At 36.0% G+C, this 59,450-nt stretch overlaps 2 protein-coding genes across 2 annotated transcripts; one reads left to right on the forward strand and one right to left on the reverse strand.

Annotated features, from left to right (window-relative positions):
- Positions 1–10,785: 10,785 nt before the first annotated feature.
- Positions 10,786–13,832, reverse strand: LOC123546172 (uncharacterized). The gene is made up of 3 exons (XM_045332367.2): positions 13,246–13,832; positions 11,717–11,805; positions 10,786–11,474 (listed from the first exon to the last, which is right to left on the reverse strand). The coding sequence occupies exons 1-3, from the start codon at positions 13,571–13,573 to the stop codon at positions 11,148–11,150; spliced, it is 744 nt and encodes a 247-aa protein (XP_045188302.2). The 5' UTR covers positions 13,574–13,832; the 3' UTR covers positions 10,786–11,147.
- Positions 13,833–25,487: 11,655 nt separating this feature from the next.
- Positions 25,488–59,162, forward strand: LOC123547079 (hexokinase-2-like). The gene is given in 10 exon segments (XM_045333857.2): positions 25,488–25,657; positions 43,069–43,231; positions 43,576–43,715; positions 44,113–44,328; positions 45,727–45,832; positions 53,122–53,201; positions 53,739–53,851; positions 54,275–54,433; positions 54,730–55,006; positions 55,340–59,162. Coding segments are annotated over 10 exon segments (1,398 nt in total). The 5' UTR covers positions 25,488–25,618; the 3' UTR covers positions 55,445–59,162.
- Positions 59,163–59,450: the final 288 nt, after the last annotated feature.

Here is a 59,450-nt window from a genome sequence, read left to right on the forward strand (position 1 = left end):
ATTTCGGCCGTTTTGATTTTAATGATAGATTTTATTTTCCGAAATCTTGATGTCAAATGTGTTCATGAAAGTTATTAAAAATGATACAGGTTGATACTTTACTTGTTTTTCTTTTTATTTAGCTCACATGAGCCTATCACAGGATCGCCTTTCATCCGTTCATTGTCCGTCCGTTGTCGAGATTTTCATTCAAAGATCATCTTCCAAACCACTGGGCTTACTGTAACATTGCTGTAACAGTTTCAGCCCGATTCCTCGGAAAGCACTGGCTTGATTTAAAAGAAACTTTCATACCAAGAGATGTGCATATTGTCTGGACCCTTTGGTCGGATCAAGGTCAAGGTCACAGCTTGTTAGTGCTTAAGATTTAAGGCTTTTTGCAGTACTGGGAGACGTACTTTTCAAAAGCAGTTTCTTACTACATGTAGGGGAGCGGTGGTTTAGTGGATATGGAGTCGGCCGCTCAATCCAGGGGTCGTGGTAATTACAGAAATTGAGTTACTTCCCCTTGCTGCAGTTTCGCTTTTTATACCGCAGACAGCTCGATCTGTTTAAATTATTTGCAGAATGTTAATAATCTTAAAAGATTGATAAGAATACTAGTCTAAATCCAAATGACAGAACAAATTGTAAAAAAAGATATTATTCGAACATTTTCTGACGCATACTGTAGAGAATACAACTTAATATTCGGACTAAAGTAATTTATGTGTGTTGAACCAACTTTTAGGTCCGTGTATGTAGTTTGTACTGTACTATTTCGCTGCTAGCGAAATGGGTCTCCTTCAATAGAAGGATAATCTGACTATGATAGGATGTCCTAGTTATAGTGCGACTTTGGAACATGGTGGGGATAAGAATGACTGTTCCAAGGCGGTGCCCCACTGTGTTCCTTTTTTTGTTCGTTTTGTCCTCGCGTGTTTGCTTTGTATGTGAGTGTGTGTTTGGCAGCGTGCTGTGAGTTTCTTTTTTGGGGAGGCTACGTTTTTGGAACGTGGCATTCCCTGTTTGATATTTATCATTTTTTGCTGTGTTCTGTACATGTTGTTGTTTGTGCAAAACGGTTCTATGAATACCATGAAACAATGCACTGCAATAGTCTAATGCGAGGTAGGAAGGCAATTCATAAAGGTGTTGATTGCATCACAGGTTAGGTACCGTCTTAGCTGATATTTGATGTGCAATTATGGATATACAGCCCTGCATACAAAGTTGAAGTGTTGTTACATGTCCATGTAGAAGCCTGAGATTCCTCGATTCCTCACATACGTACATCCCTCGACATGTTAACACAGTACCTGGAATTATGCTTTGATATTAACATTATTATTTCTGTTTTATCAGCATTGAGTTTGAGCATGTTACAATACCTAACTTAAAGAAAAGTACAACTGAGAGGCGTTGGTGAAGTAGCAACAAATCATTCCATAGCATCTCCTTCTTGCCCCGTAGATACAAAGTATTTCGTCAACATAGGTGTCGACAAATCCCCATCAATGCACGCCATTTGACAGTGATTGCTTAGATAGATGACATCCGACCTTTGAAATGGTGTTCAAGTTAGTGTAACACAGTCTGATTGGCAATGGTGATGGTTCTAGTAACTTGTAACATACATGTAGTTTGGTCAAGAGGCCGTGTCATTCTGGAACATAGCATATTCAGTCAAATGAATTTTTCTGTATGCAGACTGCAGTCCCTCAGGCAGTTTGTTCTTTTCTAGATGGTGCTCTAAATGGATATAAACTACCGTCTCCAAACTCTATCAATTGACTGGAGTACAAGCATGTTGTTTATACACTGGCTGTTGGTTCTAGCCTAGGTTTCTTTAACATAGATCGCACACTCTTAAATATCTTTGGTATACCTAATACCTGATATCACCTATATCCATGGAATATATTTAAATATTTTGCTATTAATGGTTAGAGTTCATCCAGGAATTTCTTAAAAAGTCATGTCTGCATCTTCTGTTGCATGATTCAAATCACCAAACAGTTTGTTTTAACATGTGTTCTATAACATTTTGTGTCTAACTGATCTGATCTTAGTGATATGTCTGGTGTAAGTGTATAACATTCCGTATGTTTTCAGATTTATTGGTAACTCAAAGATAATAGCAAGATCACTACCTTTTTGTTTGTTTTGGGTTTAACGCTGTTTTTCAACAGTATTTCAGTTATGTAACGGTGGACAGTTAATCTAACCAGTGTTCCAGGATTCTGTACCAGTGCGAACCTGTTCTCTGCGAGTAATGGACAACTTCCCCACATGAATCAGAGATGGAGGACGAATGATTTCAGACACAATGTGTTTTTATTTTATCAAGTAGTAACGGGGATTGAAGTCACAACCCCGCGATCTGTAGATCTGCTCTCTCCCTAATGAGCTAAGCGGGCAGGCTAGATGACTACTGTCTCTCTACAGATTTTTGACGTCTTGGAAAAGCCCTATTCAGAGTAATAATCAATTCGAGCCTGATATGACCTATCTCTTTATATTTGATTATTCATTGTGACTTTGGATTTACGCCGCTTACGTTCGAGCTTGCTTTTAAGAAGTTTGGCTTCGTAAAAGTCGTCTGTAATTAGGTGCAACTTGATCGAAATACAACTATTTTAAGTGGCCAAATGAATGTTATCTATCAGAGAACACTAACTGTTTAAATATACACTCACTAGCTTATCCACATGAGGCTTTGCATGGCACATGCATATAATTAGAGGGTAGTTTTCAAAACAGTCATATGACATGCTATGTATAGCTATTTGCCAATGTGGTGATAATTATGGCAACGGCTGATAAACTTATAAACTATTTGCATTAAATTTTGCAGTTTATATGGATAAACATTATTTGGTAGGAATCAAATATGTATATACAAATGTATCTCGTTAAATAAAGTGTTCAACTTTCTTTACAAATTACATAAAATAATATGTTGTGCCTGTTGCTGAAATAGGCTGTGTAAAATGGTTTTATGTCTTTATGATCTTTCCCATATAGGTATAACAAGATTTGTTTTTAATTATAACTATTTAAAAGTCATATTCATGATCAATAAGTTCTTAATTTACAGTATTATGATTGTTAAATAATTATGTTTATGTTGTGAAATAAATCACTACTTTATAGTCATATTTTTGGCGGCCATTTTACTTTTCACGGCCATTTTGATAACACAGTAACATCCAATATATGTCAACAAATAAGGTATGCAGCCCTCAATATCATACTGTGTAAATATGGAGCATTCTTTTCAGTTTTTGTAGAAATATTTGGCGTGATAACAGATTATGGGAAGATATATTGGATTTTGGCGGCCATTTTTAAAATGGCCGACTAGTCGGCCATCTTGGATATTACACCAATTTCCTTTCGTTTTCTTATATAGATAATACCCAGTAACATTTGTACCAAGTTTGATGCTTTTCCCACAAATGGCACGATTTTATGAAATTAAGTCACCATAGTTATGGCTGCACTATATTATGTTGACAGTAAAAAGCACACATAACTAGAGTATAGAAAGACTTTGGCGTGACGTTTTTGATGGTGTCTTTAGTTGTTTTATGACCTGTTCTATTTTCTTGAAGACGAGGACATGCTGGACGTACTGAATGAGAAGCACTTGTATGCTCTGCATCACGTGTATCTCAAAACTATTAATGAGCGATTAAATATACGGATAAACGCTTGGAATAACCACAGAATTCGCTAGGTACAATCAACACCCTTAAGACTCTTCGGTGCAGGAATGTTAAATAATTCGCACACAGAGCCAGACCATGCTACTTACCTTATACTTATTTATTGGTGGGCCGGTGGTCTAGTGGTAACACGCTTGACTGTCAATCCAGAGGTCCGGGGTTCGAATCCCGGTCCAGGCAATGGAAATTTCTGAGATGCTCTTAAGTGTTTCCAACTTAACCAAGAGACCTGTACTGGTTCTTCCCAGGAAAGACGGCTTTGCGTGTATCGGTGCTATACACCGGGCACGTTAATGAACCAGACTGTCTATTCGCAAAGAGCTAGGCTAAGTTAGCCGGACAGGCCTGTATCTGAAAGGATTCCTCTCTATCTGTTCTGGGGGCTTTATCTCACTCTGTCCCTCTGGTCAGATCACTCTGTGTCTGTACTAGTAGAGGATGAATTTCGCGCTGTGTGGCTGCGTTTGCTATATGTAAAGCGCCTTTGAACGTGTTTATCATGAAAAGGGCGCTATATAAATCTTGTATAATAATAATAATACCTCGGTTTGTCTAGTATTGATAATGATGTCGAAGATGTTTCTGGGTATAGACAATCTGTGTTGTTACCAGGCTTACATTTAAGTGCACAGTGTCTGTCTCAACTTTAGAATGAGCTGACTGGATCTCTGACAATCATGATATTGAGATATACTCCAAAGCAAAGGGGATTATAGACAGGTTCTTCGATGAAGTTTCAAAGTACATGCACCAAATGCCCAAACCATTTACGGAACTTGTGATTTGATTGCATAAAATATTTGTTTTGTTTTTAGCTCACCTGAGCAATGCTCAGGTGAGTTATTGTGATCGCTCGATGTCCGGCGTCCGTCGTCTGTCTATCTGTCTGTCGTCTGTATGTCGTCTGTCAACATTTAGCTTGTGGATGCGATAGAGGCTGTATATTTCAACTGATCTTCATGAAATTTGGTCAGAATAATTATCTTGATGAAAAAATGGGTTATCTGGGGTCAAAAACTAGGTCAGTAGGTCAAATCAAAGAAAACATTGTGTATGCGATAGAGGCTGTATTTTTCAATTGATCTTCATGACATTTTGTCAAAATGATTGCCTTGATGAAATCTAGGTCGAGTTTAAATATGGGTTATCTGGGGTCAAAAAGTAGGTCACTAGTTAAAATCAAAGGAAAACATCGTGTATGCTATAGAGGCTGTAGTTTTCAATTGATCTTCATGAAATTTAGTCTGAATAATTGCCTTGGTGAAATCTAGATCGAGTTTTGATATGGGTCATCTGGGGTCAAAAAGTAGGTCACTAGGTCAAATCAAAGAAAAAACTGTGTATGCAATAGAGGCTGTAGTTTTCGATTGATCTTCATGAAGTTTAGTCAGAATGATTGCCTTTATAAAATTTAGGTCGAATTTGAATATGGATTATCTGGGATTAAAAAGTAGGTCACTAGGTCAAATCAAAGAAAAACATTGTGTATGCGATAGAGGCTGAATTTTTCAATTGATCTTCTTGACATTTTGTCAAAATGATTGCCTTGATGAAATCTAGGTCGAGTTTGAATATGGGTTATCTGGGGTCAAAAAGTAGGTCACTAGGTCAAATCAAAGGAAAACCTTGTGTATGCTATAGAGGCTGTAGTTTTCAATTGATCTTCATGAAATTTGGGCTGAATAATTGCCTTGGTGAAATCTAGGCCGAGTTTTAATATGGGTCATCTGGGGTCAAAAAGTAGGTCACTAGGTCAAATCAAAGAAAAACCTTGTGTATGCAATAGAGGCTGTATTTTTCAATTGATCTTCATGAAATTTAGTCAGAATGATTGCCTTTATACAATTAAGGTCGAGTTCGAATATGGGTTATCTGGAATCAAAAGATAGGTCACTAGGTCAAATCAAAGAAACACATTGTGTATGCGATAGAAGCTGTATTTTTCAACTGATCTTCATGAAATTTGGTCAAAATGATTGTCTTGAGAAAGTCCATGTCATGTTTGAATATGGGACGTCTGAGATCATAAAGTAGGTCACTAGGTCAAATCAAGGAAAAACATTGTGGATGCGATAGAGACTGTACTTTTTAATTGATCTTCATGAAATTTAGTCAGAATAATTGCCTTGAAGAAGTCTAGGTCGAGTTCGAATATGGGTCATCTGGTTTCAAAAAGTAGGTCACTAGGTCAAATCAAGAAAAAAATCTTGTGGATACGATAGAGGCTGTATTTTTCAACTGATCGTTATGAAATTAGGTCTGAATGATTGCCTTGATAAAGTCTAGGTCGAGTTTGAAAATGGGTCAACTGGGATCTAAAAGTAGGTCACTAGGTCAAATCAAAGAAAAGCCTTGTGTATGCGATAGAAGCTGTATTTTTCAATTGATCTTCATGAAATTTAGTCAGAATGATTGCCTTTATAAAATTTAGGTTGAATTTGAATATGGATTATCTGTGATTAAAAGGTAGGTCACTAGGTCAAATCAAAGAAAAACACTATGTATGCGATAGAGGCTGAATTTTTCATTTGATCTTCTTGCAATTTGTCAAAATGATTGCCTTGATGAAATCTAGGTCGAGTTTGAATATGGGTTATCTGGGGTCAAAAAGTAGGTCACTAGGTCAAATCAAAGGAAAACCTTGTGTATGCTATAGAGGCTGTAGTTTTCAATTGATCTTCATGAAATTTGGGCTGAATAATTGCCTTGGTGAAATCTAGGCCGAGTTTTAATATGGGTCATCTGGTTTTAAAAAGTAGGTCACTAGGTCAAATCAAAGAAAAACCTTGTGTATGCAATAGAGGCTGTATTTTTCAATTGATCTTCATGAAATTTGGGCTGAATAATTGCCTTGGTGAAATCTAGGCCGAATTTTAATATGTGTCATCTGGTTTTAAAAAGTAGGTCACTAGGTCAAATCAAAGAAAAACCTTGTGTATGCAATAGAGGCTGTATTTTTCAATTGATCTTCATGAAATTTAGTCAGAATGATTGCCTTTATACAATTTAGGTCGAGTTCGAATATGGGTTATCTGGAATCAAGAGATAGGTCACTAGGTCAAATCAAAGAAACACATTGTATATGCGATAGAGGCTGTATTTTTCAATTGATCTTCATGAAATTTGGTCAAAATGATTGTCTTGAGAAAGTCCATGTCATGTTTGAATATGGGACGTCTGAGATCATAAAGTAGGTCACTAGGTCAAATCAAGGAAAAACATTGTGGATGCGATAGAGACTGTACTTTTCAATTGATCTTCATGAAATTTAGTCAGAATAATTGCCTTGAAGAAGTCTAGGTCGAGTTCGAATATGGGTCATCTGGTTTCAAGAAGTAGGTCACTAGGTCAAATCAAGAAAAAAATCTTGTGGATACGATAGAGGCTGTATTTTTCAACTGATCTTTATGAAATTAAGTCTGAATGATTGCCTTGATAAAGTCTAGGTCGAGTTTGAATATGGGTCATCTGGGGTCTAAAAGTAGGTCACTAGGTCAAATCAAAGAAAAGCCTTGTGTATGCGATAGAAGCTGTATTTTTCAATTGATCTTCATGAAATTTGGTCAGAATGATTGCCTTGATAAAATCCAGGTCGAGTTCGAATATGGGTCATCTGGGATTAAAAAGTAGGTCATTAGATCAAATCGAAGAAAAACCTTGCGTATGCGATAGAGGCTGTATTTTTCAATTGATCTTTATGAAATTTGGTCAGAATGATTGCCTTGATGAAATCTAAGTCAAGTTTGAATATGGGTCATCTGGGGGTCAAAAAGTAGGTCACTAGGTCATATCAAAGAAAATACTTGTTTAAACTCAAGAGACCACATTTTTGGTCCAATCCTAATGAAAATTGGCCAGAATATTTGTCTCCATTAAATCACTAGGTCAAATATGTTTACACTGTTATGGTGTGTTTCACAGGTGAGCGACCTAGGGCCATCTTGGCCCTCTTGTTTTAAAAAAGCTGTAATCAACCAATTCTGAATCGACTGTATTTGAAGTTTATTTGAACATTAACATAAAGATACGGCCGGTTTAACATTTCAGCAAACGTAGAGAAAAATGACTTGCGACAGTTCTGGCCACAATCAGGGCAACTTTTTTTGTTACATAGAAAATTTTGAAGACGTTAAATACAGAACAAGATAATTTTCACAGCAAACGATTCACACTTATGGACCATTAATGTGTAGGTTATGGCTGAAAGCCTCATTACTCTGCATTGCCTTTGAACAATACAGGTTATTTTCGTGGTTTGTGTAAGACGTATGTCATGAAACATCTTGCTATATGAAGAATATAAAATCAGGTGGAATTACAATATCTTCCAAATAAAACTATTTTGTCCTTGTGTAAAAATGTAATGTCATATTACAGTCTAGCAACCAGAGTTCTGCATGGATTGGAGTTTTTTTAACAACTTTGTTCGAGAACAAGGATAACTACAGGGAAACCGGTCTTCATTGTAGAAAGACGATGGCCATTTCGGAACAAGCTGAGTTCTTCCCACACAAGCAGACTCGCTACAAGTCCCTATGTATTTTTAAAACAAGAGATCGCAAAGGGATCTTGGTGCCTACCATCGAATGATCTTTCTGATGGAAAATTTTCTGCGTAATGTATCTGAATACAGATATAAGTAGGGCACTTCATTATGAGTTTTGTTCTGGTCCCTATGATCTTGACCAAATCTACCCAGAATCAATAGGGGTCATCTACATCATCTACACATCAAGACCAGTAAACTAGTGTATGTAGTTTCAAGGTCCCCAGTGGAATGGATCTCCAATTATTGAGCAGAAAACATTTTCAATGTTCAGGTCCATGTGACCTTGACCTTCGACCCAGTGACCCAAAAATCAGAAGGGGTCATCTACACATCAAGACAAATAAAGCTATGAAGTTTCAAGGTCCTAGGTGAAACGGATCTACAGTTATTGAGTGGAAACCGTTTTCGATGTTTTCAATGTTTAGGCTCTTATGACTTTGACCTTTGGCGCAGTGACCCCAAAAATTAATGGAGATCATTTATACATCAAGATTAATAAACTTATGAAGTTTCAAGGTCTTAGGTGGAATGGATTTCCAGCTATTGAGCAGAAACCGTTCTCAATATTAAGGTCGCTATGACCTTGAAGCCAAAATCAATAGGGGTCATCAAGACCAATGAACCTATGAAGTTTCAATGTCCTAGGTGAAATAGTTCTCTAATTAATGAGTGGAAACCGTTTTAAGTGTTTAGGCCCTTGTGACTTTGACCCAGTGATCCAGAAATCAATGTAGGTCATCTACACGTCAAGACCAATAAATCTATGAAGTTTCAAGGTGCTATGTAAAATGATTCTCCAGTTATTGAGCGGAAACCATTTCCAGTGAACTTGACCTTTGATAAAAAAAAAACAATAGGGTTCATCTACACATCATGATAAAAAAAACCTATGAAGTTTAAAAGTGAAATGGATTTCCAGTTATTGAAAAGAAATCGTTTTCGATCTTCAGGTCCCTGTGACTTTGAACTTTGACCTAGTGACCCCATCTACGCATCAAGACCAATAAACCTATGAAGTGTCAAGATCCGCGGTAAAATGGTTCTTTAGTTATTCAGCGGAAACATTTTTATGTTCATTGTGACCTTGACCTTTTACCCAGTGACCCCATTCTCACTTAAAATCAACTATTGTACTAGGGGATCATTCTGGCCAAGTTTCAGTGAAATCTCCCAGTAGTTTCTGACAAGTAGCGATAACAAAAAATTTTTTAATTTCATATCAAAGACAGTAACTCTTGATGTAATTATCATAATTGAACCATTCACACTTAGGACCAACTAGGGTACTAGGGGATCTGCCGGGTAGTTTCTGACTAGTAGTGATAACAAGAATTGCTAACGGACGGACGGACCATGGACGAAAAGCGATTTGACTTGCCCACTGTTGTTCAGATGGTGGGCTAAAAAACGACAATATGCACACACCCCGTAGCTAAAATCACATAATCGATCAATACAATTGATATATTGATCTCATCAATTCAGTTTGCATGCAGAACAATTTCCCCCAGGGCAATGAGCAAGAATCCAAAATTTAAACTCAATATCATTTCTGGTTCTAATGTTATTTTTAAAAAAAAAAAGATTTCAAGAAGAATCATATTCAGATTCAGAAGATACTATTTTTACCATGCCTAAAACATAAAACATCTACTACCCAAAATGGCTAATTCCTGTGAAATTTTGAACAATTTGGTTCAGCGGTTTCTGAGGAGATGCCATTTAAAGCAATTGTTGACAGCGACAGCCGGCGGACAAAAGAACATACTAAAACTGCACCTGACCGAAACCTGACCTTTAGTCAGGTGAGCTAAAACCAAGAGGGCCAATATAAGAAATCGCTCAACTGAGAAAAAATGGAAAGGTGATTTGGTGCAATTACAGTTTGGGAACAATCAATTTAATTAAGCAAGAAAATTTACAAGTCTGTCCTTATGTAAGTCTATCTTAGAGCTGCTTCCTGGGTGGGGTAAATTTTGACCCTAAAGGAATAATTTGAAGCAATCTTGTAGAGGACCACCAGATGATATTACATACTACATGTAGTAAGAAACTGCTTTTAAAAGTACGTCTGCCAGTACTGCTCAGTCATTTGAACATTGCCTCTTTGCGTAGAAGGTACTCTGCAAAAAGCCTTAAATCTTAAGCACTTACAAGCTGTGACCTTAACCTTGATCCGACCAAAGGGCCCAGACAATATGCACATCGCTTGGTATGAAAGTTTCATTTAAATCAAGCCAGTGCTTTCCGAGGAATTGGGCTGAAACTAATACAGAAATGTTACAGTAAGCCCAGTGGTTTAGGAGATGTTCTTTGAATGAAAATGTCGACAAGGGACGGACAATGAACGGACGAAAGCTAGGCGATCCTATGATAGGCTCATGTGAGCTTAAAAAACAAAAACAAAACCATATAAAGACAAAACGGTTCCATATTTGAAGGGAGATCGAATCTTTAAAATAATGTTGCTATCATATAATGAAATGTTGGTTCCATATAAAAACGAAACGGATCCATATATTGCATTTTCCAATTTATAGAATGAGTCTATACATACGCAAATAAGGCAGCCCTGGCGTTCCATAGATATGTCAGCCACCATATTTTTCGTTATGTTTTAATCAATGCGTCAGATAGAAAACTAGATCAGTGAGGTGGTATCTATCAGTGTCTTTATCATTTGCAATTTGTACATTTGTGATTATTCATACCAATGGATCGTCAGTAACAGTCGCACGATGTTAAACATGATTTTCATTGTATAAAACCAATGTCAGACGTGAGGAATCAGTTAGTCAAAAACCAGTCAACCAGTCTGTCACTGCAAACAGGGAGATGGAAGTCGTTATAGATCAAGAAATATTAACAAACGCATTTTATGAAATATCCTAAAAAAGAAGCCATCCAGAAAATGACGTTCGGATATGGTAAACTTCGCTGTTGACATCACAGTTGTTAGAAGAATGTTCTGTTCTAACAAACACGTGATCCCCGGCGTTTGCGTTGACAACAATCGTTGTACTGGCGGAATGGATATCGGTTATGTCTTGAGAGTCGGCATACGCTTGTCCCTTAATTTGTCCATTGATCATTATCTGTGCTTGTAAGAAACGTCGAACATTTGAACCAACAGTGACTGTAAAAACATATGTGCCGGTTATTGGTACATCAAAAATGCCGTCACCCACGTTATAGCTGTTCACTGTGTCTATTTCCTGTAACAGCGAAAACATAATTGTGTAAAGATTTGAGTTTCCAAATTTTACACATCATTATTACTATTTGATCATCATCTGAGATTTTATATTTGATCATAAAGATATATAATTTTTAATTTCATAAAAATGTATTGTATTTCGAAGTCAATAGTAGAAGTAAAAATAAAGACTGGGCTTTATTTACAAGACACGTTACAGGAGAAATTCTTTCTGAACTTGAAAATTATCAAATATGTCACCTCAACATCAAAAATGTATATTTCATGGTTACTGTAGCAACGGTTTCCGCTCAAGTATACATGAAAGGCAACATTTGTAGATTCTTGACCTAAAATATATACACATAATATGTTTTTATAGTAGTTCCATTTAAAATATCTGAGATCAACGTAAAAATGAGGCATGTGGAAGATGTTACATATTGCGTGCCTCAACATAAGTCATAAAATGAGACATGACAAAATAAAATCACTCCGAAGTTACAAATTGCATACTAAACATACTAAAATTGATGGATTAAAGTTTGAAAACTTTCTTGGTGAATGTATGACAGATAACAAAGAGCCTAGAAATTATGCACATGAAAGAAAATATATAATATTGCTGAAAAGGTATCATGTATTTGGCGTTTGGATAAAAGTCTGGACATATTTTCTAAAGCGTCTTGCATGTGACTTTGATCTTGGGGGCACGGACTTGATTCGCACGCGCGGCATACTTCATCGTGCTCAACATTTGCGAATCCATTGAATCGTGTTTACGTAACATCTGACTCATACCAGAACATACTATTATGTTCTTCTTATTTGTCATTAAAATAGGCCGCAGCTTGAAATATTTTGGTAAGCACCACAAGCAAAATTAATGCTAAAATAAATTGTGTCTGAGCCTAGTACGAGAAGAAGACTTTGTTTAGGAAATAATGTACACTAGGAAAACCGTTTTTTAACGTTATTAATGCACGAAAATTGGTTATATGTCCGCGGAATAATTTCACGAGGACATTGCCCGAGTGAATCATTCTGGGGACGTATAACCGATTTGAGTGTATTAATTTAAGTAAAACACGATTTTGTTATACATCATTTCGATTCTAATATGCTTTTATTATAAAACAGTAGATAAAATATAGTAGCGCTCTTTCTTGGTCGCAACAAAAATATTGACGTCATCGCACGTTAACGTGACGTCATTTTAACGTAAGCGTGTTTTAACAGAAACAAGCATATTGGAATATATTTTAAGCCCTATGTTAAACCCTGACCACTGCTGAGGCATCAAAGTTTGGTCCAGAGAACCTGGCTGGAACAAACTCACTATTGCTTGGTGTAAAAGAATAAACCTGAGATTTCTGGAAAAGATGCTATTTAGCTTGATAGGCCGAAAGATTATAGCCTACTTGGAGAGCTTCAGCGGTTCCGTAGACTGGCGATATGAAGAAGATAAATTACGAAAAAAGATTTCGATGTAACGGGAAAGATTTGATATAGCGAAATAGGACTTGGTTTCAGTGAATAAGATTTCATTTTAACGAAAGAAGATTTCGATTAAAGGTATCAATAGTTTGTTATAACGAAAAAAAAGTTATTTGTTTTACATGTAAGATGAAAATATCTTTCAATCATGAACACCATATCTTACATTTTCACTCGTAGTTGTGCCACTCCTGAAAATATTGCATCTGGTGTTCACTCGTGAAACATATTTCAATCGACCCACTGAAACAAACAAATATCCTCTTTCTAATTTTGCAAATGGTATATCTTACGTTTAATTCTCCTTGTATCGGTCGAAGTTATTTCGCTTTCCGTTGACTCTGGAACATTTTCGTCACTTGTATCTATCGTTTCGTCGTAACTAGAACATTTCTTCTCAAGATCACCCATTCTTTCTTTCAAACGTGTGACTTCGGAATCTTTTTCAGCTACTTGCACATTGAGATCAGCTACCTGAACAAGAAGATTATCAAGCTGACTTTGCTGCAGTTTGATAATCCTCTCTAATTCCAAAAATCTGTCATCAGTCTCGGAACTCCTCAGTGCAACCGACGCATTTGACAGAAACAATACAAGAACTGAAACAGCTAAAGCAGCCATTATGGCATAAACTTAAGAAGTATGAAATAAGCTCCAAAATTTAATGAATGTGAAATACAGCAGGTGTAACATTTGACAAAGATAGGGCATGTTGGACAGTGAGAAAGTTACAGTTGCACCTAAATAGAACCTTTCTTTTTTTCATTTAATAGTTCCAAATCAAGCAAAAAATGTTCAATTTTAATGTTAATCTCCTAGGTATTTGCAGCGAATGCGCATGGACAGAATCCATTTCTGTGGTCCGCTGGTATGTTTGCCCCATGGCACTTGGCCTATACAGAAATACCGTAAACGATTTATTGGCACAGCAGCCCTCACTTACTGCCCTAAAGCTCCGTAGAGCTTGGGATGGCCAAATCAACGTTTATTATTACATAAATCAGTGTATAAATCAATGGTTTAAAGTACGTGCTATTGACAGGTCTATAGTTCAAAACATACTTGCTAGGCTAAAGTTAAAAACTGAGAGCAGTAACGTTGAAATTAATTTCTGATATCATGTAATAAGCACTTTGAAAGGCTTTGCCGGTCAATAATATACAGCTACATACATGTATCTACTGGTCAATGATCCAAGAAAATGGCTTTTGACGGTCAAAAGGAAACTATTTGCCGAGCCGAAACTGGTGAAATTATAAATAGAATTGTTATAAAAAACGTGTTTGGTGGTATTACTTTGAATTTAAACATTTATCAAACATTTTAACTAAGCATTTATTTAATTACTTTAAGGAATGGACTAATTGTCAGGCCAACAGTCATTTAGAAAGAACTAAGGAGTCTAATGCTCGTTCGCTTTCCTTTTTCAAAAGTATAAGGAATAGAAAAAACACTGAATATCAAAATGATTAAATTTCAGGAAAACATTTACAAAAATAAGGTAGGAAAGAAGTTTCAAACACGTAAGGATAACATACAAAGTGTTGAGATTGCATGTTATAGTGCTAGAAAAATGGAATAAGGAACAGGTCAGAACGCGGGACATACAAAAATCGGAGCCTGAACGGGAATGCATACAAAACTGAGACTGGTCTCATTCAACGCAGTTTCTCGAACATCCCCCCACCCCCCTCAACAATTATCGAGGACATGCCCATGACTGTTTTGCTGAGAAAGGCAGAAAACTTAAAAGGGGGTCTTTCCGAGGCACCGTCTCATATAGTACTGGCGAATGAGTAAGCGTGGGGAGTTTGGACTGGTCTCTTTCTACGCAGCTCTCCGGGCATTCCCTAATAAGTATGGTTTCAAGGACGTTTTGCCGACAGAGGCGAAAAATTCAACAGTGAGGTCGCCGCTCCGCAGTGCCGTGCCGCTCTACTGTGAGGCAACTATGTCCGGAGATTGTAGCTGGCGAACGGGTACGCAAGAGGAGCTGCGACCAGTCTCATTCAACGCGGCTGACCCAGCCGAGGTTTTAAGATTGTAGACCTTACAATAAGGGTATAAGAGCCGCGCCATGAAAAATTATCAACATAGTGGGTTTGCGACCAGCATGAATCCAGACCAGCCTGCGCATCCGCGCAGTCTGGTCATGATCCATGCTGTTCTCTTTTAAAGCCTACTGCAGTTAGAGAAACCGTTAGCGAACAGCATGGATCCTGACCAGACTGCGCGGATGCGCAGGCTGGTCTGGATCCATGCTGGTCGCAAAGCCTCTATGTTGGTTTTCCCATGGCACGGCTCATTATTAAAGTGGTTCCTTATACCCTTTTCGAAAGTATCAAAAAGGAGGTACACATTGCTGTCATGTAATGTTTTAAATACGTCAGCGGTATCTCCGACAGAGTCAAGAGAGTATGCCTCAGAATAGACAAAGTTCGAATAAGGAACCGGAAATATATTTACATGATATAAGGAGTTTGTACGTAACCAGACCAGTCTCATTCGACGCAGCTAGCCAAGCAATCCCTGACAAGTGAAGGTCTTGTGTACGTGGCGGCAACTGTTCCGTTGGCAGATGTTAAAAAGCCAATATGCAGGTTGCTACAATGCGCTGTCACGCTGTATTACGGGAAAAAAAACTTTTAACCGACGAACAGGTTGGTTTAGAAAGCCTGAGCTGATCTCGTTTGACGCAGTTCCACTGTATTACACGGTCACTCTGTCCGGATTTTGTAGCTGGCGAACGTAGTCCCGGTCTCATTTAACGGCGCAACTCGCCGAGACTAGGTGTTAAGATTGTACCTCACAATAGGGGTAAGAAATAAAACAACTACCGAAATATCTTTTTAAAAGTATAATGTATAAATCTAAATAAAATGTATCACTCTGCAGGGTGTTTCTCAAGAAAGGAGTAAGCATGAACGAATTTTATAACAATTTTCGGGTGTTATCCTAAACTGTCATATGTAGGCCATAAATGTCAAATGCGTATTGCTTAGCGCTTATTTAAATATAGGGATGATAGTATCATTTTATGAATGTATATTTTGAATAGTCATTGGCCTTCGTCACATAATTTTGCCTTTGTTAAAGTCTCTCCTCTTAAACAGTTTCAGTCCCATGTTGCTATGGACGGGGAACATCTTATTGCTTCAAATCAGATTTTTAGTTTATACATACTAGTAATTTATTTTAGGTCGATTGTGAAGGAAGTTCTACAACTTATATTAATCGCTCTCGACACCTCATTCCTGATGGAATCCATCGCCACGAGGGTATGAGTGAAGAGGCCAGTTTCCCTTTTTAATGCTGAGCGTCAAGCAAGGGAGCTACTGGTACCAGTTTTCACGTCTTTGGTATGACGCGGCCGGGGATCGAACCCACGACCTCCCGCACTCGAAACGGACGCTCTACCACTAGGCTATCGAGGTCTAAATCAGATTTTTAGAACATTTTTTCAAATAGCTCATAAAGTTAAAGCATTTCACATTTAGCATTAAGTATATGGCATTTAGCATTAAGTATTTGGCAATTAGCATGGCGCACCGGTTAATAAGTAAAAGAAACTAAATTATACTATACCCCTTTAAGCGGAAAGGGATAGCGTCTTATTGAGGCCCTTGTACGCTTCCTGAATAAAATAAGTACAAAATTTAAATGTATTTTAGAGGCATTCAGTTGGTGATTTTTTAATGATTATGGAACTAAGGATTTGGAACTAAGGATTCGCAAGAATGAGTAATTGTTTTGTAAAATAATTGAATGCTTCGGAGGTAGCTTTATGTGTAGAAGAGGTCAACAATCACCGCACTAGAAACAGTCTCATCAGCTAATTATCTTGGTGGTGTCACATTCTCAAATAACTAAACATGGAACAAACAGATAACACCACCCAGAATGCAAGCCGGACACGATGTAACATTACAGTTTACTCAGTTAAGCTTAAATCTACAGCGTACGCATACAGAACACTAATGACACCCTAGCTCGAGTACTGCTCCTCTGTTTGGTCGCCATACATCAGTGTTGATATCGGACAAGTTGAGCCTGTGCATAGACGAGCTGCCCGATAGACAATGCTCATCTATAGACGCACCTGCAGTGTCCCCGACATGTTGACCGCCCTAAACTCGACCTGATTACGTCACATGTAGCCTGGTTCAAGACTGATTGTGAGACTACCGCTCTACAATCAGGCCGTTTATGAAACGTAGAGGGTAAACACGGGCACCAGTCTACGTCATATTTTCTATACCATTACCCGTAACTTAGTTGCCATTCCACCAGAATCCTATTTAATTCCATATAAAAACGATGTCGTGTATCCCATTCAATGGCCTGCTGACAAATCCAAACAAGCTCACATTTTTAGTTTCCATTTTTCCGTCATACCATTGTCCACTGGAACTCGGTCCATGAGGAAATTGTCTCTCTTGGTGCAATTCAGTTCAACAAAGCAGTCAGCTGACATGCGTCGATGCCCCCGTGAGTGGTTTGACTAACTGGAAGATAGATTCATAGATTAAAGTGCATATTTCTACTTTAAAATAATAATATATGCTAGAATTCAAGTTTCAGCGGCAAACATTGAGTAATTAGAGTGAAGAAACCTTGACCTTGAAAGTATGACTAGCAAGTGCGAATACATATGCCTTCGTTTAGCTGAGCCAGCTAAAAAGTGGAGCTGTCGTTTTGACAGGGACATAAGGAAAACTGAAATAGAAATAGTGAAAAAAAAAGATACGAATGGCATATATCCTTAGGACGGCCAGCACATATTTATGCAATCTCGCCAGGCATACGTATGTTTTTGACAACACAGAAAATGACGTCACTCGACCTTCAGCTATTTTCCGGAAGTAAATAAAATGAAAGTAGAAATGCTAAACTTGAAAACGAAAGCCGCATTTTGATTCGTAGATAGTCAGGGGTCACGCGCAGGGGTCACCCCGTCTAAATGCATGCGCGTGGACTTTTTTTTTTTTTTTTTTGCTATTGGGGAGCCAATTTCCAGCACTTTATTACGAATTGAAATTACCTGGTCTTTAGTACAGCATGTCAGCTTTTAATCTATGAAAAAATATATGAGCTCTGGATAAACAGAAATTCCACAGGGGTCCGTAACGGACCAAGGGTACATCAATAATTTTGGAACTTCATCAAATCGCTCAAAATGTCATTTTTGATGTTGTCTGAGAGTGTCAGTATATGCCTCAGATGTAAGATATAACCGTATTTGAGAGCTGCCGACCTAGACATTTCAGAAATATTTTCAAAATAAGTTTCCTGTCATAAATGTTGTTTCTACGGAAGCGTGAAAGGGCCATCAGACGCTAATACGTTTTAGTACGTTAAGGCTGCGGAAAGGATATATTTCGGTTTATTTTCAGGTTTAACTGAGTTATCGGAGTATAAAACCGTGTTCAGGTATTTGCTCTTGGCAAATTTGGCTTTTTCTGTCATCAGATTTCAGGACCAGAAAAGCACAAAGTTTAGGCTTGTAAACTGGAAACTAGATGTTAGACATGTATTGCTAATGGTTTGTAATGAGACTTATATAATCATATTAAAATTGCAATATTTTTATTTCAGGTTTATACATGTAGTAACTTGGCAGACGTTCAATTATGCGAGCATGTGAACACTATTTATTGCCTCCTTAAGAGCGAACCTTGAACATTTTGTTCTTCTGTGTCCATTTTATTAGATGGTTGTGATGCTTTTTAGTATTACTCATGAAAGAATATAAGTGTAAAATTTAATTTTGAAGCAATATGTCAATTTTACAGAACTATTAATAAGGGGAGATCACCACGATTCAGGCCTGGCAGACTCCCCTTAAGCTACCTTCATAGCACGTTTTAGAGAAATAAAGTCATTCCTAACCTATGAATTATTTATCTATTTTAGTAAAAGCGACCCCAGTCTTGATCTCAGCGATCCAAAATACAATCCTATAAAGACTTCTTATCAAAATCGACCAAGTTACGTCATTGGTCGAGAACTATCTTTTGTTTTGTTTTTTACCCCAGTGACATTAAATGCATTACTAGCCTATGTCTCTCATAAACTATCTACATACCAAGTTTCATCACAATATCTCATTCCTAAGTAACTTTCACCTCAGTTCTGACTCAGGATTGATCTACATATCAGCATTCACGGCAACGCCGGTGTAATGAAGTATTTCGACCCCCATAGAATAACGACCCCCCGGTCATTATTCTATAGAAAATGTGACTCCTTTCCTGTAAAATATTGACTCCCCTTATAAAAAACTGACTCCCTTTGAAAACTCTATAGAATAACGACCCCCCGGTCATTATTCTATAGAAAAACTGACCCCTCCAAGTAAAATACTGACTCCCTAAAGATGACTCCCTTCGAATCTCATAGAATAACGACCCCGGTTATTATTCTATAGAAAAAGTGACTCCTTCTATGTAAAATACTCACTGCCGAAATTACTACATTCGAACTCTCATACAATGTCGATTCCCGGACATTATTCTATTTAAAAAAGTTAGTCTTTCCGTGTAAAACACCGGCTCCTAAAAAGACTTTCGACGACAATATCTATTAAAAAGTGATCCCCACCAAACCTAACGGACAATTTTATTAGATCTACAACTCTAATACCCTCCATTGCCAATAGTTAACATTTTGATTGTACTACTACTACTGGTGCCGCTACCTCTATTGCTATTACTACATGTACTTCTTCTTCTTCTTCTACTACTACTACTAATACTACTACTTCTACTACTACTACTACAACTGCTACTACTGATACTACTATAACTGCTTCCACTAATACGTCTTGTGCATCTACCTCTTCTTTTCCTGCTGCTGTTGTTGCTGTCACTTATTCCTCTGCTGCTGCTGCTTCTGCTGCTACTGCAACTGCCACTACCACTGCTACTTCTACTACTACTACTACTACTACTACTACTACTACTACTACTACTTTCTATTGTTGCCGCTACCGTACTTTACTGCCACTGCTAAGTATTGCAACTTCTGTTAATACTAAGTTCTATGCTAGCAGTTTCTTGTGCAGTTTTCTTCTGAAGAATTACTTCATACCGAAGTTTGCAGGGACTACTGACACTGGTGTGTTTTGTGAACGTATTGTGAATTGTTATTTTCCTGAAAAAAAATGTATACACCAAGATACAGCGTCTAGAAATAGAATCCCCTTTCCCGTTGCGGAATGCTCTGATTTCTGTGTCAAGTGATGGTATCTGGGGCTAATGGTCAAACGGAAGGACGGACGGACGGACAAGGGCAAATCTATATGCCCCCCTCCCCCGAGTGGGGGCATAAAATGCAGCAATTAGGCCTTAGATACATGAGTTATCACTTAATTTGACCAAATGACCGGGGGTCGTTTTTTTATGGGAGTCAATATTCTTCGTGAGGTTCAGTTTACTTCACGTGGGGGAGTCATAGTACTATGATCTGGAGGTCATAATACTATGACCGGGGGGTCACTTTTTCTATAGAATAATGACCGGGGGGTCATTATTCTATGGGGGTCGAAATACTTCATTACACCTGTATCTCACTTTTAGAGAGAGCGGGTTCAATTCACTATTTTTTGTCAGGGCGAGATTGATCTCTTCCCTAAGACCGGCCAGGGCAATAATTTACAATATATAAAATATCATTTTGAATCTATACCACAGGATGTAGTCCAGCGTTTCTTTCATAGGAGATAACTCTTGAAGCTCTTAAATTTTAATTAAGATTCAATTTTGTCCCTTTTCTTCTAAAAAACAGATGGAGCAAAAGTGAGAAAAAAGATGATATTGTCATCGGAGGATGCTTCAGTCAAATTTAGAGAAGTCATCATGCTAGCAAACCCTTGCCTGTCCTGTCTTTGACCACCACCTGAGTTTAAGCAAAACGCTAGCAAACCACTCGAGTGTAGTACTTGGCCGCCATCTACATCAACGTGTAATGCTAGCAAACCCTTAACAGGTTAGTCCTTGAGTATATCAGTAAAGAATCGGACTGCTTATTAAAAAGGCAAAATGCTGTCACAGTATTTGGCCACCATCTATATTAAGGCAGTATAATAGCAAACCCTTGCTAACCAGATAACTAGAATTATTTATCAAAATAACCATTTACCTACAAAATTGCAATGGACTCAGAAGCAAAACCACTATGTAACGCTGACAAAACTCATCAAAAAAAAAAACACCAAAACGGCCAATAAGTGCACGAGTACTAAAATAAACATGTTTCTATGTTTATAGAAAAGCGATATCACTTTACAAAGTTACGGACGCATAGTACATATTTTAAAAATGTCTAACTGACATATAGTTTTTATTTCAACTGACTATAAGATCTGTTATACAAAATTTGACCCTTGTATGAACCATCGCTTGCCAAATGTAGACCACAATCGTTTGTTTGTCAAGCAATTTATATTTTATATTTGGGCACTCAACCAAATTTACACTGTAGGTACAAAAAGCGCTATCCTGAGCAGCACTTGTTAACACAAAATGCATTAATTTAGTAAGTCGTTCAATAATGTATTGTTTTGATTAATAAAAAAAGTGTCTGAGACATTTTCCTGCTATGAATAAAGATTTTGAACCGAAAATTTATAAATAACAGAAGTATACAAGTAGTGTACCAATATAAATAACAATGACTGCAAAACAAAACGTATACACTTAGGTTGCTATATTTTCATAAGGGCATGGCATAGTTGGCAACAAAACAGTCGATCCATGCCAAACATGAATTTTATTTACTTACTCGTTCGAATGCATGAAAGACCATTGTCATTCACTTTGGAGAGCCAAAGTCTGTTATGTTTTACTTATGTTGTCATATTTTTTTTTTTTACCTTCGATATGCATCAAATTACCAAATTAATCATTTGTTAATCGATCATAACCTATGCAAATCCAACATCAAATTAAAATCAAATAACATCCTTTCTCAAGGACTTACAATCTTGCAAACAACTGACTGAAAGTCGAAGTCGCAAATAAACAAATGAGACGCACCATGAGAAAACCAACACAGTGGGTTTGCGACCAGCATGGATCCAGATCCATGCTGTTCGCTAACGGTTTCTCTAATTGCAATAGGCTTTGAAAGCGAACAGCATGGATCCTGACCAGACTGCGCGGATGCGCAGGCTGGTATGGATCCATGCTGGTCGCAAACCCACTATGTTGGTTTTCTCATGGCGCGGCTCAATTTTGTTCATTTGTATCCAAGTTTATTTATAGTCGCAATCGGTTGTCCATATAAGGGACACCGGTCTCTTCCAAAAGAATGTCTCTTCCAAAAGAATACTCCTGTTCCAGTCTTTCACGTGCAGTGTGTATAGCTTTATATACGGGATCTCACTTTAAAGTTACATCTCACTTTAAAGTCACATCCAAATGACTATCAAGTAATTTCATATAAAGAGTCCAGCCTCCGTTTGGGTTCGAACGTACGACCTCCCACTTTAGAAGTCTGTGTAATAACCACTAAGTTAAAGAGGATATTTGAAGATAAACATTTAGTTTATACATAATTTATTTTAGGTTAATCACTCTCGACACCTCATTCCTGATGGATGTCCATCGCCACGAGGGTATGAGAGAAGAGGCCAGTTTCCCTTTTAATGCTGAGCGCCAAGCAAGGGAGCTACTGGTACCATTTTTCACGTCTTTGGTATGACGCGGCTGGGGATCGAACCCACGACCTCCCGCACTCGAAGAGGACGCTCTACCACTAGGCTATCGAGGCGGTTGACAAGGAGATTGTCCTATATACATTTCAGATAAACATTTATCAAAGGAAATGCTTTTATTTCTCGAAATATGCGCTTTTATTATGCGACAACTATAAGAACAACAACAACAACAATAATAATGATAATTCTGATAGAGGGATATTCCTTCAAATTCACTAAGAGCAGCAGATGTTACTATCTGTTGACATAAACTAAGTACTTGTTACAAGATAGGCTTTATAAAAGTCCCAAGTCTCTGGTCCGTGTGTAAGGATCGGTATGATCATACTGTCATAATTTCATCTTTTGTGTAACATTCAAAGCAGTTACATTGCACATCAGATATAATTCATTGAGTACATTGCTTTGATTGACAGTACAGATCTGTCTCAGATACCAGGGTTAAATAGAAAAGCCGCCGTGAAGAATGATGCGTCTCATTCTAGTATATAATATATTCTAATAAGGTGTATTTAAGGAAAACTGTCCATTAACATTTTATAATTATGATAAATATCAGCGCGCCGAATAGAAACCATTGTGGCATTTCTCATACTTTATCTAAAGTTGCCGACCCCGCCTTTACTATAGTCGAGCTATTTTAAAGAAAATGAATATGATTTCAAGTTTAGAAAATAGATGAAATCAATAAAAACTCTTCTAGATAATTACTATAACGATATTGTTATAGTATTATATTAAATATTTCATTACTTTCGGTCCATTTGCAAAACTGCATGCCAATCCCCTCAACTAAATTACTTTTTGGAACACAGGCACAGACACTATATAACACTAACTTGATAAAACAGCTTTACATTTAATAAATATTTCAGAAATAAGTTTATCTATTCCACACTTTAACCACTTTGAAAGGAAGAAAAAAACTTCTGTTTCTCAACAAAATCATTCTTAAAAGTTTGTTTTTTTTTCATTTGAAAATAAGCTTTAAAATGCTTATAAATTAAAATATATTCATTCAGATATTGTAATATGACTTTTACCTATACTAGCCCTTACTAGTGTACAAATGCAAACAAGGAGATTGTCCTATATACATTTCAGATTTACTACATTTTGCTCATATTGATCCTTATAGTCTGCATGCGTTGATCCGAACACAAGCGGATCTTTCGATCCTACCTGAAACAAGCGTTTAGTTTCAAAGCTGCACACATATGGAGTTCACTTCCTTCTTACATAAAACTTCATATCTGCGTTCAAGCGTGCTTAAAAGAATTTTCTCTTGCTACAATAGTTTTTTGGCAGTTTACTTGTAATAACAAGGATTTTGTTGCATTAATGTTATTATGTTTTCAAATGAACGTGAATGTTGAATAATTCGGTTAACAATAATAATAATAATTTTTATTATATTAAAATCCAAATCCTGAACATGTATTATTTCATGGGACAGGCTTTCCTTTTTGCACGCGTGGTAAATTTTTGCGCCAGGTTTGCAATAGGTAGATTTTCATGAAATATGTCGCAAGGGCTTGAATTTTAAAGCCCGAATGATTGTTATCGTTTGATATTACAATGTGATGAAACAAGAAGGATAACCTTATCCAACTTATGCGAATGCAACTTTTCTGATATAATACATGCAGGTAGTGTTACAAATGTTTTTTTAATGTAAAATCTGGTAAGCATCAAATACCCGTATGCGGAATTAAAATTGTCTAAATGAAAACTATCTTCATAAGAATTATCTATGCTAAGTACGGATTAAAGAAGACCAACTCGTAAAGCCACTCTGTTGTACATTTGAGCCGCGCCATGAGAAAACCAACATAGTGCGTTTGCGACCAGCATGGATCCAGACCAGCCTGCGCATCCACGCAGTCTGGTCAGGATCCATGCTGTTCGCTAATTAGCTAATGGTTTCATTAGTTGCAATCGGCTTTGAAAGCGAACAACATGGATCCTGACCAGACTGTGCGGATACGCAGGCTGGTTTGGATCCGTCCTGGTCGCAAACGCACTATGTTGGTTTTCTCATGGTGCGGCTCATTTGTATTTATTTGTTTATCAGAGTATAGGTTTATCGCCCTTTTCAACAGCAAATGAACCATGACATCATGTATCTGTCTAATAGCACGTCCTGGGATCGAACGCGTGCACGGACACCATAATGGTACATCCTTTACTTTGGCTAGAAACTCGAACCACGGAACCCTATAGCTGAGGCAGGGTTATACTCTCTACCCAATATACCGGAAAACAAGGACAATACGATCTTACAACGGTCCCACTAACCTGAGGTCGTTCGACGTACCAAATTTGGGATATTGCGACATTCGCAATAATACCATCAAAAGCTACGACCAACTTGACCTCGTTTGATTTTTAAGAACATTAATTAACTTAATTAGTAATTAATTATCTTTTCATAGCCAGACACTGGGTTAATAGAGCTTTACAGATTTATTTTAAGATAAATGTAGCTATATTTACAATACAACGCGCACGTACTGATCTAATTAACGTTGCCAGTCAAATATTATAAATAGGCGAATATTATCGAGCGTTTGTCCGGCCAGCGAATGAAATAAACGATAAAAACACTGCATAATACATATTGCAAAGTGTTCTTGTCACATAAGAAGTTTAAACATATTTCTAAAAGGAATAATTGGCATTTTAGTGGAGTTTTATTTGCACAGACTAGAGAGTACTTGGAACTCATCCAAAACAGTGTTTTGTTTACCTCTTGAGATGATGCAATACGAACGTCAGCGTTTCAAAACGAGGCTAGCAATGCATATTCATGAGATTTAACAACATAGCCGAAGCTCTTATATTAGCTGATACATGTTAACATTGGAAGGTTTATAATATTATTAAGGATTAACTGTGCGATTATTTGAACATTTTTTGGAATCTATATAGTTAAGAGATTCTTTGGAATGCCGACAACCCCAGAAAAACTCACGAAATATGAAAAGGTATGTTTTAAAGTACTTTATGTATGTTAACCCATATTTAACCGGCCTGTTAAACAAGTAAAATTGATAGTTGATACTTCACCACGGTTAAGTCGATGACCTAATTTTGACATTGTATTTATCTATTTGGCCTACATTTAACACAAACATTGTTGATTTTAAATGATACGCATGATCTTACGATAGAATAAGACATACGTAGAAAATATACATCATACTTAAAAGATTTCTCTGTTATTGTTGCAACTTTGTTAGCTTATTCTGCTGGAAGATATTACAGAATATTATATAATATGTTGTATGCAATATTCCGAATAAAATATTGCTACATTTGTCTATATTAAAGCGATTGTTTATATGAAAGGTGTCGATAGAATATTGATCTTAAGAGATTGTTTGTTTGTTTGTGATATAGCCATATTTTGGCCGATATATTTTGCTGCCGGTTGTAACGAGCCTTGTGATTGGTTGATATGTGGTGTGTGGCTGAACACACCTTCATATTTTCTCATATGTCCTTGACAAAGGTCAAACAAATCTAAAATTAGCAGTAAGTAGGAGTCTGAAGAAATATCGCCAGAAACTCAGAAATATGTTCGAAATATGTTCGAAATGCAACATGTCGTAAGACACAGATATTACGAGTTCATTGATCTTTTGCTTTTCAGGAAAAAAAAAACAAATGAAGGTTAAAAAACACGGAAATGCGTTTTCTTAATATGATTAGTTTCTGTGTTTAGCAGGATTGTCATATATGCTCTTGCTTCAATCAAAAGAAAAGAAAGATTTTGCAGTATATTAGTTTATGCATTTATATTAATAAACGTATAGAATTATATAGTATGGTTTAACAAGTCTGCACTGTCGATTTTGCTTAAAATCATTTAAAAAGGAGGCCCCAGCGAAGGAAAAAGTCATTATTGCATACATTGAGTATGAGTAATCTTGCGTTTGTACGTGCGTTATAACGCACATGAAATTTGATTTAGTTTTTGATATTAGCAGATTCATAATAGCAGATGCCAGTTTGCAGCGTTCGGCTAATTATTATGTAGGGTACGGCCATTGAGTGGAAAAGTCGTGCCAAGACACTTAGTCCGAACTATTGATCAGCTTAGGAACTGGTGCTAGACTATTTATTTAATAATAATGATAATAATAATAATAATATAAATGAAGTAATTTGTACGAATGTAGGTAGAATGTGAAACAACAAGATTTGTTAATTACTTTCTGTTTGTTACTTCTTACACGACGGACCTCCCCCGTGATTTTTTTAAATGCTCGTCTTTTAAAAATAAATACATGAGTTTTTTTTAAAGACTCGCAATTTTCTTGCAGATTTTTTTTTTTTAGTAATTCATTGAGCTGTGTTTTTAAAGGCCCGCTGTTTATTTATCTATTGTTCAGTATATTGATTCACAATGTCCTTGTATCTATGGTGCTATATATTGTGCTGCACTTAAACGATCACTAAATATATATGTCTTAATATCTTTATAACAACATTTCGTTATATCTTTGGGATAATTTATTTCCTGTTATTTTTATTGCTGATTATAAATTTGTGAAACAAAATCTATTCTTGATACAGCTATTATCAGTTACTAATAAATATTCGTGTTTATTCAGTTTTACAAAAAAAAAATATGGGCTGTAGGGTATCTCTCTTTTTGTAAGAACACAACACAACAGAACAGAACAGATACTTTATTAAGTACAAAGTGCACTCGCTACCTCACATTTTCTTTGCAAATTTAAAGTCAACGTGACAGTCAACGTAACATGACAAAATGATTATAGTGCGTTTAATAGTTTAAAGCTGATAATTACTTATGTGGAGAATGAACAAGAAATAATATCGTTCAACAGTTAAAAGTTTGCATTAGTAAGAGCTTCTTTAACATATCCAGATAATCAATAAAAATATTATCAATAATTGACAAATATCTAGACAAATAAAGAAATATTGTTATGGAAAGCAGGATATATAAATAATTGAATATTTCCATGGGTCACGCATGTTTCATGTTTCCATGTTTTTTTTTTTTTTTTTTTTTTTTTTTTTTTTTTTGCGAAAACAGCCATTTTTCAGTGTTTCTTATTTTGTTTTTAATTAGGTATAATTGTATTAGTAGGTAACAGTAATATTAAGAAAGAGGCAGCACGAAATAAAACCGATTAAAATAGTAAATTGTTTGTGTTAAAAAGGTCCATTTTGGTTCTTATTTTAATAATATCATCCATGGTCTTGTTTCTTCCGGACTAGTATTAATTAGTATCATTCCTGTTATCATTTTGTTTGGCATTCTAAATGAAGGATAATGTATGTACTTAATTTTTCCTATCTCATTTTATTCACGTGAATTGTAATTTGATTACAATATACATTTTTAAAGACTCTGTAAAGAAAACTAACAAGAAAATACTGTAAGCCTAAAATGTACTTGGTTCATATTTCGACTTGTTTTTATCAACATCATTATCATTTTACAGACTCGGCTGCTGCAGCATTGTAATGTTAGACTTATAGATATCAAATAATAATTGCGTTTTCAGCACATTTTGTATCCTTTTTTGTTCCCTTGTGGGTGTCAAGTTATATCTTTTAAACTGCAACAACATTATGAACAGGAGACAGATTTTGTGTTTAAAGTAAACATGTTACAAAAGATAAATCTTAAAGGTAAAATATCCTTTAAAAATTGACAAAAATCCCACTTTTATACGCTTAAATTTTATAAACTTATGTATTGGATTGTATACGTTGTTAAAGTTGTAAAATTCTATACTTCAGTTCTAACCCCAACCGTTAACTGGGCACTTTGTTTTATCATTTTTGGGATAGTCGTCATGTTCGAAAAAGCAACAATACCGCAGTCAATACCCTCAAAAGAAAACAAACACGATATTACAAGGATGATAAAAACACATTTTTTGGTGATTAGCTGTCGCTTAAAAGTCGAACACGAAGTAGCATGTATTAAATAAGTCTTCGATTATTGGACACACATTTAGACGTTTGTACCAAAAGTGTCTTCGATTATTGAACGCATAATATGATATACAGTAATGTAGCAAATATGTCTTCGAATAGTAGACATATAAATATAGTTAAAACAAAGTCTGCGCGATAATTAAATACATTATCATCGAACAAACGTAACATGAAAATAGTTACTTGTATGCGATAATCGAACAGAAATATAAACAAGTAAACGTATATGTGTCCGATTTTTGAACATAATATAAAAATCGAACATAGACACAAATCTACTGCCCTAGGTATCACAATATTAATTTTTATGATATCCATAAATGAATTCAGGAGTTCTCAAAATAGTAAATAAATAGAACAGACTAAAGCAGTTTTTATCTAACCTAACCCATTGTCATGGTTTATGAACACAGCTGTCACATGCAAATATATACAAAATAAATACGATTAAACGTGTTGGGAACTACTTAAAGAGTTATTATATACACTCATTATGCTGTATGTATGGCAGTTAGCGTAGAAAAGAGGAAGTTAAAATTGTTCATGTTATAAATGTTAGTGTTCACCATTTTGTATTATGTTGCATTTCTTTTTTTTTTTTCTTTTTCTTTTTTTTTTTTCGTAGTGAGAAAGTTTAGGTGCTGTTTTATAACATTAAAATTCGTATCTACCATACACATATATCTATAATAATGTCACAGGCAATACTTGCTCAAGCTGTAAAGTTGTGTTTTGTGACTTTTCGGCAAATCTGTTCAGTGGCCCTGCAATTTTTACCATGATTTTGAACAGACGTCTTCTCTCACAAGTCTCTCGTTATTGTTACTAGCCTTCCACCAAGCCTGTATGAGAAATTTCCACAAAAATAACAAGTGCTACGTCAGTATACTCCTGGTTTGACCTGGCCATGATTATATACATTTAATACCATGTAAACAAATTCATCATGACCGTAAGCTAGATAGAATTTGCGTATCTTATATGCATACATTTGGATTCTTTTTCTTTTCGTTGGCTCCAGTTGATGTATATATAGATCGCATTTTTTTCTTTTTAGTACTGACGCATTTGTTGACTCAACGTTTACACGTTAACGTGAAATATTATATTATGCATTGAATGTTTGCTCTTTGTTTCTACTGAGGTATGTTAAACGCACACGTACTGGATAATAAATGCGTCAGTTGCATTAACATAATGTATAATAGTGTATTGAATGTCCCAATACATTCGTTACGCTTAATGCTATGCATAACATGGGATAATAAATGTCACAGTAGCATTAACTTAATATATTGAATGTCCCAATACATACTTTTCTTCTGCGCATGATACTAATTATGCCACGCAATAATAATAACAGTAGCATTAATAAATTCCCAAACATATAAATTTGTGCTTAGTCTGGCTACCGACTAGATATTTGTGTCTCTCCTCCCCCTCCCATTGGGGAGACATATTGTTTTTGCCCTGTCCGTCCGTCCTTCCCTCCGTCCGTCACACTTCATTTCCGATCAAGAACTGGAGAATCATTTGACCTAGAACCTTCAAACTTCATAGGTTGGCAGGCCTTATGGAGTAGACGACCCCTATTGTTTTTGGGGTCACTCCATCAAAGGTCAGTGTCACAGGGGCCTAAACATGAAAACCCATTTCCGATCATAAACTTGAGAACCACTTGACCCAGAAAGTTAAAACTTCATAGGATGATTGGACATACAGAGTAAATGACCCCTATTGATTTTGGGGTTACTCTATTAAAGGTTTACGTCACATGGGCCTGAACATGGAAAACCATTTCATTTTAGTAACTTGAGAACCACTTGACCCAGAATGCTGGAACTTCATGGGATGATTGGATATGCAAAGTAGATGATCTTTATTGATTTTGGTGTCACTCTATTAAAGGTCAAGGTCGCAGTGGACAGAACATGGAAATCCATTTCCGATCAATAACTTGAGAACCATTTGACCTAGAACCTTCAAACTTAATAGGTTGATAGGACTTACAGAATAGATGGGCCCCTTTTGTTTTTGGGGTCACTCCGTCAAAGGTCAAGGTCACAGGGGTCTCAACATAGAAAGCGCTTTCTAATCAATAACTTGAGAACCACTTGACTCAGAATGTTTGAAACTTAATTGGATGATTGGACATGCAGAGTAGAGGACCCCTACTGATTTTGGGGTCACTCGATCAAAGGTCAAGGTCACAGGGGCCTGTTCATGGAAAACCGTTTCAAATTCATAACTTTAGAACCACTAGGTCCAGAATGTTGAAACTTAGTGGGATGATTGGACATGCCAAGTAGATGATCCATATTGCAACCAACCATCAGTGTCCCTCTGACTTTCGCTCCTATCCCCTATTGACTGCTTGCCTATACGACTATGCATTGGGGGAGACATGCGCTTTTCTACAAAAGCATCTTTAGTTTTTTTTAATCATTTCTCTTATATATTCTGATCGATCTTTTAATTTATGCTAAACATAATAATTAGGCCACAATAGATTTAACAGATGTGTATTGAATGACCACGTATGTATTATTCTTCTACATGTAATGCCAATTATGTCGTAAGATAATAAATGTCACAGAAGCATTAACGGACATGTATTGAATGACCATGTGCTGCGATGTGCATACTGTAATTCTACATTCTATGCTTAGCAGACAGCGAATAATAAATGTCGCAGACATGTATTGAATGTGCAGTCGGATATATTCCTTTACAATTTATGTTGTGCATACATGAGGTTGATGAATGTCGCAGTTACGAGGGGCGTTCAGTATGTAATGTTACTCCGTATGTAGTTCCGTAACCGCTGGTTATTTTTAGATGCGGCCTTCGCCACAATGTATAGCAATTTATTGGAAACACAATGCTATATAAATCATAAAAATCGGCAGGTTCAAAGTAAAAATATAATCATTTTTGTGAGGTGTACTCAGGTATACTGGACCATAATTATAATTCAAGTTTGTCCTGGACACCCAGAGTCTCAGAAAAATAGAATGACTTGTAAAATCACAAAATTCAATCATTTTACTACAAGGTACAGCAATTTGGATGAATCTGCATTTGTTTTAAACTATTTATTTCGTTTTTAATTTCACAACACAACTGAAAAATCTAAACTCGAGATTCCATCTGGAATGAGTGTTGAGAGCGATTAATCAAAGTTGTAAGAACTAGCTTCGCAATCGAGAATTAAGGTACTAGTATCAACTTAAAATACAATATTTTTTTTTAAACGACGATTATCGCGCCTGACAAAATTGCAGAGGCTTATTGTACTCACCTTATCATTTTTCGAGTAAAAATATACACACTCAATTTAGAACTGTTATTAACTTTTCTTTTTTTTTTAGTTTCATATGTTTTTGTGAATATCATGATTTGTTTTATCTGTTTCAACTGAAAACCGAACTATACCTCTAGTCGTTGAATAGTAGAATCAAGGAATTGCATATTACAATCTCAATACTTTGGAGATAAAATTGTCCAGTATACCCGAGTACACCTCACTCAAATGATTATATTTTTACTTTGAATCCACCGATTTTTATAATTGATATATCACTGTGTTGCCAATAAATTGCTCTATAATGTGCCGAAAACCGCATTTAAAAATAATAAGCGGTTACGGAACTACGTACGGAGTAACATTACATATTGAACGCCCCTCGTATTTGAATGCCCCTTTTATGCATAATTATAAGGGTTAATAATTGTCGCAGTTTCTTTTAGCATACATATACTAAATGTCCATTAGTCTTCTTTATCGTATGCCAAAATGTCGCATTATCATGTAATAGACATGCCATAAATGTGCCACTGCATGTTTTTTAGCCCACCATCTGATGATGGTGGGCTATTCAAATCACTCTGCGTCCGTGGTCCGACGTCCTTCCGTCCGTCCGTCCGTCCTTCCGTTAACAATTTCTCGTTATCGCATCTCCTCAGAAACTACCAGGGGCATTTTGACCAAACTTTGTCAGAATGATGTATTGGTACTCAAGTTGTGTCCCCCTGAAAATCAGACTGGTTCAACAACTTTTTAGTGAGTTATGGCCCTTTGTTTATTTCTATAATTTACATAGATTTATATAGGGAAAAACTTTGAAAATCTTCTTGTCCAAAACCACAGAGCCTAGGGCTTTGATATTTGGTATGAAGCATCATCTAGTGGTCCTCTACCAAGATGATTCAAATTATTTCCCCGGGGTCTAATATGGCCCCGCCCCGGGGGTCACATGGTTTTATATAGACTTATATAGGGAAAACTTTGAAAAACCTCTTGTTCAAACCATAGGGCCTAGGACTTTGATATTTTGTATGTGACATCATCTAGTGGTCTTCTACTAAGATTTTCAAATTATCCCCTAGGGTGAAATATGGCCCCGCCCCGGGGTCACATGGTTTACATAGACTTATATAGGGAAAAACTTTGAATATCTTCTTGCCCAAACCACAAAACCTAGGCTTTGATATTTGTTATGTAGCATCATCTAGTGGTTCTGGGGGTCACATGGTTCATATAGACTTATATAGGGAAAAGCTTTTAAAATCTTCTTGTCAATAACCTACAATATTCAAATTTGGACCACATGTATGGTTTTGAGTGGCAAGATGAACCTTGACATGAGTTGACCTTTGTGTTCCGAAATGAAATTTGACCTTGATTTTGACCTAATGACCTACTTTCACATTTCTCAAGCTACAGCCTTCAGATTTGGACCACATGCTTAGTTTTGTGTACCGAAACAAACTTTGACCTTTACATTGACCTAGTGACCTACTTTCACATGTTTGAAGGCACAGGCTTCAAATTTGGACCACATGCATAGTTCTGTGTTCCGAAAAAAATTTGACATTGATTTTGACCTAGTGACCTACTTTCACATTTATCGAGCTACAGCCTTCAAATTTGGACCACTTGCATAGTTTTGTGTACCGAACAAACTTTGACCTTTACATTGACCTAGTGACCTACTTTTACATTTTTGAAGGTACAGGCTTCAAATTTGGACCACATGCATAGTTCTGTGTTCCGAGATAAAATTTGACCTTGATTTTGACCTAGTGACCTACTTTCACATTTCTCAGCTACAGCCTTCAAATTTGGACCACTTGCTTAGTTTTGTGTACCGAAATGAACTTTGATCTTAAGATTGACCTAGTGACCTACTTTCACATTTCTGTAGCTACAGGCTTCAAATTTAGACCACATGCATAGGATTGTGTACCGAAACAAAGTTTGACATTGACCTAGTGACCTACTTTCACATTTCTCAAGCTACAGCCTTCAAATTTCGACCACTTACATAGTTTTTTGTACCAAAATAAACTGTGACCTTAAGATTGACCTAGTGACCTACTTTCAAATTTCTCAAACTACAGCCTTCAAACTTGATGCACATGCATAGTTTTGTGTACAAAGAACTTTGTCCTTGAAATTGATCTAGTGACCTACTTTCACATTTCTCAAGCTACAGCTTTTGAATTTGGACCACATGCACAGTGTTGTGTACGGAAATGAAATTTGACCTTGAGCTAGTCAGTAAGTCTTGAAATTTGGAACACTCAAAAATGGCACATTGGTGGGCGCCAAGATCACTCTGTGATCTCTTGTCTTTTATTAGATATGGCTGTTCCGTTTAACAGACAGGCCCATTTATAGTTTATGTTGTGCAGGTATGCTACTGTCACAGAGGCATTCAGCAGCCATTATGTTGTTAGTTGTCACCTGTTTTCTGTGATGTTGATGCTGGTACGTGCTTGTTCAGCATGGCATTAAGACAACAAAGTGTCGCAAATGAATTATTTAATTTAAACACCATTTATTATCCTGGGATAACAGTGGAGAGAAAGCCAAATTTTTATTTATATACACTTAAAACCTCTTTCCTCTTCCACACTATTATTGTCATAATTTGATTTCAAGCACTCTTGCGCGTGTTACCGTTAAAACCCAACACCGTGCTTAAAAAATCTAATGTTCCTTTTGGCAGACGATATTAATCAGAATATAGGTTTTTGTTTCTCATCATTTATCAGGAAACATGGCTGATAGGTATAATGAAATTTACAAGGTTTTTTTTTTTTTCGATCGAGTTTTCAGCCAATAAAACAAGACTTTCTTTGGCTTGGGTCAAAAAGAAGTAGTATCTCAAGTTTTCATAATGGGAATCTATGGGAAAACATAATTTGATGACATTATCCCGTAAAGAAAACATCCTTTAACAATCTGGCTAGGCAAAATGTTTAAATCCCTGCGTTTTTGTCCATGATTTTAGAGATCATGCTGATATTATGAGCTACTTTGATTGTTTTTCGTTTTTCGCGTGTTAGAAGTTTTTGGTTAGAAACGTTGCCGGTTAACACTGTCGTCCGGTCTTTCATCTGTGTTTCTACGGATAAATGACTTTACGCCATCACTTTTGGTTTCTAAGACATACATAACTACCTTAACAGGTTAACTTGACACCTTCAGATGAAGAAAATAAGAGCACATGGATTCTCAAAACTCATTATTTCTGGGGATGAAGTCTTAGCTATATAGCTGTCACTTCAGGTCATATCACAAGAAGTATGTTAACTGTTCGGTTCGCGTTGAGTAATAAAGACGGAAGAGTCAGCTATACCTGTACTATTATTTAACATTTATTTATTGTGGTGGACTTGTCCGTCTAGTACGTCGTTAGTTTAAGTAAATTGTTTGTCCTCTACTCCTGACAGTAACTTACGGTAGTTGATATCTGCCATTTTGTTCTGGCGTAATGACGCTTGGGAAGAGTGCAGCGTGCCAGAATGCAAATAGGGCAAATGAGATATTTGTCGTTCTTACGGGGCCGCAAACAGGCCAAGAGAATTGTTTGTTTGACTTATTGGTTTCCCGCAAACACGCCATGTCGTTCTTACGGGGCCGCAAACAGGCCAAGAGAATTGTTTGTTTGACTTATTGGTTTCCCGCAAACACGCCATGTTCACATTTGTCGTTTTAACGACAAATACCTAATATCTGTCGTATCGTTTTCCTTTTATGTCGTTCTAGCGAGATGGTTTGTTGGCGTCCTTCAAATAGGCCAGAACAAAAAACAATCAGACTCGATGACAATACGACAATTTTATCCGTTCCAGAACGACAACACGACATTTGAATTTGTCGTTCATACGCCCCGTAATTGGCGTCATATGGGAAAATTAGACCCATCGATTTTTCACATGAGTGAAAATATTTTATATAGCGCAAAGAAGGAGCCCTTTACTTTATTTAAATTCATGGAAAAAGTATTATAGGTATTTTAGCTTTGCAGACGATGTGATAATATTCAATGCATTGTCTTTCTTATGAATATTTTATTTTAAAAATTAATTTAAAAGAAAATGGTCTTTTTTTCGTATACTTTATGTCTGCCTATCTACAATTAGAAATATAGTAAAATATGGATAATTTGCTGAAATTTCTTCTGTTTAACAAAGAATAAATAGATTCTTATGTCTGCTTAAAGACCTTTGCAAACGACTTAGTAATCTATATTCATTTAGCTATTGTTTCATACTAATTTCAGTTTTCTAGGTGAAGATGAAAATGGTCTTTTTTAAGCATTTTGCAGATGAGTATAGGTTTTTTTTCCTTACCGGAAAGACTCGAACATTCTCGTATGTTTCCGTCAATTCTTACGGAATTTAAGCTCCTTAACGGTAAAGACTGATATCTTCTCACCCGCTAAACAGCACACATGTACGGATTTATAAAGTCCCTTCTCAGCTTCCTTACAATAACTATTATAACAAAAGACTAAACACTTTTGTGCATGGTGCGAGAATGATTTATTCAGGTCAAGAGTCAGATTCTACAATAACAAATAATTTCAACAATATAATTGCCATTTAATGTCCTCTTGATACAACATAACTATCTTGTTCTTCAAAATAAAACATTTTGTAAGGGAACATTAGAATTTTTACCGTGCCTCTTTCATGTTTGTAAGAATACTGTTTTAAAAGAAAGTCGGGAAACTGCGAGCCGGCTGCCCAACCCCTAACTCCTATTTATATATCTTTTTAACCCTCATCTTTTAATTATCTATTTAAATTTGGAGGGGGAGGGGGGAGGTAGTGATATCCAAATGCTGCAAACAGAAAGGTGTTTCCACCCCCCGACTTTCTTGGTTCATGGATTAAAATGAAAAAACATTTTTGCTAAATGTCAAAACAAATATTCAGTTAAGTACACAGATTAACTACAAACTGCTGAATTGCGTGAATGAAATACTTTCATATGCATAGGCTGCATCTATTACATTTTATGCCCACTTATATGCACTATGCCTCTACATGAAATTCATTTCCTACAAATATAAATATAGTACACGCTTAACAACAATAAAATAACAACTTCGATTTTTTGAAAAGTTGAAGGTGACTCCAGAAAAATCTCGCTAGAACGGAATACCCCCCTTATTACTTCTATTTATATAGCATAAAGCCACGCCTTTGGCTATACCAAAACTTGTTCTACATGTTTTGTAATGCAGCTATGACAGGACAACAGTTATCCACTATACGGTGTAACGCGGATAACTGTAAATTAGTGGACGCTCCATAATATGATTTGTTTACAGCCAATAGTCAATTTTAAACAGCTTGAGAATCGAAGTTCAAAATTTAAAAAAGAAACGTTGAAATTTTAGGCGGCATATTTTGGGCAAGTTAGAAGTAGAATTTTGAAAGGATGATGTTGAATTTCGCTTACATTGAATTTCGCACAGACTCGGAAATGGAAATTAAAATAAAAAGAATTCGTCGAATTTCGAGGCAGAATTGAAATTAGATCCAGCAGGATGACCGAAATTCAAATATTTTGAGGGGATCGGTCGTCCAGTGAATAATGTGTCGGCCGCTCAACCCAGGGGTCGTGGGTTCGAGCATCGTGAAAGGAGTCACGACCATGACTTCTCATATGACACCAGTACCGGGTTTTCCCGGAAGCTGGCTGTTTAAAAGATAGTTTCACATTCAACACCAGTTTTAAATTCGATTGCTTTGAAAATTCGAGCATGCTTGAAATATAATACCGAGAATAATCTATTTAGATTTTTAACAAGGAGCTGTGTTCAATAAACGCTTGATGCCCCCGGTGGCATCCTTGTCGATACAAAGCAACCTAAGTCCAAAACGAGGTCAAGTTCAATGTCAAGGTCAAACTGAGGTCAGGTGATGTCTGAAGATGAGGAATGGTTACAGGTTACATCTGCATTAGTATCAAGTCATTCTAGTAAGGGTATTGATGCTAGACGAAACGGCCCGATTTAGTTAACCTCGTACGGACGGACGGACGGACGGACAGGACAATCACTATATGCCTCCCGCATCAGTAGATGCCGGGGGCATAAAAACTTGAATTTCGATATAGCCGATCTTGCACGATTTTTAATCTTTGAATCTTGAGCAGATCGCAGTTTCAATATTATACTGAAATTCAGCTTTTCAAAATTTGAAGTACGATTTTCGAGATGGCTCGACACTAATTGCTTGCTCCATATTTGACTTTTTCATTTCAATATCAATCTTGGAACAGGCTGTTCATTCAATACGAGATCGAAATTTGGCTTTTGGAATATTATAAATTTCGATGACTGAGCTGGCCCGAAATTAAAAGCTATTTTGCAATTTGACGTTTTTCGATCTTCAGGTGTAGCTTAGGATCAAAATTCGATAAGTTATGAAGTTTTTATCGTTTTGGTGTATTGATGTGTCCGCACTAAAATGTCAGAACAAGATGGCAGAAATCAACCACCATAATAACTACAATTTAAGGTATAGGTCCATGTTTCGGAGAAAAAAATTCGAACGTCATCAAATCATAGAAAGAAAGCATTGTTTTACATGAAAATTTAACAGCGTATAAAACATTTATATTATTCTACAAAACCATTGTGAATTTACTGATATATGTATTGAATTCCGGAAAGGGACTGCATGAAGTGGCCACACTTCTGGACAGTTCAGCGCCTTTAAAAACTCACCATTTTTTAAAAGCTGTTACACGTCTTCGTTTTGATGCATTTGCAACATCGTGCGAGTGTTTAAACTTTACATAACTAGGTAAAACATCGTTTTTGACAATTTTTTACATTTATTTCTTTACAAATGGCATTCTTATTTAAAGGGGGTCAACTCAGTAAGAATATTTCAAGTATCCAACTCTGTGGGGCAGAACAGTAAAACATGTATTGGACAGATACGTTGTGTGTCAAGATGCTGTTCATTCGTTAAAAAAAATCTGTTGTTTTGTGATATACTGCTAAACCTTAACCATGAACATTTTTTGTATCATTTGCAAATCAGATGCATCTTCGTGAAATATTGCTGCAGACGACAAAAATTATGAATGATTTACTCTGCCAGATGCATGCCGAATACATTCATTAGTAATTAACAGTTACATACTAGAATACGTAGGGAAGGACTGTACTAGGTAACATGAGAAATGGTTGGACGACGAGTTAAGTATCGGTTTGATGACGATAAATATCTCAGTTGAGTACGTTTTCTAACGGTTGTAAGGGCTGAAGATTGGTCTATCAGTTCGGGAGTGTGTAGAGATTATTTAGCAGAAATATGAAAGACTGCCATCAGCTAGATCTAAACCTCACAAAAAAATTTTGATTCAATCGTCTGTCAAAACCACCGATTTTATTCAACGACACAGATATATATGTTCGTAAATAATTCAAAAATATCCCCCTTTTATATGTTTTCGTAGAAATTTGAAACTTCTGAGTATAACGTATTGCCTTTTATCACAGTACCTTTAGACACACATTTATGAACGAGTCTCTAGACAACGGTCCGATGGATATTGCATGCATGTGCCCATACAGTGATAATATAGATAAAAAGAAGAACAGCAATGAACAAAACACTAGTGAAAAAAATAAGTCTGCACTGGTCCTCAGTGAACTAAGTGAACAATTAATATGTGAAGACATCTCGTATGCATGAAACTGGATGAAATGTTTTGCTTCTCATTTGTTCTTTTATATTGTTTGATATTAATGATAAACTTTTTATGTAGAGAGAACATTTATCAATAACTATAACCGTCATTCGGCCTGCCCTTACATCAATCTTCGCCGAATGATACCGTCATGCGTAGAAGTCATCCTTGCGGCTTGCGGAAGGTCGATTGTTCTACCCTGATGTCCGTCAACGCACAACGTGTATGAAAACTATGCACAAAATTCTAGTAATTGTTAAAAAAAACCCGTTTAATCTTTAAAACATAGCGAAACATACACTAACATGACTATTAAGCTAAACTGCTCACAATCTTCACAACTGTAAATTAAAGGTATATTTTGTTTGTTTGTTTAATATGTAATACAGTTTAGTGTAATACATGCTCTGCATAATAAGACATTACATATTTTGTATTTAATCTAGGCCTAAAATCTAGAATCGACAGGAAATTCTGATAGTATCAAGTTAAGTGTAACAACGTCCGTTTTATAAGCTTCCAAAGCATTTTAGCTGATTTCTGCCGTATAAAAACCTGTTTTAATGATAATGTACTGATGTGAAATTATCAAGTTAGCTGTTTCCCACATTCGCAAAACAACATTACATATTCTGTTTGTTTTTTTAATGTGAAAACTACTAACTTGAACCATTACGTTATTTGTGCCGCAAGGTGCTTTTTATAGATTTTTTTAGACAAATGAATCGTTGAAATGGTCCACAGTTGCATCGTTGAAATGGCATCTGAAGATTGAGATTACCATTTTTTTTCTATCTCGCAAGGGCTTTCTAGGAAATGATCTTGAACCGAGACAAAGTGAAGGCAAGAAAACGTAAGCAGACCTTGACGCAATAAACTAACATTGGCATAAAAACTATTACATACTCGTCATGTAACTGTGACACCTCATTTTTTCTAGTCAGAATGTCGACAGTTAATGGTTTAAAGTAGCTTTAAGAAAAGTTTGCAGCGGTCTTTCGATGGAATTCTTGTTTTAAGTAAGGGTACTGTTATTTAGGCTTCGGTCATTTAACATCACAAAAGACCATTCATGCTGAAACAAAGTTCAGTTTCAACCTGTGACATGTTAAAAAAGTAATTTCCTCGGAAATAAAGAAAACAACAAATAGTTAACCAATATAAAACATTTATCGATGTCTATGATAACTGGCTTGTCTTCCAACCATTGTACGTGTTGCCTAGTTCCGCTAAGAGAGCCAAACGCGTACAGTTATAGATCATATCAGGTTCATTCGAGCATGTCAGACATCATGCAGGACATCATATAGGATATCAAATCAGGATGTCATACATGTCAGATATCATACAGGATATCATATAGGATATCAAAACAGGATATCATACACGGTACCATGTCAGATATCATACAGGGTGTCATATAGGATACCAAAACAGGATATCATACACGGTACCATGTCAATATCATACAGGATGTCATATAGGATACAAAAACAGGATATCATACACGGTACCATGTCAGATATCATACAAGATATCATATAGGATATCAAAACAGGATATCATACACGGTACCATGTCAGATACCATACAAGATATCATATAGGATATCATTTAGGATACCAAAACAGGATATCATACAGGATATCATAAGGATATATCATGTCAAATATCATACATAATATCATGTAGGATATCAACACTATATACCATACAGGGTATCATGTTGGATATCAATAGAGGATAAATTGTCAGATTTCATACAGGACATCATACAAGATATCATACAGGATACCATACAGGTGAATAATAACAACTGTACTTTGAATGACCAAGAATATCTTAAATAGCTAGAAAAGTACAATGTAAATTTGCATCAGGTAAGCGCATTTCCCACATATTCCGTATTGCAGTATAGATTTACGAAAGTAATTTACAATATAACAGCCAACTAGGTCGCCGGGCGAAAGGTAAAATATTTGCAAAAAATGAACTTTCCCGGAAGAATAGACTTTCCCGTCGCGTTTTATCTGTAGGACATTGTGTCAAGGCTGCAAACTTGCATACACTTGAACTTGACCCAGTTAGTCAAACAAAAACATCAAGGGTATCCCTTTCACCAGTGTTTGTACAACGTAAAATATACGATTAATACATCTGTCAACTGGCAGAGGTACATAATGATATAAATATTCTCTCAGCTTTCTTTTGTGCAGAGGACTTCCAACTTGTCGGTTTACCTTGCAACGCCGTGTTTTAAAAAGATTTGCATAAAATGGATACATCATTCAGAATTGATAAGGTACTTTTTTTCAACATTTTTCTCTCTCAATTTTATGCCTACAAGACTAGCTGTATGGTCATCATCCAACGTAGAAACAAGAGACTAATGAGAAATATAATTTTACGACTGTCCATTTGTCCGACGTATCATTGAACAAGTTATAGCTAATAATAGTTGTTTGTATTAATTCATCAACAGCCGGTCTTCAGTGAAATTCTTGATGTTAACTGCCGACATGTCCGTCCCCGTCGGTCTCATTTCTTTTTCAGTAATATATCTCTTCATAAAGTATATTTTTAAACATTTTCAAGAACACGTTTTTCAACCTTATATCTGACATGTATCACAGCTTGCGTTGGCTCAAAAAGGAAGACTGTCTACCAATGCCAACGCTCGACCCGCAACATTATTGAACTAACTACAGGGTAGCGCTATCACCCTCCGCTAGCACCCATCGCTAGCACCTTCTGCTAGCATCCCCCTTTAACACCCACCAGTAGTACCATCCGCTAGCACCCACCACCAACATTATATTTCACCACAAAAATACTTTATAGTGTCAGGCTTTGCACTTTTTTTTATTATTTCAAAATATTCATGAAAAACTAAATTTTCGAATTGGGAAAGCCGTGCAAGTAAAAGTAATTACATTTCAGGAAATCCTTGCAGTTTATTTGTTAGTAATGGTGACGACCTTCCCTAGGGCTGCTTACAATTATGTGAAAAACTGGCAAAAGTAATTATAGTAGCGATGTAGATAACAACGTCGTGGTAGAAAATTGTATTTATGATATTAATGAAAGATACAGACAAACTGGGACAGCTTGTCATATATCATGTTTTCAGGTCTTTAAAGGTTCATTTTCACTTTGCTGTGAGTGCTCGAGGACAATGACCAAATGGTAAAGGTGCCTGGCTCTGTCCTTCAGTCATCCCTGTAGGAGCCGGTGCATTTTAGTTTTTCCAGCACTATTACAGGTGCAACATTAGTTGTTAGAACCAAGCAAAACGCCCGGGAATTACATGGTCAGTAGCTGGCTCCAGGCGGTAAATAATATTATTAAAAAAAGAAAGACGCGTTTTAGTTGCGCCAATTAAATGTCAAAGTTTGTTTGTTTCAGATCGAGGCGTTTGTTAAGGGGTTCAAACTGTCGTCCCTCACGTACCGGCGGGTGATGCATCTCCTTAACGAGGAGATGAACAATGGACTTCATGTCAACTCAAACTACCTAGCCGATATAAAAATGTTCCCGACGTTTGTTCGCTCACTTCCCGACGGAACAGGTAAATGTTATACAAATGAACCGTCAGAATATGATTTTAATCACTTATGTTTCAAATAACGTATATACATGCTGTATTATTCAGTATATTTGGTTTAAACAAACATTTACTTTCATTTTATTATGGTATTATGACGTATAGATAATTCGATTAAGTTAAAATAACCCTATAAACTTTATAATAAAGGCTTAGTAAATATATTATTTCAGTCAGTCGACTGCACTTAACGTGGTTATTGTGGCAATTGCAGACCACATTAATTTGAGAATGCATGGGTTAATTTATGTACAGTCTGGTAATATTACTTTACGTACTAACCTTGTTGTTGTTGTTTTTTTTTTCAGAAAAGGGAAAATTCCTCGCATTAGACTTGGGTGGCACAAACTTCCGTGTTTTATTAGTAGTAATAAATGAACGAGACGTGGACATCCAGAGTCAAACCTACCTCATACCACAAAGAATCATGCTTGGAACCGGTGTACAGGTAAAACTTGCTTATTGTCATTAGTGCATTTTAGCGTCGGTTCAAGAATTTTCCATTATGTCAGTCAACATTAGCATTTTCGTTCCTGTAGGACTACAACATAAATTGACAAAAACGTGTTTTCTACCATGTGGTTTATTACGTCGTTATATAATAATGCAAATTATTTTGACTATGTCATTTAAATAGTCACGCATTAACTAGACAGTATAATTATGGTAACGAAATGAAATATGTACAAGACACTTAAAAATGAAGGTTTGTCAGAACATAGCATATTGTGTAATTTGCAGGCAGTTCAACTACAGCTTTAGAAAATTATAGTCTTGTTTTAATAAACTTTTATTCTAGAATGACTTCTTTGCTGTTGTAAGCTTATAGTAATATTTTCTTGCAGTTATTCGACCATATAGCAGACTGTATCAATAGATTTATACGCGATCACAGTTTAAAGAACGAAAAGCTGCCATTGGGGTTCACATTCTCGTTTCCATGCAAACAGGAAGGTCTTGCGAAAGCGAGGCTCTCAAAATGGACGAAAGGTTTTAGGTGCGAAGGCGTAGTGAACGAAGACATTTGCTACCTTCTACATGAGGCGATGAAACGAAAAAATGTAAGTTTTCATCCATGAGTGTAAATATCACCGATACTTCAGTCCTAGTCCGATGGAGTAAACTTTTTTTTTTCGAAAAAGGGAAAATTCCTCGCAACGTGATTCGAGAGACTTAAGAAACATAACACTACTTAAGCGCCTAGGTCGCGGCAAGTGTAGCCAGTCTATGGACACTTAACTTTGGTCATAATGTATTTCAAACAAACAATTGCAAAAAAAGGCTATGCAATACAAACAGTAAGACTTGCTGTCAAGGACCAGAGAGAGCTCAATTGCACATAAAGGTCTTCTTCTAAAATTGAAAATATTTTGTTGATCCAACTTAAATTTCGAACTACACGCACTCTTGACCAGCAGTTCAAGGTCTTGTTTACAATTCAATCTTAGATCAATAATGTCGTCGTGAAAAGGCTCATTGTATGGAGGTTAAAGTGATAACAAAGTTGAAAAACTAGCGGTCACAGAAAGAATAGTTACAGCCTTCGGAAAAGCGTATAGAAAACATTGATACATTTTTTATTGACGCATTCTCACTGGATCTGTCCTCAGATAAATAGAAAGGACAGCGCAGACTCTATAGAATCTGGTGATTGTTTAAAATTGACGAGTGGTAATTTTGACCTCCCAGTAAATGGTAGGGGAAGGTTATTATCTATAGCCACCTTATCATATGATAAGGCTAGCGTGTACATCCGTAGATCAACCAATTTGAAAAAAAGAAAAGAAACTCATTAAAAATACTATTAAAGACTGGTGAAATATACTGAAATGGTATTGCCCTACTTATGTATGTTGACCTAGGCCTATTGTTTTCGTTTTGATCCGAATGAATAAAAACAACAAAAAGAGAAATAGACATCATAATTATGACTCCAGCGTTTGCACTTCTATGTTTTCGTCACAAACGTTACGGAAATCAAACCTCGCAACATCTCGCCGTACATCCCGTTTTATTCTGCTAACTTCCGATTACTCTGTTTTAGTGGGGATTCTGTAGTCATTTTGTTGTGGCATTATTATGACAGCAAAATGTCAGTTACTTCCTTTATCGTCTGTAATGCACCTGTCAATATTTTGCCCGCCCGGGGGAGATGCGGGCATACACGGGACTTTAGACAGAAGGCCATTCCCGGCAGGCGGGAATTAGACAAACATTTGATGTCCCAACCGGACTCTAGGGTGGGATTTAGACAAAAAAGGTTGTCTCTAGGGTGGGGATTTAGACAACAAATTTTTTGAAATGTCAAATTCCCCTGGGTCAGCCCGCCGCCCCCCTGGGCGGGCAAAATATTGACAGGTGCATAATTGTGTCTTGTTACAGTAGAGCAAATTTTTATGGGTTAATCGGTGCCTACGTAAGAATGCATGATATACAAAGTTTCTATTTTTCTACTTCAGACGTCGTCGGTAGAGGTTGAAGTCGTGGCTGTTGTGAATGACGCCGTCGGCACTCTTATGTCGGCGGCCCATAATGACAGAAATTGCGAGATAGGACTCATTTTAGGTACGTCTGTTTTGTTTTTATTAAATAATTTAATGTAAGATGTAAAGCAAAAATGCACCACCTAGCGTATACCTACAAACATAATAGTTACTGCACCCTTGACCAAATTCCTTGGTTATGGAGACCAATTGCAGATTTGTTGAGTTTTAAACAGTAGATAAGATGCTGAACTTTTGAGTCTGGTCGAGTACTGACTCATTCTAATGCGATTGGCACAAATCTTTGGACACTAAGTGTATAATATAACTTAGTAGAATAGGCGACCAGTAAATAAAAGGAGAGGACAAAGAATGCAGAGAAAAAGATTTCCTGTAGTCGCCGCCTAATTCAACATTTCACCTGTTAGATTATTCTTTCTTATTATTGTTCTTCAAATATTAGTATTTATATTTTATTTATATTTTACGGATCAAAGGTTAAAGTTCCGTAAGGCTTTTAAATTCTAGCGAAACAGCTGTCCAAATAGAAGTTATGCATAATTATATGGTTAGAAAAGCGCTACTTTTAATATTGCACATGAACTGTTAAAGTTAGTGCCATAAAGGGAGGTAATAAAAAACAATAGATTCAATAAAACTTTCTACTGTGCTCATCAATATTCAAACTTTTGACAAATATTATAGAAAACAGTTATGTTTAATAGGATTTAACAAGAAACTGATATATTTTATGTTCGTTACGGAAAAATTAAACAAAGGCATTATGAGCCTGTAAACTATCGAAATCTTTTTCTTCTGTTTTCGTTTTAATATGTCGGTACATAACAGGTATTACTAAGGGTCACGATGACCGATCCTCGAGGTCATATCAAGCCGGATTTCAACAAAATATTTTGTAGCCTAAGCGTAAACAAGTGTTGTTGTTTTTTTACAATAACTGAGGCGTAACTTAAATTATGATAAAAAACAAAATTAAAACAAAATGGTTAAACTTTCTATAATCTATGTCTTTCTCTGTTCTGAGTTTTATATCATAGTCATCACCGTACCGTCTGAGATCTGTGCTGTGATTGTCTTATCTAAATGTCTAATAAAACATGAAAGATATATCATGTTTGGGTCATGAAGATTTCTCATGGCAGTTTTCTATGGTAATGTAAATATAGGGTCGGTTTTTGTCCATAAAGTACTATTATCATAACATGTACACTGACATGATGTTTTGATTTACAAGGCGCGTGCTCAACGTCTTATCTAACGGGGGTTATTTAAATAGGACTCAGTTTGAACCCCGTCGAAAATATACCTTCTTGATTGTAACGTCAGATTTTATGTGAGTTGTCACATCAAAATGCTCCATCTTGCAAATATCCGCTTTTTGGGAAATTACAAGGTCGAAAAATTTTCATCGCAATTAGTACTTTACTCATGGAAAGTTTGCTGACGGAAAACTGCCGTAACTCCTTTATCTAATATGAATTACGGCAGTTTTCCGTTCATTCAACGATATATAGTTGACAATGTTGTCATTTCAGAGGTTTACAACTTCAAAAGTATGATGTACTAGATCAGTTAAAACAATGTTCTTCAAGTGAAAGAGGAAATGAAATGCACATGTAGGATACGAATCGCGGTTTATGTGATCCCCATTCGGATATGAAATGCAGTTATGGCTCACAGAATCGCGGTTATGTGAATCGCCATATCGATAGAAATAGCAAGAATGGCATACAATCAGCATGTTAATGTAAATCTCCAATCCCGGATCAATAAACATTCACGTAGGATACGAATCGCGGTTAATGTGATCCCCATTCGGATATGAAATGCACACGTAGGATACGAATCGCGGTTTATGTGATCCCCATTCGGATATGAAATGCATGTGTTTGTGCTCACATGAAAGCTGCCGGGGTGCATTTAAATGCGCTCAATATATCCAATAGAAATCAAGCATAAGAACAATGCGCATTTACAAAGCTTCAGACATGTATAAGTTTTGTAAGAATCTTAATATAACAATACCTAGGATCAAATATCAGACATTCACGTTAAGGTTGGAATATGGTTGTTATACTAGCATAATGTGAATGGTTTCAGAACATTTCTCGTAACAACTCCTTTTGTCCGTTCAGTTTTATATTAACAACATTCAAGTTTTGCGTCAGTCATTCCTGTTAACCTTCAACCAAAGTGCTGTATTCTATCATTGCATTATTGATCTTCTATCAGTGACGTATTTCGCCTGATCAACAGTTGTTTAAACAATGCTTGTCAGGAAAAAGGATGCATGCATCAGGCAGTCCGTTAATCATTGTTCTTTTATGAGAAGACAAATGAGCGGATCTTTTAGACCTTTTTAAGATATTGAACTGCCATTAAAGCAGGAGTATAGGAAAAACAGAAATATTTCATCTGTATCCAAGAACTCCACGCATCCAATAAAGGGTTTATGTATATTTCGCCCAAATGAGACCAGGACGAGTGTACAGTTCAGCCCCGCGATGACCCAACAACCGCAGATCTGTACGGTGCATCGGTACAATACAAAATGTGCACGTTCTTGGACAGTTTCCTTAATGCATTTCCAAGTAACAGAAATATTTTTAGAAGTCCTAGATTTTGGAAAGCTTCTTGCTTTTTTTTTTTACCTGAGAGAGCGCAGATATTATCGGAATGTATATCCTAGAACTGTCATTATTTATCTTCTCACAGCTTCTTGTCTGATGCAAGAAGAATGTATTCCTCTGGAAAATATTACTTATAATGCGCAGTGTATTTAGATGTTCGCAAGTTTTTTTTTAAACAGAAAGGTAACATAATTCATTTGAGTCGTATAGTTTCAGCACAGAAAACTCGTGCAACATTAGGCAGCTACATGTAATTTAACGTCAATACTAGTAAAAGAACCTAAAATTACATGTAAAATGATAATTTTGCTCAGTTTGCGGAACATAGATTAATTCCGTTCTAACTTGAATGAGTGTCAATACGTTTATATAAATATACAAGTTTTAATTATTTCGGAAAAATCTTTGATCGAAATGCTTCAGTTCGATTTGCGATGAGTAGTGTTTGTTTACACATTGCGATGAGCAGTTTTTATTTACACATTACGATGAGCAATGTACACATTGCGATGAGCAGTTTTTGTTTATACATTGTAATGAGAAGTTTTTGTTTACACATTACGATGAGCAGTTTTTGTTTAGACATTGCGATTTTGTTTACACATTACGATGAGCAGTTTTTGTTTACACATTGCGATGAGCAGTTTTTGTTTACACATTGCGATGAGCAGTTTTTGCCGTTTACACATTACGATGAGCAACTTGTTACGGTCACTAGAAAACAGATAGGAAAACTTTAAAATAACGACTACTTTCTAAGAAAAAATGTATTCTCGTGACGCTCTTAATGAAATTGTTCGATTTGTTCAACAGTGTTGAACCAGAAATTTTTTTTCATGTCTCGTAACGTATTAAAAATTACAAATTTCTTACTTAAAATGTTTATTATAGTATTTTACATTGAAAATCTCGACATCTTTTATGTGAGACATCTTGTAGAACGATACATATAATTTGATAACTTACATTTGAGTAGATGAATTGTTAAATAAAGATGTTGATGGGGGAAAAATTTTTCGTAAAACAAATACATGTTTTTATTTTTTTTATGTCTCGTTAATGGCCTGTATTAAATAATTATCAATATTTCTTTACTTTAAAAACGTATAATTATAAGTATTTTAACACGTTAAAATCGTGCTAGACATACTTATATACGCACTGGGAGAAAACATTCATTTGTCAGAACGATAACTATGCTGATTTGCAGTAACTTTACTGCAGTAGCTGAAATTGTACACAATAAAAGAATGTCTGATGGGAGATGAAAAACCTTCTGTTTACGTCATATGAATGTTACAAAATACGATTATCATGTGACCTGACACAACTAATATTATCTCATATAGTACAAATCCCGCACGATAACTCAAACGATAACATGTTTGATAAATATGATTTTTCTTCATTAAAACGTTTCAATACAGAAAATATTTTTGTATAAAATTACAGTATGCAACAGGCCCGGATCCAGGGCCGGACTGAGGGGGCTCGTGTCCCCCCCCCCCCCCCCCCCCCACCGTCCCACCAGTTGACTGAGAAGTGACCTAAACTCATCAAATTTGCACCCTACTATTTTTGGTTGAGGGTTTATCCCGCAAACAAAGTTAAGTGTATTTCTGACAATCATGTAGCATCTTTATTTGATTCCAAATCACAACTAAAGGAATTTGTTCATGTGCTACACAAAGTAGTCCCATTCATGAACAATGCGGATGAATTATCAATGATCAATCATTTCTTATTCATCCTCTATCCATTCACACTGGCCATTTAGATTATATAAGATTTGTCAATGATTAGGTATTCGGGCCCATGGTTACATCACTGACTTCCAGCTGTTCATGTAAGGTCAGGCAGAGTTTATCTTAGATCAAGGCATATAAGTATTTGTTTCTTATACATGTATATTTATAGATTGGCATTTAAGATGAAAATAAACATAGCAAAACCCGCAACCACCAGACATCTCAAGGCTTTGATTTGGCAAAGGAATAATATCTTCTCAAAATTTAGACCCAGAAACGCACCATTTCATACCTGTATTTTAAAATTTTCCAAGGGGAGAGCCCCCTGACCTCCATCCATCAAGAAGGGAGTAACGCCAAACTAATTTAGACCTAAAATGCACCAGAGGCCACCATTGCATACCTGTGTTTCAAACATTTCAATAGGGGGAGTACACCCCCTCCACCAGTAAATGCACCAGAGGCTACCATTCAAACGTGTATTTCAAAAATGTCCAGTGGGGGGGGACCCCCTGACCCCCTTACATGGGCAGAGGCTCCCATCTCATACCTACCCGCTCTCGGCGCTGGGCGCCTTGGCGGTGACATCTTCGTTCTAGACTGGTCCCCCCTTCCCCCCCCCCCCCCCCCCCCCCCCCCCCCCCACACACACACACACCAGTCAAATATTTCTGGATCCGGGCTTGTGCACTTAACTTCTCATTGACAACCTTTTTGAGTTCAACGATGCATGAGAACGATAAAAATCAAACAATAATATAAACATGCTGTCGTTTAAATTATCGTGCTGGAGTAGTACATAATGATATGACCTACTAGTATAAATTGTCCTACATGTATTCAGACATGGTGCGGTAGATTGAGGTTATATTTTCGTCTGTTCTTGACTTTTTGAAAGATTGCCATATATGCACAGATGTACATGTAATGTAAACGTTAACATTTACAAATTGTACCTGTTAAATATAAGCTATGATTTATTAATATTGGAATGAGTGAAGATTTATTTTTTAGGGTAGAGGTAGGACAAGAGGAATTATATCTTTATGAACAGAAATAACCTTGATTTTGACACAAACGCGTGACTGTGTCATGCAATGATAGCAGCGGACAAAACTCTTAAACACTATGCGTATTGCCTTGACATAAATAACTGACGTTCAAACATTAGATTAAAGTCATTCAGAAAAAATCACATGATATGAATGATAGACAAATGTTTAATCTTTATTATACCATTACTGTTTTGTTTAACATTAAGGTGTATCGAAACAATGTGGTTGTAATAATCTTTGAGTTTCGCAAATTTAAGCGGACACTTATGACTATGCACGCATAGAAACGTACGAAAACAAACGGAAAAAAACTATAATATAAGAGCAAAATCATATTATGTTCAAACTTTCTCCATTTAGTATACATTATCAGTACATATTATATGAGCCGCGCCTTGGGAAAACCAACATAGTGGCTTTGCGACCAGCATGGATCCAGACCAGCCTGCGCATCCGCGCAGACTGGTCAGGATCCATGCTGTTCGCTAACTGTTTCTCTAATTGCAATAGGCATTGATAGCGAACAGCATGGATCCTGGCCAGACTGTGCGGATGCCACTATGTTGGTTTTCCCATGGCGCGGCTCAGTTATGTCATTTTATATCATTTGATGAAAGGCTTTTAAGACTCATTTAAATTTCAAGGTTAAATATATCTCACGACATGGTAAAATATGCGTACTCCATGCAGTAGCGCATTAATCAGTTTTAGCAAAGTGACCCAGATTAAAATGTTTATTTTAGGAAATTCAACTGTTATAACATGTGACAGTATGTAAAATGAATTAGGCAAGCGCATGCAGATATGCCAAGCTGTTTGACTTTTTGATACTTTTTACATTTCGATTCTTTCGATCCTTCATTGTCATTTGATAGTTGAATGTATACCTGTTTTGCCAATGGAGTTATTAAAAGTATGTCAATTATACTACCCGTCTTTTGTTTATAAAAATACTGTTGGCAAAGACGGCTTTAGGAATTAACAAAACTAAATGGGCGACCTAGCAAAAACTTAAAATAAAAACTTACCACCTTTTCAAGGGAAACGATTGGAGTTACCAAAATTTGTTTCTATCAATGCGCACAAAAGGTTACATTCTACCAATTCAAGTCCTTATTTATTTCATATTAATAACAAAACATTCAGACCTCATTTTCAGCACTTTAGAGCATTTCAATGATATGAAAACCATATATGGTCATTTAGTATAACATGTCTTCTTATCAAAAATAGAAAAATATTGACATGTTATGTTGAATATAAGAAAAATAATCTGTTCTGAGAAACATCACCCTCTCAAAATGCCCCCATGAAAACAGCTGTTTAGCAGTTACGCGTAGGTAGACATTTTTCGCAAAGAATAAAACTTATTCCAAGAAATTTACAATGAAAATGGTCTAGATCTATTCTCAATACTATAAGCAATAAACATAAGCCAAAAATTTAACTGTCACCTCCTTATGTCACTCATTATACCAGATTTCATCCATAGCATGGAACTACATTTTGGACTACTTCACATGTAACACTGAGTAGTCACTTCCGGTTTGGTGTAATCCGTCCAAAAATAATAGAGCTTGAAGGGGAAAAGTACGGCTGAAATTCTTGCCAAGAAAGACAAGTCGCAAAAAACTTTAATGTTAACTTAGCTAAAGATCGAAAATATCGTGATTCGTGAAATTCTAAATGTCTGTATACATGTATGTTGTTGTTTGTTTGTTGGAGAAGGCGGGGGGGGGGGGGGGGGGGGGAGGGGGGTGCGTACTGAAATAAGTGTGCACATCATTGTTATGTTAAAAGTAAACAAGTAAACAAAATGTACGTTACCTTCCCCAAATACTAGGGGGGGAAATGTTATTATAGGTCTGAAACCTTGTTAAATGTAAATGTAATTAATACGTCACTGTTGTGTTACAGGTACCGGTTGTAATGCATGCTACATGGAATCTCTTCACAATGTTGGGTTATGGGAAGGTGATTATGACCACCCAGAACAGGTAACATTTCATCATTGAAACGGTCTGAAAAAAAATGTAGATAAAATTAAGTTCATCGGAACCTTCATGTAAAGCAGCCCGTTTAATAGGGAGAGCGTTGATCTACGGATCGCGGGTTCGATCCTCGGGCGGGGCGTATGTTCTCCGTGACGATTTGATAAAAGACATTGTGTCTGAAAACATTTGTCCTTCGCCTCTGATTCATGTTGGGAAGTTGGCAGTTACTTGTGGAGAACAGGTGTGTACTGGTACAGAATCCAGGAACGCTGGTTAGGCAGTTAACTGCCTGTCGTTACATAACTTAAATACTGTTGAAAAACGGCGTTAAACCCAAAATAAACAAACAAATTTATCGAAAGCATTTTCACATTTACCTACCATTTCTGTCATATGGCTGGCAGAGTATCTTGATCGTTGACTATCCGAGGTGCGTCCGCCCTTTTCCTTTAAATATTGGCTATTGTATGTACACGTTACTGTATATTTAATACATTTACGAGGTTAATGGACACCCTGGCAACATACTTCTATTTGCAGGTATTAATCAATACGGAATGGGGCGCATTTGGTGACAATGGCTGTCTCGATTTCATACGTACGGAATACGACAGGGAACTGGACACATACTCCATAAACCCAGGAAAACAAATGTAAGTATTTTCAGTATGCAACTGGTATATTATGGAATCTTAAAGAAGGCTTAATTTTATATAAATTCGTGCTTATTAAGATTGGTTGTAGTTTCGATCAAGCGAAAATATTACTTATAGATTAGGCCAGTACATTGAGGACTGTTTAAACATTTTTACAGAGGGGTAGGAGTAGGGAGTTGTCCTCATCATATGACACAAGACCCGTAACTCTGACACAAATATTCCATAAATTATTATGTTATTACTAAATACATTTGATCCAGTCTTAAACTATTGTCCAGTATTGGCATCCGCATTGGAGTGATTTAACACTCCAGTGATAGCTCATATGTGCCCTATTTCACTATCCAGCATCGAAATAGTCGAGCGTGCTGTCTCCAGCGACAAATCTTGTTATTTCTGTCCTTTCATTTATTTCAGTTAGGAAAAGATGATATCGGGTATGTATATGGGTGAAATAGTCCGGTTAGCACTGGAGAGACTTACAATGGAGGGTTTGTTATTTGAAAGTGCCGACAGAGAATGTGAATTGTTCCACAGAGGCAGATTTTTTACGAAATATGTGTCTGAAATTGAAAGGTAATTAGCGATGAGTTTTTATACACTTACTTTTATATATGAATTTCGTCTAAAAATAATTCCGTTTTTAAAATTTGAATATGAAATACCCGCTTTAAATGATGCACGCTATAAATATAGTAAATTTCCATTTAGCTTTATCTATTTATTTACTTTCATCATGGAAGAATTTCGCAAGTTAATTCACTTGACCTCTTTACGTGGAAGTGAATGCGTAATATTTCTTTCGCGTTATAGATGTATTCATTTTGTCTATATAGGATGGTTACTGGAAACATTTGAACTTTATTTTTCAGTGATCATGACGAATTCTTCAGAAACACAAAACAAGTTCTGGACGAAATAGGCGTCACTAATTACACTTCAGAAGACTGTAAAATTGTCAAGTATATCTGCACTCTTGTGTCTGCGCGCGCAGCTTTCTTGTCGTCTGCGGGACTTGCGACACTCATTAATCGTCTGAATAAACCGGATATGACGATTGCGGTAGACGGGTCACTCTACAGATTCCATCCTAGATTTCATAACTTAATGACCTTAAAAATACAGGAGCTCGTTAAAAAGGGATTAAAGGTAGGACTGTGACGCCCTGTATTGCCATTATAAAAGAAACAAAGATATACAATGTATCTACAGATAGTCAGAATAATAGCAATATTATAAGAACAATTTAGCTGTTTTATGAACCCTTAATGCAAACCCAAGCGGAACCATTTAGGGCTATAGTATAGGGTACAGCAAGTTATTATTTCGACCGTTTGTAAAAGAGAGCAATACGTCATCGAATGCCTTACTTATTTTTTTTTCGATTTAAAGTGTATTAAGATGTTCCTGTAATGTTTAAACTTTTTGATTTAGGAAGATGTGATTTTGTTTTCCTATACCTATTCAATCTTTTTATTTCAGTTCAAGTTACAACTGTCGCATGACGGAAGTGGAAAGGGAGCCGCTCTAGTTGCTGCAGTCGCAATGAGATTAAGGGACATCAAACAAAACCAGTGTCCCGCTTGAAACAAAACTATGTCAGAATGTGGTAAAGCTTCCCCGTTACGCTTATAATGAAATCACATTCATTCTCCCATGCATCGGACGTGATATAAAAACTATAAAAGAAACTATGTTTTACGATCCGTTCTATGGAATTACAATGTACTCCAAGTGGCTTCCCTTCAAAGAACAAGAAAGGCATAGCTTCCAGTAAACAGGAAGTGCTTTTTATTTAACTGGACATGCTCCAGCTTCAACAAACTTTTTTAACTGGAAGAATTTCATTTTATCTCAAAGTAAGACTGAAGTTATTCGTTTTTCATTCATTCAAAGACAAACGCATTGCGAGGGTCATTGTTATCGGCAGGATCGTACCTGAAATGAGTGCATTATTTTTATCAAAGGAAATTCTTCCGAGTTTGTTTAATGCTTCTTCCAGGGAGCAACTCTACTTCCTACTGTCCTGGGTTAGCATTAATTCTCCTACACCGAGTGTACACATGCATTGACTGTACACTGTTTAGCCAATGTTAAACTTTAGTCAGTATATTGTACACTCAATACGTGCGTACATCAAATAGGTGCGACTTATTGTTGTCGTACTGTCCTGTTTCTTAAGATTTGTAATTGTCTGCTACTCCATATAATATATATACTGTATACCAACATCATAATTTTTTATCAATGAGGTAAATGAAGGTCGAAGTTTCGTACTTGCACCGTACGCGTACTGAATGATGTTATTATATTTTACAGTAAACACATTCTTAAGACATTTGTTAAACCTACATTTGCATGTAAAACTGTACATTTTCGTGTAGCAAGCCATTAATTATGCACTCGTCAGTTGTATTGTGCATTATTGTAGCAGATACTGGTTTTACATGTATGCAAACATGTGCACACATAAAATCCCAACCTGTCTTTCCGCTCATGCATTTTCTTCAAATTTTGACTATGAAACTCTCGTTTCTAATTGCATTTTACATGCTAAAATTCCATTCACTAGCATCATTATTCGTTTTGGTTATTCATTTTTTAGTTGATTAGTTTGCTATAAAATTGATTTAATAGAAATATGGCTGTTTTAATGCATGCAGACTTTGAATAGTTTTATTGCAGTTTTTGTTTTCACAAGAAAACATTTCGATATTACAATAATTCATGAGCTTTGAAAGTATGACTTTTTTTGTCATACAGTATTCTATCCCATATTTACATAAGTATTCTAAGACACGCAGGAATGAAAACTGGAGTTGTGAGTTGTGAAAGATTTCCATAGTTTCTTTGTCACTTTTTCATTATGTCGATAAGTTGTGTTTTTATTTTTCAGCTTCTAAGCGACTGTAATAGGGTCATTTGATTTCAGTGAGAAATAATGTGCGAGTGTGAATTTACTTTATTTACTCAGATGTTATATAAATCCTCAGCACTTTTGTAAGGAAATGTTACGAAACAAAATTTAATCTAGTATAGATTAAAACTGAATAGAATATAATAAATGATGACGAAAGCTTTGGTATACATAAAGATTTTTTTCTGTGATGCAAACTTGGTCTTTTTCGCCCAAGTATAGATACGTTTTTATGAACTAGTAGTTTGTATATAGTTCTTCAGAAATGATAGGTCCTAGCTCGCATTTTGAACAGTTTACCCGTTTGATCAGTTACATTGAAGAGACTGGAAGTCACAACCGGCAGTTTGGACAGACACTGCATGTTATTATGTTTTTAAATATGCCAAGTTGAGTCAAGCTCTCTAAAACTTTGCCCGTTTCTAATCTTTATAACCTTGCAATAGATATTTAGCAATCCGAGAATCTAGTTAACCGTTAGCCTGCTGGTTTCTGCCTTTGCGACCAGTGCAGATCAAGATCAGCCTGCACACTGATCCTGGTCTGCACTGTTCGTTATTCAGCCTGAACACCCCTTCGAATAATAAATGGTACGGCCCAAATTGAATGATAGACCAGTCCCTTTTAGAAATTTTTCAGGATAAAGGTTTAAAGGCTTGGCATTGGTACGATTTGCAAAGTGTTAACATATATTTATTACTGATATTCTGTAGTTTGTTCTGTCATTAATTCAGATGCTGTGACATTCAGTAACTTCAAATTATTATTACGCTGGTATCTGTATAATCACATAAAATTATGTAAATTGCCTGTGTGAACTACATTTTGGATAATTTGTGAGTGAGTAATATTTTCATGCTGGGTTTACTGTATTGTACTTACTGGTGCTTCTCAGTTTGAATTCATTAAGATGTATTGAATTTTGTAAAGGTTTACCCTCAAGAGAAATAAGCGTTGTAAAAGCCATGATTCAGCTATGGCCACACCTAGTAAATTGTTTTATGCCAATATTACCAAAGGCATTATATGTAATACTCATATATAATGTTCAGAATATGTTGAGATTTTGATTATTTTATGTTCCATAGTAAAGAATTATTATTCTGTTTGTGCAGTATATACTTGAATCTCAATGCTAAATCTATAATCACTTAAAGAACGCTTCTCAGATTAGTTTGAAAATAACTTTATATTACATATATTATTCCATACATTCTGAGTGTTAATTGCCAAAAATTTTATGCCTATAAATAGGGGAGATGAAAATCCTTATTTGTGATATTTACTGGAAAAACTTGACATAAACATGGGTGAAGATCATTTTATCATAGTATGTTAAATACAAAATGGAGAGCTCTGTTCAAGCAAATGGGAAACTTGACATTTCAAGTAAGATAAATATAGCTTCAGTCACTCTATACTGGGAGCAGATATTTTCTCGAAACATCTGTTTCATCCCCAATACTCAAAGTTGTGAATGAAACTACTTGCATTTATGTATAAAGAAATTCTATATATTGATAACTTTGTGACGTTTTGCTAAGCAGTATTCTTTTCTGTTGTTGTACTGATATTTAGGTCATACTCAAAATGATGTGATTTCTTGAGCTTAATGTAAATTTGATAAATTAATGAAAGGCTAAGTGAAATCCATTTTTTCTGCATCCACATGCAATTTCTGTTTCTCACATGTGCATTTTTTTTTCATTACAAAACTTTCAAGTCTTGAGACAATTCCTGGTATTCGATGGCAGCTGTATTTCAAATGAATTGTCACATATATGTTATTAGTAAATGTTCCTAATTCATAACATTTGACTGCAATCTTATAACAGTTTCAAATGGTTTACATTTTTCACGAAATCTTCAAACAGTTATTGTTTAATTTACATGCAGTGTAAATAATTATAAATTGCATTTTTAAAAGAAAACTAAAGCAGTTTCTATTCATTGCAGAAATCATTCACTTTGGGTGTAACTTCAGATATCAAACCAAATTGTTAAAAAAAAATAGCTAGATATTTAGTTTCAACATTTGTTTTTAACCTTTAACCTGCTGGCGGCAAGTGGTTCTGTCTTTGCGACATGCAGTGCAGACCAAGATCAGCCTGCATATCACGGTCTGCACTGTTTGCTATTCAGTCATGGACATCCCTCTGAATAATAAGTGGTACCGCCCAAATTGAACGATGGATCAGTCCATTTTAAAAATTTAGCAGGGTAAAGGTTAAGTGATAAAGTTTAAAATATCAATGATTATACAGTGTGCAGATATTTTTTGCTTTTCAGTTTTACAATCTTTGTTTTTGTTGATGCACATAACAGTGTAAATATATGATCTTGTTAAAATAGCACATGTTAAAGTGGAATAAAAAAAATGAAAATAAATGCTTTTTTTTATTCATTTTGTGATGCTGTCTGCTTGAAGATGATGTCTCCACTTCCACTGCTAGATAATATTAAATTTGAAAGATGTAAAGATATTTATTTCCATGAAATGAAAATATTTTTCATTTAGTTAACAGATAAAAATGCAAAATCGTCACTTTTAATGCAGTAAAAATTTCAGCGGATGTGTCGATCAAACATGAACAAATTAAACTACCTGTATTTCATACTTAACATTAGAAATACACAGATCATGTAACCAATGGCCATTTTGATTGAAACCACTAA

This window comes from Mercenaria mercenaria, chromosome 9, assembly GCF_021730395.1.
Source record: "Mercenaria mercenaria strain notata chromosome 9, MADL_Memer_1, whole genome shotgun sequence".
Lineage (NCBI taxonomy): Eukaryota > Metazoa > Mollusca > Bivalvia > Venerida > Veneridae > Mercenaria > Mercenaria mercenaria.

What these genes read in the sequence shown, in the direction of transcription:
- LOC123546172 (XM_045332367.2), bottom strand. Translation starts at nt 13,573, where the DNA reads ATGGCTGCTTTAGCTGTTTCAGTTCTTGTATTGTTTCTGTCAAATGCG. An exon ending in CGATACAAGGAGAATTAAAC is followed by an intron (nt 11,806 to 13,245) that starts GTAAGATATACC and finishes TATATATTTTAG; the next exon opens with GTCAAGAATCTACAAATGTT. An exon ending in TATACATTTTTGATGTTGAG is followed by an intron (nt 11,475 to 11,716) that starts GTGACATATTTG and finishes TCGCTGTTACAG; the next exon opens with GAAATAGACACAGTGAACAG.